Below are 72,089 nucleotides of genomic sequence, written 5' to 3'. Positions count from 1 at the left end.
GGTTCTCCCCTATCTATTCTACTAGTTGCCTCCTCAAAAAACTCCAGTAGATCTGTTAAGCATGATTTCCCTTTCATAAACCCATGCTGACTTTGTCCAATCCCGTTAATGTCTTCCAAGTATTCTGTTATCACATCTTTTATAATAGACTCTAGCATTTTCCCCACTACTGATGTTAGGCTAACTGGTCTGTAATTCCCTGTTTTTTCTCTCCCTCCTTTTTTAAATAGTGGGGTACATTTGCCACTCTCCAATCTGTAGGAACTGTTCCAGAGTCTATAGAATTTTGGAAGATGACCACCAATGCATCCATTATTTCCAGGGCCACTTCCTTTAGTACTCTGGGATGTAGATTATCAGGCCCTGGGGATTTATCAGCCTTTAACCCCATTAATTTCCTTAGCACTATTTTTCTACTAATACTGGTTTCCTTCAGTTCCTCCCTCTCACTAGACCCTTGGTTCCTGAACATTTCTGGGAGGTTATTTGTGTCCTCCTTCGTGTGTTTAATTGTTCTGCCATTTCTTTGTTCCCCATTATAATTTCCCCCATTTCTGACTGTAAGGGACCTACATTTGTCTTCACTAATCTTTTTCTCTTGACATATTTATGAAGCTTTTACAGTCAATTTTTATGTTCCCTGCTAGTTTACTCTCATACTCTATTTTTTCCCTCTTAATCAATCTATTTGTTCTCCTTTGCTGAATTTTAAACTGTTCCCAATCCTCAGGCTTGCCGCTTTTTCTGGCAATTTTATATGTCTCCTCTTTGGATCTAATACTATCCCTAATTTCTTTTGTAAGCCACGGTTGAGCCACCTTTCCTGTTTTATTTTTGTGCCAGATAGGAATGAATAATTGTTGTAATTCTTTAAATATTAGCCATTGCAAATCCACTGTCATCCCTTTTAGTAAAGTTCCCCAATCTATCTTAGCTAACTCACACCTCATACTTTCGTAATTGCCTTTATTTAGATTCAGGACCCTAGTTTCGGATTCAACTACTTTACTCTCCATCTTAATGAGGAATTCTATCATGTTATGGTCGCTCTTCCCTAAGGGACCCCGCACAACAAGATTGTTAATTAATCTTTTCTCATTGCACAATACCCAGTCTAGGATCGCCTGTTTTCTAGTTGATTCCTCAACATATTGGTTTAGAATCCATTACATATACACTCCAGGAATTCCTCCCCCACAGTATTATTGCTAATTTGTTTTGACCAATCTATATGTAAGTTAAAGTCACCCATGATTATAGTTGTACCCTTCTTGCATGCGTCTCTAATTTCCTGTTTAATCGCCCCCCCCCTACATCTCCACTGCTGTTTGGGGGCCTATAGACAACCCCCACCAACGTTTTCTGTTCCTTGGTGTTTCTTAGCTCCACCCATACAGATCCCACATTGTGATTTTCCAAGCCAATATCCTTCCTCACAATTGCATTGATTTCCTCCTTTACTAACAATGCTACCCCACCTCCTTTCCCTTTTTGCCTATCCTTCCTAAATATTGAATACCACTGGATGTTCAGTTCCCATCCTTGGTCACCCTGCAGCCATGTCTCCGTAATCGCAACTATATCATACCCGTTAATATCTATCTGCGCTGTTAATTCATATTGCGAATGCTCCGCGCATTAAGACACAATGCCTTTAGACTTGTCTTTTTAAGATTGCTAGTCATCTTAGTTTTATTCTACACTATGGCCCTATTTGTTTTTCGCCCTTGTTTTCTCTGCCTTCCACTATTGCTTCTTCCCTTTCTGTCTTTTGTTTCTATCCTTGTTTCCCCCTCCTCTGTCTCCCTGCTCAGGTTCCCATCCCCCTGCCATTCTAGTTTAAACCTTCCCCAATAGCACTAGCAAACACCCCCACGAGGACATCAGTCCCGGTCCTGCTCGGGCGTAACCTGTCCCGCTTGTACAGGTCCCACCTTCCCCAGAACCGGTCCCAATGTCCCAGGAATCTAAATCCCTCCCTCCTACACCATCCTTGCAGCCACGCATTCATCTGGTCTATTCTCCTGTTCCTATACTCACTAGCACGTGGCACTGGTAGTAATCCTGAGATCACTATCTTTGAGGTCCTGCTTTTTAATTTATCTCCTAACTCCTTAAATTCACCTTGCAGCACCTCATCCCTTTTTTTTACCTATGTCGTTGGTACCGATATGGACCACGACTACTGGCTGTTCACCCTCCCCCTCCAGAATGCCCTGCAGCCGCACCGTGACATCCTTGACCCTAGCATCAGGGAGGCAACATACCATCCTGGAATCACGTTTGCGGCCGCAGAAACACCTATCTGTTCCCCTTACAATTGAATCCCCTATCACTATAGCCCTGCCACTCTTCTTCCTCCCCTCCTGTGCAGCAGAGCCACACGTGGTGCCACGAACTTGGCTCTTGCTGCTTTCCCCTGATAAGCCATCTCCCCCAACAGCATCCAAAGCGGTATATCTATTTGAGAGGGAGATGGCCCCAGGGGACTCCTGCTCTACCTGCCTAGTCCTTTTACTCTGCCTGGCGGTCACCCATTTCCTTTCTGCCTGCGTAATCTTTACCTGCGGTGTGACCACCTCACCGAACGTGCTATCCACGATAGTCTCAGCATCACGGATGCTCCACAGTGAATCCACCGGCAGCTCCAGCTCCGAAATACGGTTAGCCAGTAGCTGCAGCTGGACACACTTCCTGCACCAGGGACACTGGTAGTGTCCATGACTTCCCACATAGTACAGGAGGAGCATATCACAGGTGCGAGCTGTGCTGCCGTGTCTTGCCTTAGATTTATACTGCGTTCACCTCTCAGACTCTCCTCCCGCTCTCGGCCTCTCCTTTTACACTGTGCTCACCTCTTGGACTCTCCTCCCGCTCTCGGACTCTCCTTTTACACTGTGCTCACCTCTTGGACTCTCCTCCCGCTCTCGGACTCTCCTGCCTCACCTGTGACATCGCACAGTAGTTTTCTCTTGTTGCAGGTCTGCTGCTGCTTTTATCCTTGTTCTCAGTCTTCTGCTGCTCAGGTCTGCCGCCGCTCTGTGGAAAAAGGTAGGAAAAGCAAGGCAAAGCAGCACCTCCTTCCCCCACTTCACCGAACTCCCATACTCACCAAACTCTCAGCAGTTCATTCTGTGCTCCATTATACTCACAGGCCCCTGTATTTCTACTGTTTGTGACTCAGATGAGTCAGGCCTGCTCCTGTTTCAGGAACCAGTTTAATCCAGCTAACCAATTAACTAACTACAGCAGCTCTCCAGTATGAGAGCTTGCTTGTTTGTCTCTGCTTAAGCCTGACATAAACTTAATAATTTAAACTTCAAAATTGAACTTAAACAGTTGATAGCAATTGAACTTAAACAGTTGATAGCAATTTACATTAGATTTTAAAAGAGATTAATCCTTAAACTCCCACACTCACCAAACTCTCAGCTGATCACTCTGTGCTCCGTTGCACTTAGAATTAAGAAACAATAGAGGAGCTATTACGCTACTGGGTGTGTACTATAGGCCACCAAATAGTGGGAAGGAGAAAGAGGAGCAAATTTTCAGGCAAATTACAGAAAGATGCAAGGACTATAGAGTAGTGATAATGGGGGACTTCAATTATCCCAATATAGACTGGAACAATAACAGTGTAAAGGACAAAGAGGGGGAGGAATTCCTGAAATGTGTTCTGGAAAAGCGTGTTTCCAGCCCAACCAGGAAGGAAACAGTGCTGGATCTAGTTTTGGGGAATGAAGTGAGGCAGGTGAAGCATGTTTCAGTGGGGGAGCATTTGGGGAACAATGATCATAATATCATTAGGTTTAGAATAGTTATGGAAAAGGACAAGGAACAATCAAATGTGAAAATCCCTGACTGGAGGAGGGCAAATTTCAGTAAGTTGAAAAGGAATCTTGCCCAGGTGGATTGGAATCAAAAATTGATAGGCAAGACAGTAATTGAACAATGGGAGGCATTCAAGGAGGAGTTGGTTTGGACACAGAGTAGACAAATCACTATGAGGGGGAAAGGAAGGGCATCCAAAGCTAGAGTTCCCTGGATGATTAAAGATATAGAGATTAAAATGAAACAGAAAAAGGAGGCTTATGATGAATGTAAGGTTCATAATACAGTAAAGAACCAGGCTGAATACAGAAAGTACAGAGAAGATCTAAAAAAGGAAATAAGAGGGGCAAAGAGTGAGTATGAGAATAAATTAGCAGCTAACATAAAAGGGAACCCAAAAGTCTTTTAGAAACATATAAATAATAAAGGGGTAGTCAAAGGAAGTGTGGGACCGATTAGAGACAAAAAAGGAGATCTTCTTGTGGAGGCAGAGGGCATGGATGAGGCATTAAATGAATACTTTGCATCAATCTTCACTAGAGAAGAGGATGCTGCCATTGTAGCAGTAAAGGAGGAGGTAATAGCAATATTGGATAGGATAAAAAATAAAGAGGAGGTACCTAAACGATTGGCAGTACTCAAAAGTAAAAAGTCACCCCGTCCAAATGGAAAGTATCCTAGGTCACTGAGACAAGTAAGGGTGGAAATTGCGGAGGCTTTGGCCATAATCTTCCAATCCTCCTTAGATATGGGGATGGTGCTGGAGGACTGGAGGATTGCAAATGTTACACCCCATTCAAAAAAGGAGAGAGGGATAAATCCGACAATTACAGGCCAGTCAGCCTAACGTCGGTGGTGGGAAAGCTTTTTGAGAGAATAATCCAGGACAAAATTAATTGGCACTTGGAAAGTATGGGCTAATAAATGAAAGTCAGCATGGATCTGTTAAAGGAAAATTGTGTTTGACTAACTTGATTGAGTTCTTTGGTGAAGTGACGGAGAGGGCTGATGAGGGTAGTGCGGTTGATGTTGTGTATATGGATTTTCAAAAGACATTTGATAAAGTACCACATAATAGACTTGTTAGCAAAATTAAAGCCCATGGGATTAAAGGGACAGTGGCAGTGTGAATACAAAATTGACTAGGGGGCAGAAAGCAGAGAGTAGTGGTGAACGGTTGTTTTTCAGACTGGAGGGAAGTATACAGTGGTGGTCTCCAAGGGTCAGTATTAGGACCACTGCTCTTTTGGATATATATTAATGACCTAGATTTGGGTATACAGGATATAATTTCAAAGTTTGCAGATGACATATAATAAACAATGTGAAGGATAGTAACAGACTTCAGGAGGACATAGACAGACTGGTGAAATGGGCAGACATATGGCAGATGAAATTTAACGCTGAGAAGTGTGAAGTAATGCATTTTGGTAGGAAGAATGAGGAGAAGCAATATAAACTAAATGGTACAATTTTAAAGGGGGTGCAGGAACAGAGAAATTTGGGGGTGCACATACATAAATCTTTGAAGGTGGCAGGACAAGTTGAGAAGACTGTTAAAAAAGCATATGGGATCCTGGGTTTTATTAATAGAGGCATAAAGTACAAAAGCAAGGAAGTTATGCTAAACATTTATAAAACAATGGTTAGACCTCAGCTAGAGTATTGTGTTCAATTCTGGGCACCACACTTTTGGAAGGAATGCAATGCCTTAGAGAGGGTGCAGAAGAGATTTACCAGAATGGTGCCAGGGATGAGGGAGTTCAGTTATGTGGAGAGATTGGAGAAGCTGGGGTTGTTCTCCTTAGAACAGAGAAGGTTAAGGGGAGATTTGATAGAAGTGTTCAAATTCATGAACGTTTTTGATATAGTAAATAAGGAGAAACTGTTTCCAGTGGCAGAAGGGTCAGTAACCAGAGGAAACAGATTTAATGTGATTGGCAAAAGAGCCAGAGGTGACATGAGGAAACATTTTTTACACAATGAGTTGTTATGATCTGGAATGCGCTGCCTGAAAGAGTGGTTGAAGCAGATTCAGTGGTAACTTTCAAAAGGGAATTGGATAAATACTTGAAGGGAAAAAATTTACAGGGCTATGGGGAAAGAGCAGGGGAATAGGACTAATTGGATAGCTCATCCAAAGAGCCGGCACAGGCATGATGGGCCCAATGGCCTCCTCCTGTGCTGTACCTACTATGATACTATGATACTTACATTTATATAGCACTGGAGTCTCCGTCCATAAAAGAATATCTCAGTGTTTTACTTAGAGGGAGAGGTGTGTATTGAACAGGAAGTGACAAATTTAGGGGGAGATACCAATGTTAGAAAGATTGTTTTTTAGGAGGATTGTGAAGGAAAGAGAGTGGTAGCAAGGCAATGTAGCTTTGGTAGAAGACCAGAAGGCAGAGGACAATGTCTGAAAGATTGGCCTCCAATATGGAGCCTCATATATAACTCGTTTCATATGCTATTTCATCAGTTTATCAGAGGCTGTGATAACGGTTAAGCACATTTAGTGCTGCATATATAACAGGGCCTTCATATCCTGGAAATTCTTCTCAATGAGGGTGACGATACTGGAGTCCGTGCCAAAATTTCAATATGCTAAAGTCTGCAATGTCAAGAAGGCAAAGGATATTGTTTACTGCATGCTGCATAATGTTGCCATCCATGACTCTGGACCTCCAATGTTGACTCTGGACCCCATGAAATCTCATGGCATCAGGTCAAACATGGGCAAGGAAACCTCCTGCTGATTACCACCTACCGTCCTCCCTCAGCTGATGAATCAGTCCTCCTCCATGTTGAGCACCACTTGGAGGAAGCACTGAGGGTAGCAAGGGCACAAAATGTACTCTGGGTGGGGGACTTCAATGTCCATCACCAAGAGTGGCTTGGTAGCACCACTACTGACCGAGCTGGCCGAGTCCTGAAGGACATAGCTGCCAGACTGGGCCTGCGGCAGGTGGTGAGCGAACCAACACGAGGGAAAAACTTACTTGACCTCGTCCTCACCAATCTACCTGTCGCAAATGCATCTGTCCATGACAGTATTGGTAGGAGTGACCACCGCACAGTCCTCGTGGAGATGAAGTCCCGTCTTCGCACTGAGGACACCATCCAACGTGTTGTGTGGCACTACCACCGTGCTAAATGGGATAGATTCAGAATGAGTCTAGCAGCTCAAAACTGAGCATCCATGAGGCGCTGTGGGCCATCAGCAGCAGCAGAATTGTATTCCAGCACAATCTGTAACTTCATGGCCCGGCATATTCCTCACTCTACCATTACCAACAAGCCAGGGGATCAACCCTGGTTCAATGAGGAGCGTAGAAGAGCATGCCAGGAGCAGCACCAGGCGTACCTAAAAATGAGGTGCCAACCTGGTGAAGCTACAACTCAGGACTACATGCATGCTAAACAGCGGAAGCAACATGCTATAGACAGATCTAAGCGATTCCACAACCAACGGATCAGATCAAAGCTCTGCAGTCCTGCCACATTCAGTCGTGAATGGTGGTGGACAATTAAACAACTAACGGGAGGAGGAGGCTCTGCAAACATCCCCATCCTCAATGATGGCGGAGTCCAGCACGTGAGTGCAAAAGACAAGGCTGAAGCGTTTGCAACCATCTTCAGCCAGAGGTGCCGAGTGGATGATCCATCTCAGCCTCCTCCCGATATCCCCACCATCACGGAAGCCAGTCTTCGGCCAATTCGATTCACTCCACGTGATATCAAGAAACGGCTGAGTGCACTGGATACAGCAAAGGCTATGGGCCCCGACAACATCCCAGCTGTAGTGCTGAAGACTTGTGCTCCAGAACTAGCTGCGCCTCCAGCCAAACTGTTCCAGTACAGCTACAACACTGGCATCCACCCGACAATGTGGAAAATTGCCCAGGTATGTCCTGTCCACAAAAAGCAGGACAAATCCAATCCGGCCAATTACCGCCCCATCAGTCTACTCTCAATCATCAGCAAAGTGATGGAAGGTGTCGTCGACAGTGCTATCAAGCGGCACTTACTCACCAATAACCTGCTCACCGATGCTCAGTTTGGGTTCCACCAGGACCACTCGGCTCCAGACCTCATTACAACCTTGGTCCAAACATGGACAAAAGAGCTGAATTCCAGAGGTGAGGTGAGAGTGACTGCCCTTGACATCAAGGCAGCATTTGACCGAGTGTGGCACCAAGGAGCCCAAGTAAAATTGAAGTCAATGGGAATCAGGAGGAAAACTCTCCAGTGGCTGGAGTCATACCTAGCACAAAGGAAGATGGTAGTGGTTGTTGGAGGCCAATCATCTCAGCCCCAGGACATTGCTGCAGGAGTTCCTCAGGGCAGTGTCCTAGGCCCAACCATCTTCAGCTGCTTCATCAATGACCTTCCCTCCATCATAAGGTCAGAAATGGGGATGTTCGCTGAATGACTGCACAGTGTTCAGTTCCATTCGCAACCCCTCAAATAATGAAGCAGTCCGAGCCCGCATGCAGCAAGACCTGGACAACATCCAGGCTTGGGCTCATAAGTGGCAAGTAACATTCGCGCCAGATAAGTGCCAGGCAATGACCATTTCCAACAAGAGAGAGTCTAACCACCTCCCCTTGACATTCAACGGCATTACCATCGCCGAATCCCCCACCATGAACATCCTGGGGGTCACCATTGACCAGAAACTTAACTGGACCAGCCATATAAATACTGTGGCTACTAGAGCAGGTCAGAGGCTGGGTATTCTTCGGCGAGTGACTCACCTCCTGACTCCCCAAAGCCTTTCCACCATCTACAAGGCACAAGTCAGGAGTGTGATGGAATACTCTCCACTTGCCTGGATGAGTGCAGCTCCAACAATACTCAAGAAGCTCGACACCATCCAAGATAAAGCGGCCCGCTTGATTGGCACCCCATCCACCACCCTAAACATTCACTCCCTTCACCACCGGCGCACTGTGGCTGCAGTGTGCACCATCCACAGGATGCACTGCAGCAACTCGCCAAGGCTTCTTCGACAGCACCTCCAAAATCCGCGACCTCTACCACCTAGAAGGACAAGAGCAGCAGGCACATGGGAACAACACCACCTGCACGTTCCCCTCCAAGTCACACACCATCCCGACTTGGAAATATATCGCCGTTCCTTCATTGTCGCTGGGTCAAAATCCTGGAACTCCCTTCCTAACAGCACTGTGGGAGAACCGTCACCACACGGACTGCAGCGGTTCAAGAAGGCGGCTCACCACCACCTTCTCGAGGGCAATTAGGGATGGGCAATAAATGCTGGCCTCGCCAGCGACGCCCACATCCCGTGAACGAATAAAAAAAAAGAGGTGAAAGAGGAGGCCATCCCACCGGCAAAGCCAGACAAGATGATTCACAATGACCCTGAAGATGTCACCACTAAAACGCCTTTGTAGCCTTGAAGAAGGGTATGCTGGTCTCTCAAAGAAGAGATGTTCACCTCAGTACCTGAGTTGTCCCTTTAACTAACCCTCTTGTCCACATGTGCATTATGTAGCAGCCCAGTAAACATTTCACCAATGTTGTCCTCTACCATGGGTGCCTATCTTTTAATCTGTTGCTACCTTATTCTACACCAATAGAAAGAAACTCTCTGGGCGAAGTTAAAATAATGTGCAACAATTTGTTTGCCTGTAATGGTATGTTTATGTGCTTTTGGTGCTTCTTACCCCAATGCTCTCCTTTAAAGTTTATGGCTTGTTTTTTCTAGGACCTGACCTACTATTCCTTCTAGGTGCTTCCCTAATGGAAGACGTTTGTGAAGTGGCTGACTGCTGGGTCCCAGTGGGAGTCATTTGGAATTCAGATGGCCCTATATCTCCTTGTGCTTGGTCATAAGGTTCTGTCACATCTATGCCTGCGGTGGCTGACTTGGCCTGCCTGCCTCCTGGCACATGTATTGTCACTTAAGCATTAAGGAGTTAGATGGGCTGGGTGTGGCATTGCCCTGGAAAACAGAAGCCTCATCCGTTCCTACTCCAATTTTGCGTCTGCTGCTGAGCATTCCGCAGCATATCTAATGATCTGTGTGACAGCAGATAAGTGAGTATCTTGGAAGACTTTCACCATCATCAAACTATTCCTAGCCCCAAAGTTCTGGAGACAACATTCACCCTATGTGCTACCTCCACTCAGGCATTCTGCATTGCCCTCCTGTGGGGAGAGTATCCTGGAGCACTGAGCAGGGAAATCATCCTAATGCGCACTTCCTAAAGTAGCAGCTCCACAGCTGCAATGGTGAAGCAGGGTATTCATCTCTGGCACTAATGCATAGGAGGACCAGAAAAGAATTTTGGGTTCAATACAATTTTTTTCTGCCTAAAGAACTTTGCATATCTGTAGCACAGTTGGAAATGTCCATCCATCCCTTCTCACTTCACCGCTCTCTCCCTACTTTTCCTCCCCCACATCTCCTCTGTTACATTCCTCCTTCACCTTTCACCCCTCATCCTTTCACCCTTTTCAATACCACTATGTGAGCTCCCCCTCCCTCAACCCCTCATCCCATTCTGTGAGCTCCCAACGACAGTTGAATTGAGCAGCAGGAGCTCACATGGAATAGGTCAAGTGCCCACCTCTGGGTGAAGAACTGTGAAAGAAGACCTGGAATTGGGACAGAGAAAGCATAAATTTGAAATAATGAAAGGGATAAACATCCTGCTTGATTGAGATTCGTACCTTAGCAGATACCAGTCTGATCTTACAAAACTTTAAAAGCTGGGGGCTGCACATGCCCCATAGCATGGGTGCACCTGGTGTAACATGGTGGGTGGAGCCATGTCCAAACTCGGGAAATTCAGTGTGAGACTAGAAATTAGTAATTTAAATCAGTAAAGGAAGCCTGTGTGCATGCTGAAACCCAAACTCCTCAAATTACTCCAAATAATGCCTTGTAAAATCAGACATGCAATGAAATGAATGAGAGAGGCCATGTGTCCAATTTTACAACCTCTACCCACAGAGCGCAAGGCCCCACCGATAGCAAGGCGCCTTACAAAATTTACTCTATATTGTGCTTTCCCATTAAAAAATGCAAGGTTAATCAATGCAAACACAGGGGCTAGATTTCATACTGCTGCTAAACATTGGCCCTATGGATATGATTAAATATTCGTGACAACATTATTATTGGGTCTGAGATTGGTAGCTGCAGTATAAATGCAGCAGAATTTAACCTGTTAACTGCATCACATAATAACATTTCTTTCAATCCCAATGTTGCTTATCCTTGTTGTTACAAATGTTCCTTTATCTTATTAATTTAGTAAATTACAGAAAATGCTGGAAATACTCAGCAAATCAGGCACCATCTGTGGAGAAAGTAACAGAGTTAACATTTCAGGTCGATGACCCTTTGTCAGAACTGGAAGCAGTTAAAGATTTAACAGTTTTTAAACAAATACAGAGGCAGGCAAAGTTAGAGGGGTGCAGGGGCGGAGCGGGGGTGGGGGGGATTGCGAACAGCAGATGCTGGTAATGGTTCTGATTTTGCCATTTACAGCTCCTCTAGACACATCTCTTGTTTCTTTACTTGTCCCATTACCACCCTCCTTGCCTTGCACCATCATCCCTTTTGTCATTTAATCAGTCCTGCCCTCCACCCTATCGGACACCTTCCCTTTTGTTCATTTCTCCCCTCCCTTTCCTCCCCCCTCCCACCACCCCCCCCCCCCCCCCCCCACTTTGCCTGGCTCTGTATTTGCTTAAAAACTGTCAAATCTTTAACTTCTTCCAGTTCTGATGAAATGTCATCGACCTGAAACGTTAACTCTGTTTCTTTCTCCACGGATGTTGCCTGACCTGCTGAGTATTTCCAGCAATTTCTGTTTTTATTTTAGATTTCCAGCATCCTCAATCGTTTGCTTTTAATTTAATAGATTGTTCTACTTCTAAATGTTAAGTATTGCAATTTTATCGTCAGAGAGTTAAAAAGGCCCTTTTTGGATAAATGCACATTGTTATTCATTTTGAACAAGCAGGTAAAAAGATGGAGAACTTCTTGCAACATCTCTCCATGTTAAGACTCATTTCCCTTCTGGTTTTAAATACCTACAGTTGAAAGTTAGTGCCTTTAAAGGTCATTCTGAATCCAGTAGTTTCAGAATCAGGTACTTGTATGTCTGGAAGCACATTCTGTAGATCCAGTATATATCAAGTCAATATTTGCTAGTCCCTTTTTTATTCTCTGTTATCGACCAACCTTTATTCTTACTTATAACTTATAAGGTCAAACATTGAGTTTCAGTAAATCATTCCATTCCTTCACAATTCTCCCTGACATTTTCTCTCAGTTGACTTGTAATATTCTGTGTAAGCCATTTGAAAATGCGAAGTATAAAAATTACAAATGTAATCCTTTATAACCTTTCCTCCTAGGAACTCTGCAACCGTCTGGTCAGAACATTCAATTTTAGCAATTTTACACCTTAACTATTTCCTTCATTTTGCTGCCAGTTTCTCCCTTTTACATTCCACTTTGCTGCCTTCTGTTTTGGAACAAAATTTTTCTAATCCCTTATCACAGCCTGACTGAGATGACCTTTGTATATTAATGTGAGTATTTATGAAATGGTTCAGTCTTTAATGAAAAAGATGATTTGTTCCAAAGTATAATCGATTTATTAAGAAGTTATAATAAGCAGTAAAGATGTTAAAATACAAGAGTATAATTAAACATACTAATAAGATGTTGGGATACAACCTGGCAAAACTTATTACCATACAAGGTTCCGAGGTGCACTTCTTGATATTACTTGAGCATGTCCAGCCTCACTCCGAGAAAGTTCTAACAATCCCGATTTAATTCTCAGCTGATGTATGTTTTAAACATACTGTTCTATAGGGGCTGTGTGAAAACATGAGCCCTCCCATCAATCATCCTCTCTGCCTCATGAAGCGGCCATCCATTTTATCCCCTTTACATTCCAGATGACACACAACATCTGACATCACTGCCTCCCTTATGATTATTTGTCTCCAACTTATCAAGGACACCATGTTTGCCCAAAGCATCCTGTATTCTTACTAAACTATGGCCAACTCCCTTTATCCATCTTATACACGAGATAAGAATGACACAGGATGCTCATTACTCAAGGATGCCTCATTTACACAGGGTGACCAAAAGCCTATGATGCTAATATACAAAGAACAGAAAGCCTTGTTCACAGGAAAAGCCTTTATCATGCATTTCCTAACAAGGTTAACAATATTATATAGAAAGCTTATGTAATGCTTCTTTTACAATTATCCAGCATTTTTTCACTTCTTTCCAGCTTTTAATGTATTAGCTGCCTCTTTGTACTAGTAGTTAGAATAACTGACCCCCAATCTTCACACGTTATTCTCCCCTCCCCTCTTTGTTTCATACAGTCCGATAAAGGGATTCACCTGACTTTATATTTCAGTTATGACAAATGGTCTTCACCTGAGATGTCAATCAATATTTTCTCTTTTCAGATGATGTTGGACATGCTTTGTATTTCCAGTATTTTTCAATTTTACTGTAAATCTTATTATGATCATTAATTATTATGAACATTGATTAAGCCAATTATACCAATCTCTTTTTTTATTGGCATCCCAATTTTATAATCAAATATTTATTTTTGTTTTTCTAATACTCTCAATCTTTCAGCAATGTTTTCTTCAGAAAATATCAAGGAACAAGAAAGCCAAGCTGCCACCTGAAGAAAAACAGGATACAGAGTAAAATATCTAACTGAGTTTGACACTTCATTTTGCAAGAAAGCTAAGAACCATCTACAATGGCACTGAAACTAAGAACTTTCCTTTTGTAGCCCAAGTATCTGTACCGTATTGCCTACAAAACAAAGAATTCTTTAACTGGCGTTGGCACACTGTAAGAATGAATTGACATGACGTAAACTGCGCTAATCATTGGTAGACAAATGTTTGCCTCCTTCTCATGCCTGCAATGCAAAATAAACTAAAAATATAAACTTCTCATCGAGTGGCTCATTGGGTAATTGGCCCACATGGTGTTGTACCCAACCACACATACTAGGAAGGTCCTAGATTCAATCTCTGCCTGAGTTAACTTATTTTAGCCCTGTAGTTGTGGGGCTTCTACAAATACCATACCTATGCAAGCTAAGGAAACAATCAGTTGTATTTCTGCTCCAAATTGCTGTCCAGTGACACATGCTAGAAGTGTATATGCTTATATGTGCATGTTAGTTTGAACGCTGGATGAAGACAATTAGCAGCTCATCCAGGGCTGACAAAACAGAGGCAGTGGAAGGGTCAAGAGCGAGGTGGTGGTGGTGAGGTAGAGCTTGGTGTCGTCAGTATACAGGTGGAACCTGAAGTCACGTCTTCGGATGAAGTCGCCAAGGGGCAGCATGTAGATGAAAAATAGAATGGGACCAAGGAACGATCCATGGGGGACTCCAGAGGTAATGATGCGGGAGTGGGTACAGAAGCCATTGCAGGAGCTTCTCTGACTACTTCTGGATAGGTAATAGTGGAACAAAGCAAGGGCATTCCCACTCAGCTGGACAATGGAGGAGAGGCGTTGGAGAAGGATGGTGTGGTTAACCTTGTTAAAAACTACTGAAATAAAGATGAGGAGGGATAGTGCACCACAGCCACAGTCACAGAGGGTGTCACTTTTGAATTTGATTAGGGCCGAAACCTAATCGGAAAGTTGCGGGAAAGATGGCAGACAGGTATGGGCCAATGGACACCAGCTCTGCCTTCTACTCCACAGCTGCAGATAACGCACAGTGTCTTTTGGAATACAGGCGATAGCTGTTGGGAATTGCAGGCAACACAAACTGCATAGTGCCTCCTCTTCACTCCTACAACTGCTCTGCCAGTTGGGTTATGTATTTATGAATGCTGCTCATCCTTCTTCCATTGCTCCTATTCCTCATTCAAAAAAAAGAGATCACAATGTAACTATGGATGAGCAAGGCTATTAGGCTCACCTTGAATCAAGTGTTGATCTCCCTTCGTGTGAAGAATAATTTCTTGATATCAATCCTACATTTGAATCTATTTTCTCCTTGTGGCTTTTCTCTGCACTGGCCACAGCACATCAGTAACTCCCTTGTGCCTCAGTGACCAGCACTGCACACGGGAGTCAAGGTGAGGTCTGAGCAGCAGATTGTTCACAACTTCCTCTGATATAAAGACCTGAACTTTCCTTATGAAAACCACCCACTTCTGGATGGTGGTCTGGCAAGTGAAGTGGGGCAGGGCACCTCAGCCCAAACTCTGTACCAGAACTGGCCACATCGATTTCCATCATCATTTCCCTCCCATGACCTTTCTGTGGTCCTGATCATTCTACTGGCAGCACACCCACGGAATCAAACGAACAGGAGTGGGGGAGGGGGGATGGCTAAAAGCAAGCACACAGGGGTGCAATTCTGGAACATGGATTCGACCGGGAGTCACATCTAATGTGTTGAAACTGCAGTTTCTGAGCAGTCTTTGGCTACTTTGTTAGACAGCTCCGATACCCTCCTCCTAATGCCTGGCTGGTGTCAGATAATAATATAAAAGAATAAAAGCAGTTAGCTTACACTAAAGAGTGCTCAGCACACAAAGGGTCAAAAAGAAGAATGGAATGTGAAAAGGCAAGAACTGGCAGTTCTGCTGATAAGAACATGAGAACATAAGAAATAGGAGCAGGAGTGGGCATTACGGCCCCTTGAGCCTGCTCCGCCATTCAATAAGATCATGGCTGATCTTCGACCTCAACTCCACTTTCCCGCCCAATCCCCATATCCCATGATTTCCCTAGAGTTCAAAAATCTGTCTATCTCAGCCTTGAATATACTCAAAGACTCAGCATCCACAGCCCCCTGGGGTAGAGAATTACAAAGATTCACAACCCTCTGAGTGAAGAAATTCCTCCTCATCACAGTCTTAAATGGCCGAACCCTTATCCTGCGACTATGCCCCCTAGTTCTAAACTCTCCAGCCAAGGGATAAAACCTATCAGCATTTACCCTGTCAAGCCCCCTCAGAATCTTATATGTTTCAATGACATCACCTCTCATTCTTCTAAACTCCAGAGAGTGTTCTACTCAATCTCTCCTCATAGGACAACCCTCTCATCCCAGGAATCAATCTAGTGAACCTTCATTACACTGCCTCTAGGGCAAGTACATCCTTCCTTAGATCAGGAGACGAAAACTGTACACAGTACTCCAGGCAAGGTTTCACTAAAAGCTCTGTAGAATTGTAGTAAGACTTCCTTACTCCAACCCCCTTGAAATAAAGGCCAACATGCCATTTGCCTTAGTATGCTTGCTGTACCTGCATGCTAGCTTTTTGTGTTTTCTGTATGAGGACACCCCTGAACACCAACATTTAATAGTTTCTCACCATTCAAAAAATATTCTGATTTTCCATTCTTCCTACCAAAGTGAATAACCTCACAGTTCCCCACACTATACTCCATCTGCCGTCTTCTTGCCCACTCACTTAACCTGTCTATATCCCTTTGCAGACTCTTCATGTCCTCCTCACAGCTTACTTTCACCTAGTTTTGTACCGTCAGCAAACTTGGATACATTACACTCAGTCCCTTCATCTAAGTCATTAATATAGATTGTAAATAGCTGAGGCCCAAACACCAATCCTTGTGGCACCCCACTAGTTACAGCCTTCCAACCTGAAAATGACCCGTTTATCCCTACTCTCCATTTTCTGTCCATTAATCAATTCTCTATCCATGCTAATATATTACCCCCAACCCCATGAACCATTATCTTGTGTATCAACCTTTTATGTGGCCCCTTATTGAATGCCTATTGTTAATCCAAATATACTACATCATCTGGTTCCTCTTTATCTACCCTGCTAGTTACATCCTCAAAAAATTCTAATAAATTTGTTAAACACGATTTCCCTTTCATTAAAGCATGTTGACTATGCCTAATCATATTATGATTTTCTTAAATTTCATTAATAATGGGGTCCAGCATTTTCCCGATGATTGATGTCAGGCTAACTGGCTTGTAATTCCCTGTTTTCTCTCTCTCTCCTTTCTTAAATAGCAGGGTTACATTTGCTACCTTCCAATCTGCTGGGACCATTCTAGAATCTAGGGAATTTTGAAAGATCACAACCAATGCATCCACTATCTCTGCAGCCATCTTCTTTAGAACCCTAGGATGTAGGCCATCAGGTCCAGGGGATTTATCAGCTTTTAGTTTCTCTGGTACTTTTTTTCTACTGATATTCATTACATTAAGTTCCCCACTCTCATCGACCCCTTAGTTCCCCACTACTTCTGGTATTTTTTTGTGTCTTCTACTGTGAAGACAGATACAAAATATTTATTTAACGTCTCTGCCATTTCCTTATTTCCCATTATAATTTCTCCTGTCTCAGCCTCCAAGGCTTACTTTTGCTATTCTCTTCCTTTTTACATACTTGTAGAAGATCTTACAATCCATTTTTATTTTTCTTGCTAGTTTACTTTTATATTCTATTTTCTCCCTTTTTATCAATTTTTTGGTCATCCTTTGCTGGTTTCTAAAACCCTCCCAATCCTCAGGCTTACTACTCTTCTTGGCAACATTATAGGCCTCTTCTTTTAATATAATACTATCCCTAACTTCTTTAGTTAGCCACAGATGAATCACTTTTCCCGTGGAGTTTTTATTTCTCAATGGAATGTATATTCGTTGAAAATATTGAAATATTTCTTTAAATGTTTGCCATTGCTTATCTACCATCATACCCTTTAATCTAATTTCCCAATCTACCTTAGCCATCTCAACCCTCATACCGATGTAATTGGTTTTATTTGGGTTTAAGACTTTAGTTTCTGACTTAAGTACAACACTCTTAAACTCAATGTGAAATTCTATCACATTATGATCACTCTTCCCTAGAGGATCCTTTGGTGTGAGATTTCTAATTACCCCTGTCTCATTACACAATACAAGATCTAAAATAACCTGTTCGCTGGTTGGTTCTATTCTAGGAAACTGTCTCGAATGCATTCCATTAACTAGTCCTCCAGACTACCTTTGCCAAATTGATTTGTCCAGTCTATATGAAGATTATAGTCCCCCACAATTATTGCATTACCTTTGTTACAAGCTCCTATTATTTCTTGATTAATACTCTGTCCAACAATATAACTACTATTAGGGGCCCTATAAACTACTCCCACCTGTGTTTTCCGCCCCTTGTTATTTCTTATTTCTACCCATACTGATTCTACTTCCTGATCTTCTGAGCTAAGATCCTTTCTCACCACTGTCCTTATGTCATCTTTTATTATCAGGGCTATATCCCCTCCTTTTCCACTCTGCCTGTCTTTTCGAAATGTCAAGTACCCTCGAATATTTAGTTCCCAACCTTGGTCACCTTGCAGCCATGTCTCTGTAATGGCTATTAGATCAAACCCATTTATCTCTATTTGTGCAACTAATTTGTCTATCTTGTTACGAATGCTCCATGCATTCAGATAAAGAGCCTTTAATTTTAACTTTTTACCATTTTTCCTTGCTTTGACCTTATTTACTGATGCACTATTACTGCTAAACTCTCTGTCCCTTTCTGCCACACTCTACTTATCTTTATTTCTATTGTAAACAATTTTACAACACCAAGTTATAGTCCAGCAATTTTATTTTAAATTCACAAGCTTTCGGAGATTTTCTCCTTCCTCAGGCAAATGTTTCAAGATCTCCTTGAAGCCTACGCATTTATACATATTGAACAATAATAAATGGTGTTTACAGACTGCCCCTGCAACTGCCCGTTGCCAAGGCAATCACCGTGTTCAGACAGAGAGGTGTTACCTGCAGAACCTCCGAATACACATTCAATAAAAAAACAAACAGGGAAAAAAAACAGAGAAAAAAAAACACAGAGAGAGGCAGAAACATCCGGAAGGCAGAGAGAGCCAGCAAATGACCCATTATATTAAAAACAGATAACATTTGTTCGCTGGTGGGGTAACGTGTAGCGTGACATGAACCCAAGATCCCGGTTGAGGCCGTCCTCATGGGTGCGGAACTTGGCTATCAATTTCTGCTCGACGATTTTGCGTTGTCGTGTGTCTCGAAGGCCGCCTTGGAGTACGCTTACCCGAAGGTCGGTGGATGAATGTCCATGACTGCTGAAGTGTTCCCCGACTGGGAGGGAACCCTCCTGTTTGGCGATTGTTGCGCGGTGTCCGTTCATCCGTTGTCGCAGCGTCTGCATGGTCTCGCCAATGTACCATGCTCTGGGGCATCCTTTCCTGCAACGTATGAGGTAGACAACGTTGGCTGAGTCACAGGAGTATGAACCATGCACCTGGTGGGTGGTGTCATCTCGTGTGATGGTGGTATCTGTGTCGATGATCTGGCATGTCTTGCAGAGGTTACCGTGGCAGGGTTGTGTGGCGTCGTGGACGCTGTTCTCTTGAAAGCTAGGTAGTTTGCTGCGAACGATGGTCTGTTTGAGGTTGGGTGGCTGTTTAAAGGCGAGTAGTGGAGGTGTGGGGATGGCCATAGCGAGGTGTTTGTCCTCATTGATGACATGTTGAAGGCTGCGGAGAACATGGCGTAGTTTCTCCGCTCCGGGGAAGTACTGGACGACAAAGGGTACTCTGTTGGTTGCGTCCCGTGTTAGTCTCCTGAGGAGGTCTATGCGATTTTTTGCTGTGGCCCGTCGGAACTGTCGATCGATGAGTCGAGCGTCATATCCCGTTCTTACTAGGGCGTCTTTCAGCGTCTGTAGGTGTCCATCGCGTTCCTCCTCGTCTGAGCAGACCCTGTGTATTCGCAGGGCCTGTCCATAGGGGATGGCCTCTTTGACGTGGTTAGGGTGGAAGCTGGAAAAGTGGAGCATCGTGAGGTTGTCCGTGGGCTTGCGGTAGAGTGAGGTGCTGAGGTGCCCGTCTTTGATGGAGATTCGTGTGTCCAAGAAAGAAACTGATTCTGAGGAGTAGTCCATGGTGAGCTTGATGGTGGGATGGAACTTGTTGATGTTATCGTGTAGTCTCTTTAGTGATTCCTTGCCGTGGGTCCATAGAAAGAAAATGTCGTCGATGTATCTGGTGTATAGTGTTGGTTGGAGGTCTTGTGCAGTGAAGAAGTCCTGCTCGAACTTGTGCATGAAAATGTTGGCGTATTGGGGTGCGAATTTGGTCCCCATGGCTGTTCCGTGTGTTTGGGTAAAGAACTGGTTATCGAAGGTGAAGACATTGTGATCCAGGATGAAGCGGATGAGTTGTAGGATGGCTTCCGGAGATTGGCTGTTGTTGGTGTTGAGTATTGATGCTGTCGCAGCGATGCCGTCATCGTGGGGGATACTGGTGTATAGTGCCGAGACGTCCATCGTGGTGAGAAGTGTTCCTGGTTCAACTGGTCCGTGGGTACTGAGTTTTTGTAGGAAGTCTGTAGTGTCACGACAGAAGCTGGGGGTTCCCTGTACGATGGGTTTCAGGATGCCCTCGATGTATCCAGAGAGGTTCTCACACAGGGTTCCGTTGCCTGATACGATGGGACGTCCGGGTGTGTTGGCTTTGTGTATCTTTGGGAGGCAGTAGAAGTCTCCCACGCGGGGATTACGTGGGATGAGAATGCGTAGGATGCTTTGAAGGTCTGGATCGAAGGTCTTGATCAGTTTGTTGAGCTGGTGGGTGTGTTCTTTGGTCGGATCTGCGGGTAACCGTCTGTAGTGTTCCTGGTTGTCCAGTTGTCGGTATGCTTCTTTGCAATAGTCTGTTCTGTTCTGTATGACTATGGCTCCTCCTTTGTCCGCTGGTTTGATGACGATGTTGCGGTTGGTCTTGAGAGCGTTGATGGCGTTGCGTTGTGCTCGGGTGACATTCTGGACTGTCTTCTGAGTGCGGCTGATGAATCTGGCATTGACGCATTTCCTGACAGCTTGAGCATACATGTCCAGCTGAGGGCAGCGACCCTCCGGAGGAGTCCAGTTTGACTCTTTCCTCTTCGGTCGCTGTACCGCGGATCCCTCTGTCTGCTGTTCCGGATCGTCGATTGTCTCATTGGGTTCGCTGCTGAAATCTTGGGGTTTGTGGTAGAATTCCCGGAGCCTCATTCTCCTGATGAATTCCTCTGTGTCCGCCGCGAGACTAGTGGGGTCCATTTTGGTAGTGGGGCAGAAATTGAGCCCTCGGCTGAGAACTTCGATTTCGTCTGGTTGAAGGGTGTGGTCGGATAAATTGACAATAGACTTCCCTGTGGTTGCAACTGTGGTACCAGGGGAAGCTTGGTCGTTGCTGGTGGTGATGCCGAGTTTCTCAAGCTTCCTGCTCTTGGTTTTCATGTAGGCAGCGTAGTTCCGTTGCCTCGTCTGTTTGGCGGTATAACGTAGCTGGTCTGCTGTGTCCTGAGTACAGGTTGAGAGTATGGACTCTATCTTGGTTTCGAGGTTGTGGCGTCTGCTGTAGAGTTGGTGTATGAGATGGTTGCGGAGTGTGCGAGAGGTACGGCGGCAGAGTCTCTCAGCGTAATCCGAGTTGTATGTGGACTTGAGTGGGTTCGTGATCTGGAGTCCTTTCGGGATCTTGTCTGCTTTCTTGCAGCTCTGTAAAAACTTGATGTCTGTGTCTAAATGCGCGATCTTCTTGGATATCCTTTCCACTGTGAGCCGGCAGTTTGTGGTGTCGATGGTAGTCATGATGTGGAGATGCCGGTGATGGACTGGGGTTGACAATTGTAAACAATTTTACAACACCAAGTTATAGTCCAGCAATTTTATTTTAAATTCACAAGCTTTCGGAGATTTTCTCCTTCCTCAGGCAAATGTTTCAAGATCTCCTTGAAGCCTACGCATTCAACCACAAACCGGGAATTCTACCACAAACCCCAAGATTTCAGCAGCGAACCCAATGAGACAATCGACGATCCGGAACAGCAGACAGAGGGATCCGCGGTACAGCGACCGAAGAGGAAAGAGTCAAACTGGACTCCTCCGGAGGGTCGCTGCCCTCAGCTGGACATGTATGCTCAAGCTGTCAGGAAATGCGTCAATGCCAGATTCATCAGCCGCACTCAGAAGACAGTCCAGAATGTCACCCGAGCACAACGCAACGCCATCAACGCTCTCAAGACCAACCGCAACATCGTCATCAAACCAGCGGACAAAGGAGGAGCCATAGTCATACAGAACAGAACAGACTATTGCAAAGAAGCATACCGACAACTGGACAACCAGGAACACTACAGACGGTTACCCGCAGATCCGACCAAAGAACACACCCACCAGCTCAACAAACTGATCAAGACCTTCGATCCAGACCTTCAAAGCATCCTACGCATTCTCATCCCACGTAATCCCCGCGTGGGAGACTTCTACTGCCTCCCAAAGATACACAAAGCCAACACACCCGGACGTCCCATCGTATCAGGCAACGGAACCCTGTGTGAGAACCTCTCTGGATACATCGAGGGCATCCTGAAACCCATCGTACAGGGAACCCCCAGCTTCTGTCGTGACACTACAGACTTCCTACAAAAACTCAGTACCCACGGACCAGTTGAACCAGGAACACTTCTCACCACGATGGACGTCTCGGCACTATACACCAGTATCCCCCACGATGACGGCATCGCTGCGACAGCATCAATACTCAACACCAACAACAGCCAATCTCCGGAAGCCATCCTACAACTCATCCGCTTCATCCTGGATCACAATGTCTTCACCTTCGATAACCAGTTCTTTACCCAAACACACGGAACAGCCATGGGGACCAAATTCGCACCCCAATACGCCAACATTTTCATGCACAAGTTCGAGCAGGACTTCTTCACTGCACAAGACCTCCAACCAACACTATACACCAGATACATCGACGACATTTTCTTTCTATGGACCCACGGCAAGGAATCACTAAAGAGACTACACGATAACATCAACAAGTTCCATCCCACCATCAAGCTCACCATGGACTACTCCTCAGAATCAGTTTCTTTCTTGGACACACGAATCTCCATCAAAGACGGGCACCTCAGCACCTCACTCTACCGCAAGCCCACGGACAACCTCACGATGCTCCACTTTTCCAGCTTCCACCCTAACCACGTCAAAGAGGCCATCCCCTATGGACAGGCCCTGCGAATACACAGGGTCTGCTCAGACGAGGAGGAACGCGATGGACACCTACAGACGCTGAAAGACGCCCTAGTAAGAACGGGATATGACGCTCGACTCATCGATCGACAGTTCCGACGGGCCACAGCAAAAAATCGCATAGACCTCCTCAGGAGACTAACACGGGACGCAACCAACAGAGTACCCTTTGTCGTCCAGTACTTCCCCGGAGCGGAGAAACTACGCCATGTTCTCCGCAGCCTTCAACATGTCATCAATGAGGACAAACACCTCGCTATGGCCATCCCCACACCTCCACTACTCGCCTTTAAACAGCCACCCAACCTCAAACAGACCATCGTTCGCAGCAAACTACCTAGCTTTCAAGAGAACAGCGTCCACGACGCCACACAACCCTGCCACGGTAACCTCTGCAAGACATGCCAGATCATCGACACAGATACCACCATCACACGAGATGACACCACCCACCAGGTGCATGGTTCATACTCCTGTGACTCAGCCAACGTTGTCTACCTCATACGTTGCAGGAAAGGATGCCCCAGAGCATGGTACATTGGCGAGACCATGCAGACGCTGCGACAACGGATGAACGGACACCGCGCAACAATCGCCAAACAGGAGGGTTCCCTCCCAGTCGGGGAACACTTCAGCAGTCATGGACATTCATCCACCGACCTTCGGGTAAGCGTACTCCAAGGCGGCCTTCGAGACACACGACAACGCAAAATCGTCGAGCAGAAATTGATAGCCAAGTTCCGCACCCATGAGGACGGCCTCAACCGGGATCTTGGGTTCATGTCACGCTACACGTTACCCCACCAGCGAACAAATGTTATCTGTTTTTAATATAATGGGTCATTTGCTGGCTCTCTCTGCCTTCCGGATGTTTCTGCCTCTCTCTGTGTTTTTTTTTCTCTGTTTTTTTTCCCTGTTTGTTTTTTTATTGAATGTGTATTCGGAGGTTCTGCAGGTAACACCTCTCTGTCTGAACACGGTGATTGCCTTGGCAACGGGCAGTTGCAGGGGCAGTCTGTAAACACCATTTATTATTGTTCAATATGTATAAATGCGTAGGCTTCAAGGAGATCTTGAAACATTTGCCTGAGGAAGGAGAAAATCTCCGAAAGCTTGTGAATTTAAAATAAAATTGCTGGACTATAACTTGGTGTTGTAAAATTGTTTACAATTGTCAACCCCAGTCCATCACCGGCATCTCCACATTATTTCTATTGAGCAGAGAACAGGTGCCACCGAGACAGTCAGCCTGCTGAATCGTAGACCCCGATGAGAGATTCTGCAAATGTACAAAGCAATTGTTAGCAATGTATGTCCTATACAAGGTAATCATCAGATCAAAGAAGTCAAAACATGCCTAGCAATTGACTTTCTATTGTTTAGATGCATATGGTTTCACGCGAGACCTGGGATAAGTACAAGATAAGAAGTTTTGACCAGCTCTGTCTTAAGAAAAGGAAACAAAGATAATCCCATTAACTGTTGAATTACGTTAGAGGCCTTTGACCTTGTTACTTGATAAACAACAAACAAAGACAGTCAGTGTGGGAAAGATCAATCAAGTACAGGGAAGTCACACTTCACTCTAAACAAGGACACAGTAATCTGCATAACATCTGTGAATGGGAGGAAATTCATACCTAATTGAGGCAAACAAAGATACAGAAATCTTTGTAAGAAACAAGCCGTTTGAAGCCAAATCGAGCAAAGACACTCAGAATGTACATATTAGATGAGTTTCAGCTAATGCATGAGTGAGCGAATCCAACAAAAGTATAAGGAAAGGTATAAATCAAAAAGCACAAAAGATCTAAACACAGCAGAAAACGTAATCCACCGTGCTGTGCTGCTGTCCAGGAGACTTGGAACTGGGTAATACCAACCTTGTATTCTGTTGTTATTGCTTACTGTGTGTATTGGTGATTCTGCTGATGTTACAATAAAGCCTTGTTATACCCAATTGGGACTGCCAAGTGAATTATTGAAAGGGTAACCTAGGGCTGAATGCCCACAAAACAGGAACCCTATCTCAACACTGGAGGCTACATTGATTTCCTCGACTGCCAGTCTTCCTCACTTCATGTCCTGCCTCCCTCGTTGCATTGCAAATACGGGTTCTGGACTCCTCCAATTGTCCCATCTTCAGAGAGAAGAGACTGTCTCCACCGCCTACATGTGAGACCAATGCTCCTGAATCATTGACCCTTAACAGCATAGACCCCTGAGATCTTGGACTTGGAATCTTCAGCTGAGGCCCCATGCTTATATCACCTCTGGGGAGAGAGAGATATCCCTTCAAATTTGCTTACCAACTCCTCCTGCTCAGGGATCTACCCAGTAATATCTGCTTTGTGTCAGTATTACTCTTCCCTGAATGGATGTATCTGAGCTGTTGTTTGAGTAAACAAGATGCCATGGCAGAATGGGTGGATCAGGTGCCAGGTGCCTTTCTGAGGGCACCAGGCTGCTCAGATGCTTCTTTTTCTAAGCATTCAGCAACTTTGAGCGATGAAAAGGACAAGCAACTGAATTATGAATCATAAGATTGTGACACTCTTCAGTATCGCAGTGTTTCCCTGCACCTCGGCAAGAACTGACTGCTGTAATTGTAAAGGTTTTACTGTGATTCTCACACAATTTTGGCCCTTACCCACCTGCAGGTGGGTGGTAATCGTTGAAGTATCAGACACCAAGATACGAAGAGAACTCAGTAAGGAGGCACAAAATTAATTGTGTGGCCAGACGGAGGAGCAGCACAGCAGCTACTTCCCTGGTTTAGGGTTAACCAAACAGACAAGCAGGTGAATGAAGTAGTTGTGAGGACATGCCAGTCTGGCAAGCCAGGTCCCACTCTTGAAGGCTGCATGGCACCAATTTGTGCCATTCGTTGTGAACCTGGCATCATGCATGGCACACCACCAGCATGATCTGTAAAAGCTCCCATGAAACTCACGTCTGCTGGAGGAGTGAGACTTCCACATTAAGCAGCCTCCCACCTCGTTTTGACTCTGAAAACACTCCACGCCAAGCCAACCCAGCAATTGACTTGTGGGTCCCTTCAAATATGTGGCCCCATGAATGGGCACTGCCCGTTAGATCATTTTCTGAGGTTGAATTTGACAAATCCGCAGCATTGACTATTTTAGATAATTTAAGCTGCAAGGCTGGTTCAGTGAGGCGCATTTCATTCAACGAGAATGGGTGACGTTATTGGAAGTCTCGTCTTTGGGAAGCCATAGCTTTTTAGCATACACTGAGAGTGAAGTCATCGGGTGGCCTGGCGCATGGGCAGGAGGATGTCACAGGTCGATCAAAAACCGGATGTACTTACACTGTCGCTAATTACTCCATCAAACTAAACACTCTGGGAGAGAGCTGTGGTGACTGATGGGGCATTGTGTGTGGGTCATAGATTGTTTTCAAGTTTATTGGGTAGAAAGTGGGGAGGGGGTAACCTTTTACATTACAAAGTGAAAGTGACACTGTGTCCTAACTATCGGATTTCGGGCCGTCCGATGATGTCACTTGTCGTGCATGCTTTCCGAGAAATCAACTCGCTGCTGTTCATGCTCGAGATCGTGATCCAGGGTCTAATGGGGGGAGGGGGGAGACAATGTGATCCATCTCCCTGTCTGGACCATGTTCTCCCTGTCTTCCTCCCCCAACCCTTTAGACTTGGATAATGTTCTCCCTCCCCCCTGCTCTCTCTATGTTCTGCTCCCCCCCCCCCCACCGGGCTCCTGCTTGCCCCACCACCCGGGGTTCTGGCCACCCCCCCCCTATCCCCATGCTGTGCTCCCTCCAGGCTTATGCTGCCAACCAAACCACCCCCCCCCACACCCTCTCCCCCCGCCCGCCCCTGCTTCCCTCCCCACGCTCAGCTCCGTCCAGGCTCCTGTTTCGTTGAGTCTACAGAAACAGGCCATTCAGCCCAACTGGTCAATACCGGTGTTTATGCTCTACATGAGCCTCCTCCCTCCCTACGTTATCTAACCCTATCAGCATACCCTTCTATTCCTTTCTCCCTCTTGTGCTTATCTAGCTTCCCTTTAAATGTATCTACTTCCCTCCCCATGCTCTGCGCACCCCCTGCCCCCCACCCTGGGCTCCTGCTTCCCTCCCCGTGCTTTGCCCCCGTGCACCCCCCCACCCCGGGGGCTCAAACTTCCCTCCCAATACTCTGCCCCCCCCACCCCCCACCCGTCCCCCACCCCGGGCTCCTGCTTCCCTCCCCGTGCTCTGCTTCCTCAGGGCTCTTGCTTCACCCACCCTTCCTCTGTACTCTGCTCTTCTACCCCCACTTATGACCACATGCATCAGTTGTATTTGGTGCTCGGCCTTCAGACCCGGGGCATTGAAGAGGGCCCAGCGTGTGCATGTCAGCGGACGAGGAAGTTCTCATTCCTTGTCAACATTCACGGTGGTTAAAGCACAGTGACTGGAATTACTAACAAGATCCTGGCATTCTTGTTTTTCAACATTTTTCAATAGGTATCTCATATTAGTAACAAACCACAATACATACTTTACAGTTCCAACTAGTCATTTGAATTTCAATTAACTTAATGGGCAGTTTCCCCAACTTGTGCAATGAATGGGTTTGAGTCCTTATTTCTCTCACCATGTGAACCTGTTTTTAAAAAAAAATCAATGTGATTAAGATCCAATTTTTCTGTCTATTTTTGTTATTTATTTTCCTTTTTTTATTGAACCTAAAATTGAAAATTGTTATGATCTGGAATTCAGTGTCTGAAAGGGCGGTGGAAGCAGCTTCAATAGTAACTTTCAAAAGGGAATTGGGTCTCTACTTAAAAAGGAAAGATATGCAGGGCTATGGGGAACGTGCAGGAGAGTGGGACTAATTGGACAGCTCTTTCAGAGAGCCGGTACAGGCATGATGGGCTGAATGACCTCCTTCTGTGCTATGATTCTATGATTTGAAAAATGAATTGGAGGAGTTAATGACAGTTGGAAGGAGTTGTATTAAAATCAGACAGTGTAGGCAGGCTGCTTCAGTCATTTCATGTTGTTTGAGCTCTTCCTCACTGTAGATCTCAGATTACAGGGCAAACATCAGTTCAACCCAACATGGAGGCATCGGGCCGAGATAATGGCCCCGATAGGAAGGAGGAAGAGTCCTTAATCCAAAACCATAAAATGATTAACCCATTGTGTGGGTCAAAATAATTTTGAAGAAATGTAGTTCTGCAATGAGAAATTTGTAAATCCCACAAATTTGCATTCTAACTCTATAAAAATGAGTATTTTTTTTACGTGTTTATAGTTATCAACATGGGCAGGAAAGCCAGAAAATATAATTCAGTAGGAATTTGTCAACACTGAATTGAATTCTGATCACAGTATACCTTGATGGTCAATTCAACGTAGCCTCAGTCTGTTAAGATATCCATGATGTGGAGATGCCGGTGATGGACTGGGGTGGACAAATGTAAGGAATCTTACAACACCAGGTTATAGTCCAACAGTTTTATTTGAAAATCACAAGCTTTCGGAGGCTTTCTCCTTCGTCAGGTGAGTGTGGGATTCCATGGAAGGTACCGCATATATAGTCAGAGAACAATGCCTGGTGATTACAGATAATCTTTCCAACTGCCCGTTGTCAAGGCAATCAAATAGTGTTCAGACAGAGAGACATTACATACAGGACTATTGAATATACAAACGGTCAGAACCCAAAGACAGAGAGAGAGAGAGAGAGAAACATCCGAAAGGAAGAGAAAGAGAGAGAATGACCAGTTGTATTAAAAACAGATAACTCTTTTTTCGCTGGTGGGGTTACGTGTAGCGTGACATGAACCCAAGATCCCGGTTGAGGCCATCCTCATGGGTGCGGAACTTGGCTATCAATTTCTGCTCGACGATTTTGCGTTGTCGTGTGTCTCGAAGGCCGCCTTGGAGAACGCTTACCCGAAGATCGGTGGCTGAATGTCCTTGACTGCTGAAGTGTTCCCCGACTGGGAGGGAACCCGCCTGTCTGGCGATTGTTGCGCGGTGTCCGTTCATCCATTGTCGCAGTGTCTGCATGGTCTCGCCAATGTACCGTGCTCCGGGGCATCCTTTCCTGCAACGTATGAGGTAGACAACGTTGGCCAAGTCACAGGAGTATGAACCATGTACCTGGTGGGTGGTGTTCTCTCCTGTAATGGTGGTATCTGTGTCGATGATCTGGCATGTCTTGCAGAGGTTGCCGTGGCAGGATTGTGTGGTGTCGTGGACGCTGTTCTCCTGAAAGCTGGGTAATTTGCTGCGAACGATAGTCTGTTTGAGGTTGGGTGGCTGTTTGAAGGCGAGTAGTGGAGGCGTGGGGATGGCCTTAGCGAGGTGTTCGTCGTCATCGATGACATGTTGAAGGCTGCGGAGAACATGGCGTAGTCTGGCCTCTAAATTTCCAAGAGTAAATGTTCAGTCATCTATCATAAAACGTTTTTTAAAAATTCCCATAAAGGTATTGCTTCTTTTTAAGCATGAAATTTTCATTCCAACGCAGAGTACAAATGTACTGAAGCAGAATATTGAAACTTTCACATATGGCTCTACCTACCCCTTCATTACCAGTCTTATAGATCACTCGTTGAATGGCTGCACCTTATCCCTCCATCACCAGTCGTCCAGATCATTCATTGAACGTAGGGGGTTTAATTTTCCAGTTACGTGCTGGCAGCAGGGGGCCTCACCCACTTCCAGCACATATCAAAACATTACGCTCAGTGCACCCATAATTTTCTGATATATGCTGACACAGATTGATATCCCCACTACCACATGTACTTGGAAAATTACCTTCATGGTGTAATTGATGTTTCAAGGGAGATAGAGGAACCACTGCAGAAATGTTGACTGTGGGACAATGTTGGCCAGAACACCCTGCTCTTTTTTGATCTTTAGTATCAACAGGTAAACAGTGCCTCCACTTATGCCTCATCCAAAGGACAGCACCTCCAATAATGCAAGACTCCCTTAGTATTGTACTGGAGTGTCAGCCTGGATTATGTACTTAAATCCTTGAATGGGGCTTGAACCACAACCTTCTGATTCAGTGGCAAGAGTGCGCTGAGTGAAACTAACAGTGATGAACATGATATTTAACAACTGCATATGTAGTATTCTATTTCTACCAAGTTTGGTGATGACACAAAACTAGGTGGGATCGTGAGTTGTGAGGAGGATGTAAAGAGGCTTCAAGGCAATTTAGATAAGTTGAGTGAGTGGGCAAATACATGGCAGATGCAGTATAATGTGGATAAATGTGAAGTTATCCACTTTGGAAGGAAAAACAGAAAGGCAGAATATTATTTAAATGGTGATAGATTGGGAAATGTTGATGTACAAAGGGACCTGGGTGTCCTTGTACACCAGTCACTGAAAGCAAACATGCAGGTACAGCAAGCAGTTAGGAAGGCAAATGGCATGTTGGCCTTCATTGTAAGAGGATTTGAGTACAGGAGCAAGGATGTCTTACTGCAGTTATACAGGGCCTTGGTGAGATCACACCTGGAGTATTGTGTGCAGTTTTGGTCTCCTTACCTAAGAAAGGATATACTTGCCATAGAGGGAGTGCAGTGAAGGTTCACCAGACTGATTCCTGGGATGGCAGGACTGTCACATAAGGAGAGATTGGGTCGACTCGGCCTGTATTCACTCGAGTTTAGAAGAATGAGAGGGGATCTCATTGAAACATATAAAATTCTGTCAGGGCTAGACAGACTGAATGCAGGGAGGATGTTTCCCCTGGCTGGGGGGTCCAAAACAAGGGGTCACAGTCTCAGGATACGGGGTAGGACATTTAGGACGGAGATGAGGAGAAATTTCTTCACTCAGAGGGTGGTGAACCTGTGGAACTCTCTACCACAGAAGGCTGTGGAGGTCAAGTCACTGAATATATTTAAGAGCTAGGTGGATTTCTAGACACAAAAGGCATCAAGGCGTATGGGGAGAGAGTGGGAATATGGTATTGAGATAGAGGATCAGCCATGATCATACTGAATGGCAGCGCAGGCTCGAAGGGCCGAATGGCCTACTCCTGCTCCTATTTTTTATGTTTCTATGTTTTCTATGTTACCATTTATTTATATTCGTTTGATATATTTAAAAAACAGATGCAAATAATATTTTGCCCCAGTATGATGATTATTTTTGTTGTGTAGTAAGTAGCACCTGACAATTTTTCCAGGCATCCCTCAACTATCCGAATTAACTTGTTTGGAGAAAAATGAGAGGAAAAATATCACAAAAAGTTTTATCTCTCTTCTGACTGAAGCTGTGGTGTGTTTTCACTGATTCCACCAGACTAGTAGTACATCTCTTGAGTGGCTATTCTTCAAGTGTAGGTCTAGACTAGACAGTAACCGTTGGAAGACTTATTCCACTATTGAAGGCATCAGAACCAGGCCTGAACCTATTTTCACTTGACATCTGCCTTCCAGTAGGGTTACAATCAACAAATCCTGACTGAATGTTTCCCTAGTTTTTAAAAAAAAATTAAAACCAATGGTCATCATGCTCTGGAGCTGTGGTTTGTATTTATAATTAAAAGTTATCCAAGTAATTCTGCCACATGACTGAAGTCGAAGGGGGAGAAATGGGAAATCACGGTTGTGAAAAATTCCCGGACAGGAATTCCCCGTTGAGCACAGCCCCTTTAAATAGACTGAGCTCCTCCCTGAAGACTAGTTAAGTGCAGGTAGCAGAGGAATAGACAGCAAGAGAACAAGCAGGAGCTACTTGACGGGATCTGCTGTGCTGGTGAGTGCTTCGTTGAAGTAAACGTCTTGTCACCAAAAATAAAAAGTGAATAGTAAAATATAATTTTTCATATTGAATGTGTCATTAGAAGTAACCTGTTAATGAGGCACACACGTACTAAAATGAAGGAGGTTGAAGGTTGATTGGGTGAAAAGACTCAAAGTACAATAAATATCAGTAAAACGATTGCGTTCACCTATAATCCTAACAAACTATTCACGAGATGATTTTAAAGGAATATAACGCGTTATTGAAATCTTTTTTAAAAAAAATAGAACGACATGTGGCTCTTAAAAACAGTAAACAGTATTGGGGAGGAGCTGTTTTGTTGTATTTTAAACAGATTAAACGTGTTTTAAATCATGGGGTAAAATAACACCAGGAAATGTAATTTGTAGCTGAGCTGGTGTTTCAAGTTCAGGCGAGTTGTACTGGAGTTTTTCCATCAGTCTATTGGTTCGATCCATGTGTAAAGTGCAGTATTACTGTGGCTTGAAGTCCCAGATCTGAGGTCCATTTGAATGAAGGTAAGCAGAGTGAAGTTGCCTTTGTATTACACCTGTCGAAGTGGTTTAAATCCAGTCAGGGCCTGATCTGATTTCTAGAGCAAAGTGGAGTGAGACTCCCTCCTCCAGGAAATCAAACTCCGCTTGGCTTCTGAGTCAAATTGGCTCTGATTCATGGTTTGCAAGCCAAATTTAAGTGTCCAAGCAGAGTGAAACGGTTCCAGCTATTGTGTAAATGCAGCTGGAGACTTAAGTGGCAGTCATACTGTACTATTTCTCTCGAGTCGCTATCTGTGCTGTGTGAAATACGGCTGGAAAGATCTTATATTGCATACTGCAATCATACTCTCTGTGCCAGGCGAAACCCCTGTGCATGTGTGTTTAGAGACATGTGCTGAGGGCCTGTCCTCTGCTGCTAATGTTTTAACTTTTTTGAGAGGGACTGTGCACACACTCATAACATCAGAAAGATTCTGGAGTGCTGAGGAGATCGACAATGCCAAGTCCATGTGGTGTCACCTGACGCCTTGCTTTCCATTCTGGTTTCAGATCAGGACCAGACTTTGACGTTATAATATCATCTTTTTCATTGAAATATACTGGAAGCCACTTAACACCTATGTGATAGTATGACTGCACCCTTGCCTCATTTGGGCTCAGTGTTGCCAACTCTGGAGGTATTCCTGGAGGGGTGAGCACATGACATTGGCAAATGTTACCGAGGGCAGGGAAGAGGGGAAAACTGAGGGTGGGGATGGGATTCGGAGGGGGAAAACCAGAGGTGGGAGGAACTTTTTTAAAATTCGTTTATGGGATGTGGGTGTTGCTGGCAAGGCCATCATTTATTGCCCATCCCTAACTTTGATGCCACCAGTAAATAATAGTCACTGGCTGAAATTGCACTGATAGCTAATCGTAACACTCAGATTCCCCTCCGAAGCAACAATAATACAAAAACTCACTGATAATCTACGTGTAACGTAGTTTCCCCTCTTCCCCATACTCGGTTTTCTTTCTTTGCCTGATTGAGGGTGGCCACCTGGTTCTAGGAACTACTCACACAAAAGCTGCTGGTGCGAAACCATGAGCAAAGACATTGAACTACAGGGGACCCAACCTTTGTAAGGTATATACAATAACATTTACAGATGTCGTGTGACCAAACCTCCAGGAATACCTCCAACCTACCTATAACTAGTAGTAATCCTATAACCTGCCGATATTCACTGTGTAACTACAGCCAGAACCCCCCTGCACTGCACAAGGTACGGTCAGGCTCCCCAGTCAATGCCACTTTTAATGGGCCCCATCTCTCTCCCTATCCCTTGGACTCTGGTTTCGTCTCAGGTTCTGCGTGAAGGTGACAACTCCGAACTGGGAGCCTCAGTCAGAGCCAATCTGTACTTGGACTTCCCACATTAAAACCGGCCGGCAAAGACCAACCTGATCCAAACTGAGAGATCGCACAAAGAGCGGCGGGCTTAGTGTTTGGGGCACTTTTCACAGGGCACATCATCGTAAACTCTGTTCAGCATAAACATTTCTAAACCACTCCCTGGGCTTGGACTCGATAAAGGAGAGTTTTCGTAGAATGATAGAAATTACAGCACAGGAGGAGGCCATTCGCCCACGGTGCCTTTGTGTTGGTGCTCCCTCCTGTAACCCCATTCTCCCTAGATTCTTTTATATTCCTCCTTTTCAAATACTTATCCCCATCCCATTTAAATAGTGTTCTACTTGCTCTGTCCCAGCAGCCACTTGTGGTGAAGCACCCAAGATGCCATAGCCCTCAGTTTAAAAAAACCTTTGTTCTCCCTCCCCTTGGTTCTTCCAGTGAGAATTCTTGGTCTCCATTCCTTGTTCCCCATTCACCCATCAGTAGAAACAATCTTTCACTATTCACCCATAGTAAGATTCCCAGTTTTCACTCATCCCTTTACTGGCTTCTCCTCTCTCTGCACCCACTCATCAGGCCGCTGCTGCTGCTCCTCCCGGCAACCCCTGTCCCAGTCTCCCTCTCTCTCCCTGACCAACCTCCTCCCACCAGAGCCACAATCCCCCGACCCCCCCCCCCTCCCATGTTCCCGTCTTCCTCTCTAGCTCAGGTCCCCCGATTACCATTCCCCAGTCTCCCTCTCTCTCTACTGACCCCAGGGCTTACACTTCTTGGACCCCCCCCCCCCAGTCCACTGTCACTCTTTTCTCCCTACCCCAAGCCCCAATCCCTGGTCACCCACACTTCCTTCTCCCCCGCCGGCCTGCACCTCTACCCACTCTATCTCTCTTCCAACCTGACTCGACTCCTGTCTCTTCCCCACAAACCGATTCTGTTTCTAGTCACTGCCAAACGCAGGTCGACTCTCTGTGGTGCCGCAGTGGTGATGTCACCGAGCCAGAGCCTCCTCTGACCGGCAGCCGTTGATGTCACGGAGCGGGGGGAGGGGAGCGCTACTGCAGCAGGAAATTTAAAGCTCAAAAATCTCCTGGGCTGCTAGCAGCAGCACCTGGGAGGCAGTGCCCCATTCCATGAGACTCCTGGGTAATCCGGGAGTGTGGCTACCCTACTTTGGCTAAACATAGGCTGTGGTAAAACCGTAGTTGGTATAAAACCATTTTTAAGCTTAACCTTTAAAGTTTATACATATCCAAGGTGGATAACTGTATTTTTTAATGTTAGTAAAGAGCAAACAGGAGAGTTTGTTATTTGGTAACATCTCGCCATTCACTGGTAAGTGGAGTATTTAGATAGAATTGGTATTTTTAATATGTTCTCAGCAGTGTATTGTATTTCTGTTTCTTTTAACTGGCATTTCTGATGCAGTTTACCTGATTTTTTTCTTCAGATTATTCTGTTCTAATTCTTGTGAAGAATTTTAAAAATGAATAAAAGAGGTAAATATTTTATACTTTTAAATGGTACATTGTTAAATGTTACCTATGCACAGCACCCGTGTATAATCAGTTTATTTAACTTAAATTGTGATTGAAGACTGGAGTCCCAAACTGACCAGCTTCAATGGAGTATTGGTGACATGAGAGGAAACTTTCCTCTGTGTGCTATTTGTAGCAAAACTTTAAATGCACATTGAGGAAATTTGCCCCCATGGTGTGGACTGCTATCATAAGTGATTAATGCTTTGTCAATTCGCAAATCCTTTTTTTTTAAAAAAAAGGAACTGGATGAATCTCATTATGAAAACGATTGAAAATTATAAGCATGGATAAGACCTAGATGATGAAGTTCTTTGAAATTTGCATTAGTAATTGCAGTCTGTTAAGATAAGGGGATGTTATCTGTGGAATGCAACTAGTTAGGTATTAATTGTGTAAATTACAAAGCTATGTTGATACCTTAAGAGGCTTGGCTTGATTACGGTGAGAAAATTCATACTGTTCGGTGTTTTTTCTCTTGTTTGAGCTGCCCTGTCATGAAGGTGTAACAAAAGCAGGAGAGTAAGAGCTAGAATTGATACAAAACTCGCTGAAAATATTTTGTTGCTGGCTTTAAAGTTGCCATTTGGTACACTGTTACCATTCAGTATAAGATACAGCGTTTTTGGTTATCTGATGAAATGGGGATAATTTGATGCTATCATTATTTATATTGTATAAATTTGTTTTAAATAGGAAGCCTCTTCGCCTCAGTATTTTACAGCAGAGAGAATGACACCGAGAATGACATTTGTTATGAAGGCTATTTTACAAAATCACCACCAGCCAAACAGTTTACAACACAGGTATATTATCACTGAAATGTTACTTTTTGGCAACAAAGAAAGCCCTTGTGCACTCATGAAAATAATGCTATGGTGCAAAAGTCAAAGCAGGTATAATTGCAATATGGGGTAAATCTGTGCCATACTTATTAGATTTAACAGTATTTTTGGACAATGCCTTATACATAGGCATTTCCAAAAATGGAAAAAACAATTAGCATCAATTTTTATTAAAATTCCTTTTTTTTGGTATTCGCATTAAATGAACTCAATTACAAATTTAGGAAGTACCTCTTTAGCAAACTTGAAGGTATGTTCTATTATAACAAGGGACAGATTTTATTGCTGAAGTATGATTATTGGACTGAATTAGTGTACTCAGATTATATTGATCATATAACTTAAATTAAAAGGAAGTTAATTTATTAATGTGTTACACAGGCAAAGTACAAGTACCTAAGTTGTGTGGGGACTATGTCACACATAAATCAGGAACAGCACTCTACCTAGAATGGTATTGCAGTTATTTTTGTTTTTCTAAAAGTTGCCAAATTCTAATCATTCTGTCTAGTCATATCAGCCATGATGTGGAGATGCCGGTGATGGACTGGGGTGGACAAATGTAAGGAATCTTACAACACCAGGTTATAGTCCAACAAATAAAACTGTTGGACTATAACCTGGTGTTGTAAGATTCCTTACATTAGTCATATCAGAGCTGCTTTCTTGAGTTTATCTCTGATAATAGGGGGAAAACTAAATGGATTTAAATTAGCAAAATAATAATTTAAAAAACAAATTAATAGAGCAGTTTCAGATGACAGAGGACCTTACTAGTCTTAGACACTGCAACTTCACTAATTTTTATATTCAGCCAAAAAATGTAATTGCAACTCATGAAAGTATAAAACTACTAGACAAAATTATGAATTCATGCATTCTACTTACTACAGTAAGACTAATATATTGTCATTTAACATTTGTACAACTGACAAAATTTCAGTGAGGATTAGACATTCTGCATGCGCATATGAGCAGACTTATTAGACACAGTGCCGCTAACTAAAGTAATAAATAAATATTGGTGCACATATATAAGGTGAGTTTATTTCTGTAGATGGTTTGACATTAAGTATCATTAAGAATAACTTTATTCTGTTTTTTAGTCATCATGGAAAAAGCGATATTTTGTGTTGGAAAAAAAGAAAGATGAGCACATCTTGAATTACTACAAAAACCAGGAAGAGAGTAGAAGATCACCTCCATTAGGAGAAATACCTATAAAAAGGTAATCATTTTATAATATTAAATATTTAATTTCTTTTGGTTCAGTTTCATGCAATGGAGCTTTCCAAATGTGTTGTATAATGTTCACAGAGGATTTTTTTTATATGCCAAGTTCTTCTGGGAACAATCTCTCTCATTATTTTGTTCAGTCATTTTTGACAAATTAAACTCCCAACTGACAGTTTAAACTATTACTGCTAAAAGGGGTCAACTCTTCAGAGACATCAATTTGGTTTTAGGCAGTCCTCTAACAGGTCCTCTAACAGTCTTCACCAACATCTCTGCCATAATTGCAGTCTGCATAAAATTTACACTGTAAGTGATGTTATATATCTGATCCTTCCCTCATTTCTAGCATCCAACCCCTCTTTCCACCCTAGTCTTTTGTGTTTTTCTCTCTTTTACCAATACTATTATGGTTACTGCTCTTAAGTATCCTATCTTTCTTTTTCTAAGCTTTAAAAGGCAATTCTCTCCAATACCCACTTCCTATCATCCTCACTGTATTGAAATTGAAATCAGGCTTCAGACCTCATCACAGCCTTGATCTAGACATGGACATAAGAACTGAATGCCAGAGGAAAGGTGAGAGTAGCTGCCTTTGACATCAAGGCAGCATTTGACCCAGTATGATACCAAGAAGCCCTAATAAAACTGAAATCAATTGAGGAGGCCAGCTCAACCATCTTCAGCTGTTTCATTAATGACATTCATCTGTCATAAGGTCAGGAGTAGGGTTGTTCACTGACAATTCCACAGTGTTGTGCTCCATTCACAACTCCTCTGATAATTTAGCAACCTACAACAGGACCTAGATAACATACAGACTTAGACTGACAAGTGACAGGTAACATTCATGCCATGTAATGACCATCTCAAACATGAGAAAGCCCAGTCACCCGCCCTTGGCCTTCAATGGCACCATTATCACAGAGCCCCCCACCATCAACATCCTGGGGGTCACCATTGACCAGAAGCTAAACTGGACCAGCCATATCAACACTGGTTACAAGAGCAGTTGGGTACTCTGCGAGGTGTGGCCTCACCTCTGCCCTCTCAAATTCTCTCCACCATCTTACAAGGCTCAAGTCAGGAGGGTGCTTGAAAACTCACTACTCACCTGGATGGGTGCAGCTGCAACAGCACTCAAGATGTGTACCTTGATACTGCAGCTTGTTGCCCTATTGCTATTTTTATTCATAAGACCATAAGAGATAGGAGCAGGAGTAGGCCATTCGGCCCCTTGAGCCTGCTCCGCCATTTAATGAGATCATGGCTGGTCTGATTTTTACCTCAACTCCACTTTCCCACCCTTTCCCCCATATCCTTTGACTCCCTTGCTGATCAAAAATTTGTCTAACTCAGCCTTGAATGTATTCAATGATTCAGCCTCCACAGCTTTTTGGAGTAAAGAATTCCAAAGATTCACAACCCTCTGGGAGAAGAAATTCCTCCCCATTTCTGTCTTAAACGGGCGACCCCTTATTCTGAGACTATGCCCCCTAGTTTTAGATTCCCCCATCAGTGGTAACATCCTCTCAGCATCTACCCTATCTAGTCCCCTCAGAATCTTGTATGTTTCAATAAGATTCATTAATATTCATTAAAAAGTTATTGATCCTATTTAATATGAAACTATATTATTTTAAGTGTATTTGGGGTTCCAACTAGCCTGATATTTGTTTCTTTGTTTAAGCAGAATTAAAGAGTTATGCATTAGACCTGAGTACCATGCCAAATGGAGTACACTTCAAAGAATGTTTAAATGTGCCTCGGAGTCTGTTATTCTTCTGAAAACAGAAGAAAGAGATTACTTTTTTATTGGAGAGAAGTAAGTATAAAAAGCTGTATTGTTGACAGTAAGAATTTTAAGTATCAACAAATGCTGAATTTTGAGCGAGAATTCACAGTACACCTAAGATTACCTAAATACAGTACGGCAGAACACCCTCAAGATTAATTTCCTGGCAGAGAAAAATCTCATCTGAAATTTGACCGTAACAGATAGAGTAATAAATCACATGCAGTGTCTCTGATCCTTTCCCTCTCCTATTGGATTTGTATAGTGCCTTTCTAAATATGATACTGAAAGCAGGTACAGTACATGTTGGAGGTGTCTTGGTGAAGTAAGTTTCCTTCAACTTCATTCCCACCATTTTCTAACAGCATTTATGTCAAAGATTTAATGCTATACTTCTAACAAACTGGTGTAGAATCAGAATGATGCCAAATAATTGATCTAAAATCACCATGGTGTAAAAATGTCAAATCTTAAACAGTAGACATTATCTATAATAATATTGTAGTAAATGGGAATAATTTTGTTCTGAAACAAAATGATCTTTAACTCTGTTTAAGATAAATTCCTGCTTAATATATTTGAGAATAACTTTTAGAACAACTGCACAATCCTTGTTCAAAAACAAATATTTTGGAAGGCAAAGAATTTTTAAAAAAATAATGCTTTATAGAGATAATTTTGGCAGTGTTCCTCCTTTTCTTTTCCTTTTATAATTTTACACTTTCATCTGCCTGGCCTGACACTTGTACAGCTAAGAAGATAGGTCAATGTGGCACAGAATTAAGCCATTCAGTACAGGATGGCAAAAAGTGCCAGGGACCACTCAGACATAACTCTACCCTCTAATGTTTCCTTCTTTTTGCATAGAGACACCATATCCTCCACTTGTCCGTTCCAAGCTCTATACAGCTCAGGGTTGGAACTGAGAAGAATGGTACTTGGACCTGTATCGGTTTCTCCAACCTTCTCCTCACTCCCCCAATTCACAAAAGTGATATGACACTAGCAAGTTTAACTCCTGGTAACCCCAATGGCTTAACTGGTTTAGACAGTGGGTAGCAGAGCCAGGAGAATCCCAAATTTAAGCCTTGATCTGTGCTGAGTTAGATTTTCTCAGCTGAGGCAGTGATGAGGAGTCACAAGTAGCTCTGGTGCCCCCCAACTTTATGGAGGGCAAAACCATCCAGGGTTCCTATTCCTGATGACTCCTGCTAGAAGGGTGTGTGTAATGGACCTTGGGTGAGGACAGGATCTGGCTAGGGCTATGTTTGCTTCCCACGATCAAATACTCAATCTAGGCTCACGCATGATATGTGAGAGTGAATATTGCCCATGGAATCAACCCTAGCAGGGAGTCAATGCCTTCAGGAAGAGACGAAAGAGGAAAAAATTGGTTTGGGGAGAGGAGCAAAAGAAAAGTTTAATTCCAAGAAGATGTAGATTTTCTGTGAAACTGTTTTACAGTGCAATGTGCTAAAATGAGTGGCTTTCTACAGTAGCAACTAGAAATAATTCTATCACAAAAAGATTTTGTAGAACTGACTTCTGCAAGGGAACATTTCCATCTCACAATGCAGTTATAGCAAAATGTGTATGTACATGTGAAAAAAGTGACAATAGCTGGAAGTTCACAAATTGCTGTCTGTTGACCTTTCTAAGATTTAAATGAATAAATGATGAGATTAAGGAAAAACTGACACTAAACGAGGTTGTGACACTATCTAGGTAATATGTAGAATCCACTGCACGTGTAAATGTGCAAACTTTCTCTTTGGGTTCTATTAGCTCTTTTAATTGTGCTGTTCTTTCCACAGAATGTCTGTAGAAATATTTCAAGCAATAATTGCAAGTTTGCTCCAAATGGAGACAATTCCTCAGTCTGAAGAACAAACCCAGGTAATAAAATATATTGACATTGTCAAAATTTCGCAATTATATTGGAATGTGTGCAAAAAATGCGGCTAGAACTTTTAAACACACACTTACATTTTAGGAGAAGGGACAAATGTACAGTGTGTGTTTCAGTTTGGTCCACCTTTTTAAATTAGTTCATCCACTCCCACCTGAAAAATGTGTATTTGAAATGCTTTTGTTTGGACAAATTTCCCCGCGTCATTGCAACTTCAAAAGCTAAAATTTATGTACAGCAGTTTTGTTTTAATGCTAACAAATTATTATGGTTGCACATTAAAGCATCCTATACAGTGCAACAATGTGTCAAAATTTATCTTAAATTGGTTTTTGGTTCAGATGACACATTTAGTGAAATCACAGGACAATAATAAGGTAACTGCAAATTATAAATCAATTACAGTTAAAGTCCAATGTGAAATCAGCCATTTGTCCTCTGTCCATAGTAAAATCTATAAAGGGCTATAGAAAAACAATGTCATCCAAGACATTATTGAGGCTGTTACATCCAAGAAGAGAAAACCCTTTTTTGTATTTAATTGCCAGCACATTGACACACATATTGACATTTCTTATTATCTCCTGCAATATTTTTCACTCTCCATACGTATTTTTTTTCGTTGTTTAGGTATGTTTTTATTACACAACAGGGAAAATTTTATGAATGCACATTCCCAGTGAAGTGCCTCACCTGCCAGAAGTACACATTGGGAAATCGTGGGTGTGTTCCACAATTTTCTGACCATCGATTTTAATGGATGGAAAACTGTAGTGACCATGCCCGCAGTTTTCTGATATGCGCTCCTGGTGTGTGAACATTTGTAAAATGGACTGGTATATACAATGCACAGTCTTTTTTCAGCATAGGAAACATTCACTAGCCCAGTGGTTAACTTGACAAGGCAAAGCAAAAAAATGGATGGAATATGAGAAGGCCATTAGGCATAAGTGCTCAATTTTGAAAGATAGCCCTAACTACCTCTCAATTCCATCTTTCTCCTGTTGAAAGTAGAAAAGATCAGTTTGTTCTACATTTTTCCTCAATGCTGTAATCCATGCCTTGGTGGTTTGTTTTTCAGCAGGGATAGTAGTGACTATCTAAGCCCTGTCTAGACTGTTCTATGATTGATCCCACCAGTTTTCCTTCTATCCATCTCTTCTTCCATTCCCCTTCACCCCTCCACCTCAACATAAAATGTTGTGCTGTCATACTTACATGCACCCTAGCTAGAGATCTGCCTAAGAACTGTTTTTTTTTAAAAAAGGGTATCAGAGGTCAAACGTCAATTGAACTTGGGACTTAATCTGTGACATTCTAAGTTTGGAGTCTAATGTTCTGCCAGAATCGCAAACCACTAACTAAGATGTCACGCTGGCTTACGTAATGTTTTCAGTATGTACATAATGAATGCATTGACTCTCAGGTAGATTGAATTGGTAGTTGCCAGGTCATTAATGGTTAAGGTATTTCTCTTTTCTTTTCCCCATACCAAAGCCTTTAAGGAGGGACACCTTTCATGCATCAAAAACATACTATTCTATAGGCAAAGTTATGTGATCCGAATGCTAAAGAAATGTATGAAATAGGCTTACCCAGTAAATTTTCAGGCTGCTCTATCCTTGCTTATCATACACTTCTTGTCTGCAGGATAGTTTTGGAGAACTTGTGAACACTGAGCCGCACCTGCAACCAGAAACTTCTTCACCAAACCAATCCAATGTAATTTATGCAACAATCCCAGAAATATTAGCAGTGGAGGTAACACAATTTATTTATGTGTAATATTTGAAGTGCATTATACAGTGATGACTCTTTTTACCTATTGGTGGAGGGGTGGGAACTGCGCAAAGGGCAATAGATATCCCAGTGAATATACAGATATTGCACTGTAATAATAAGACCATTCAGTTGAACACATATCCCAATAAATTGACAATTGGAATATTAAATTTGATAATGGGCCCCATATGATTAAGGGCTTGTTGTCAGAATGGAGGGTTGGTTAAGGTATCAATCCATATTACTTTGAAAACTTGGGAGTTTTTTTTCAGAATATCTGTCCATTTATTTAGTATATTTCCTGTAGCCTTTCTCATAGTTGGTTGGAGAAAATTGTATTAGCTGTTGTTTTAACAGAATAAAATGGTGGACAGGCTTATGCCACAGCTCCTCCAGTGGTGACAGTATGGAATAGCAGGATTACAGTGTTGCCTATTAAAAGTAATGGGAGTAGGCATTACTGTTACACTTTAGGTATTGCCAATGTTACAAAAATTTACTAAATCATGACAACAGGAACTAGATGTGAGAAACAAAGTCTCAAGAATTTAATATATTATAGGTAGATTTTTAGTACTGATTTTCATTTTGTTGCCAATAAAATAATCCCTCCTTAGTTTGTCTATTGCCAATTTGTGCCATAAACTTAAAATAATTTTATTTGAGTACAGTCTGGTATCTCCATTTGTTTCCTATATAGTCCCTTTTCTAGTCTCTGCAAAATGGAAAAAGTCTAACAGATTGCTGGTTTATGACAATTTTAAGACAGTTGTAATCAAAACGTTCCAAGTGACCAAGATGTTACTTTATCCAATAGACCAAAAGGCTCTCACCAGTGGATGTCCTCACGATGGTCCTGGTCTGAAAACATCTCCATGTACACAAACTATGGACAGATTCTGTAATATCTCCATGCACATAAACTACTGTAATCTGTAGCAATTTGAATGTGAAAATGCAGAAATGTAGCAGAAGTATGTTGCACCCACTGGGCTGAACATCTTACAGTAAAACCATTTGTATTGACAAGATGCTGAAAGCACAGTAGATGGTGCAGATTTGAGTGATACATTAAATAGACTGAACTGACCTCATTAACAGATCACTCTATTTTTGTTTGCAGAATAACAAAAGAAAAAGTGAAGAGTTCAACCCAGAGCCACATGTTGAACCTGCTCGACCAGAAATGACAGAGCACATTTATGATGTTCCCAGAAATGTGCTCATGAGAATGTCAGAGGTAACAAAAATGCCTATTTGAAATAGTCAATTCCACTTGTATGTAGTTTGTTTACGAACTCCATGAGGTAGAGATGTTGGTGTTTTTCATTGTAAAGCCATGGCCATTTTAGGATCAAATGAGACCTGTAACAAAAGTAATCTAGAAACTGTTTATTGGTACTATATTAAACATTTTTGGCCCTGAAATTCCTGGGTCGGGGAGGGATTAAGTTGGTAATTACACCTTTTGTGGGAGCAGGAATTTCTGATGGGGACGATTTATGTCAGGTTTCCGCTGGAGAAGCACCCAGCATAAATTCGGTTCAGTTTGAGGGCATGCTGAAAAAGCATCCATCTACTCAGTGGCAGCCACAAGCAAAGGATAGAGTTAGGACAGGATGACATCACCTTGTGTTTGAGCAGCATTCTATCTTCTTCATCAGCTACTTTGTGGATCTCTTATGAGGAAAGTGGTAGCTGGTGAAGAGATAGAAGAACACATAGATACAAAGGTATACGTATTTACTGAAGAACAGAGACTTCTAGATATGCATCCCCAATTGCCAAGCCAGAGTAGAATCCAATTATAGCCATTGCTTCCTCTTCATGTGATATCAAATGCCAGATGTTGGAACATCATCCTTCAGTTGCCTGTCACTCCCTGGTATTGTGTGCTGTCTTCTCCTGCAGGAGAAATACATAGTAGAAATCGGCAGCAGCAGTCTCCAGATCCTGCAACCACATCAGTCAGGATTTGGAGAATGAATGGTAGTAATGGTAGTTGTAATGGAGTAATGATCTAGGCTGTTTGACTTCGATGTGCTCGCATGCACTACAGAACCTCAGACACTTAACGTGAGTTATCTTAATGGCCTAACATAACCAACATGTAGGGGTTCTTTTAGAAGTTAGTCTTTTTAAGCTATTTAATACAAGCTTTATATCATATCACTTACTGCAAATTCAGATTTTAAACTATTCCCTTATTCTGGTAGCTATTCTGGTATGAATCCAATGACCCTAATGCTGTAGGTTATTCCTTTAAGATCAAGCTCATTAAAATTGGTGCCAAATTGCAACTTATGCATCAAATAATATCAGCTTTTTAAATGACATTGCAGAATATTATTCTCATTTTTGTTTAAGTCAACATGATTAATTGATTAGCAAAATTGTATAAAAGCAGAGGAAATTGAAAACATTGATTATAATATTTATACGGGTGCAATTAAATTCGAACATGGGCACGTTTGTTGTGAAAAATTGTAAAATGATTTGCTGCTTGTTGGCCAGAGGCTGCAGAAACCTATTGAGGTTAATTCGAATTGCTAACAAAGACACTGACCTTTTGAACTGAGGTGACCTGGAGTTCAGTCACTGGTCTGAACTGGCCAGAACCGGTTTGAATTCGTTCCGCTTCTTACAAGGACAAAGGAGCTGTGATGAGACACCAGTCCTTATTTAGAAAAGGAGTATTGAGGTGATGCTACCTGGGCCCTTGGAACAGAACCAATCAGGGGATGACATCGATCATTCCAGCAACTTTGAGCCAACCGGAGAAGACAGCATCATTCGAAAAGACAGACTTGGGAATAAAGCTGAAGCATTTCAGGCTTTGTGCCAGAGCGAGAGTGTCTTTGTTTGTGAGGGAGACTCCGGAGACTAACCCTTGTGGAAGTGGGAACCCTACGTCCGGGACGTAGAGACTACGTCCGGGACGTAGAGACTACGTCAGGGACGTAGAGATGACGTCGGGAGTGAGAAAGAGAATTGCCTGGCCAGCAGTATCTCTCCTTTCCGGGTAATATAATATCCTTTCTATTCTGTGACACTCAGGGAGTGTTGTCAGAAAAACCTAGTGGGTGTGCGTTTAAAGCCTAATACTCAGGGAGTGTTAGCAGAGAAACCTAGTGGGTGTGTGTTTAAATCCTAGTTTGAGTATAAGACTGTATAACCTGCTGTAAACTGCATGCCTATATCTAACTAGACGTATAAGCGATATGTACATGATCTAATAACGTTAATAAAGCGAATTGAGAATTAAGAGAGAATTGACTCTTCCTCTGTGTACTAAGCCAAAACCGTTAACCGGTGACTTCCAGTCAACATGCTTTACTCCGATTTTATTATTTGCAGCTCAACCTATATCCAGTTAATACAGAAAAGCAACGCTCTTGTTCACTGCCTGCTGCAGAAATAAAGCACTATTCAGCTACTTATGATACACCAATGAACATTACAAGTGCTGTAAGTGTAATGAAAATTTAAAATAATTCCTACTTTACACATATGTATATGCCCCTTTTCCATCAGTGTGCACTATACAATAATAAACCTTTCTACAGAAGTAAATTATTGGGTGCTAAAACTAACAAGTTCTTCCATCTAAGAAACTCACAGTAAAACTCTAAAACTTCAGCATGGCTGAAGTCAAAAGGGGTTAATTTATTTATAAACATACAATAATCTGTCTTAAATATTGTATGAGATGCAAGGTAGGCCAAAACATTGGAAATGTCCAATGCCACAAAGCAAAATCACAATTATCAACCACCTGGCCTCTACTGTATTGCTGCGGGTAAAGGCCATACAAAGGCCAAATACTTTGAACAGAGACAGAGAGGCATCACTGCACTGTTCTAGCACATCTCCTGGTGACTGGTGGCAGAGTTGCACGAGGAAAAGTCACCTACCTTTTCTGTCAGTCATAGGAGGTACGTGAGTCAGCAAGTCCAGAAAGAGAAGGGAGAAATTGCTCTTGCTCTTCTCAGGTTGGAACTGATGGAGATTAGAGGGAACATTAATCTATCAAATTTGGAAATGCCTGATGTTAATGCTGGGTGCTCAAAATGGAGAGTGTTCCAGTCTCCAGCACTGACATCTCTCACCTGATGAACACAAAATAAAATTTATATATAAATATACATTTACAACAATGACTACAGTTCAAAAGTACTTCATTGGCTGTAAAATGCTTTGGGATGTCCTTAGGTCATGAAAGGAGCTATATAAATGCAATTCTATGCTAAAATTCCTTCAGATCAAATAAATATTGTTTGATAACTATAATTTGTTTAAGGAAAGAAAGAGAAACAAAATTAAAGTATTGTATTAAACTGATATTAAATGTAACTTGTAGTAAGTAGCTTTAGATATACGAAAGAAACTATTTCAAATGGAGCTCAACAAAAGTCATTGATACAAATGGAGATGAGAGGGTAGAGTTGACAAATTTTACAGTGGGATGTGAATAGAGGAATTAACTTAAAATTTTAATAGAAAGGGACTAAAACAGCAGAACTGTATTGTGAATTAGACAAGACATTAAGAGGATAATGAAATGTGAGGATTGAAGATTTATGTCCAGAAATTGACCTATTAAAAAGGCTGATGACAATGCTTGCAGGGGAATTAGGTTTTATTCAGTAAACATTGGTTCGGCAAAAGTTTGCGACAGACCAGAAATGGAGCTACACAATACTCCAACTGGAAACCTAGCTGTTAACTAAAAAAGCCACCCAGAAAGACAGACCTTTTCAATATCCGTCAAAGCAGTTTTGAATTGTCACCTTCTAGTTGAGAGTCCATTATTCTAATACTAGCAGGATTTGTAAATTAACTGTGTTTAAATATTCAACTGCCTCTTTTTCATATACAATTGAAAACTAATAAAATATTTTTTTAAACAAATGCAGATGTGCAGAAGTGAAAAAACAGTATCTGCTGACTCTGGGGTCTACATGTCCATGGCTTCATTGTGAGTATTTAAAAGACCATACAAGAGTTTGAATGGCATCTCAATAACTAAAAAAAAATGTCAAACATAGTATTTTAATTGGAAGCTTTTTAAAAAATTATATTCCTCTTTTTTGTCATACATTTCACACCTCTCCCTAGGCAAGATTTTCCAATTAGTGAAATGTTTTGAAGTGTAGATACAGTTGAGTCCGTGTTGTTCTTTAACGGACAAATAAGGATCCTGTTTGAAATGGGCTGATGGACAATGACTTAGAAATTCGGCCGCACAGCGCCTGTTTTTTGGGCACTAAACGACCTCCTAAGCCTCCAATATGGCGGGGAAGGAAGCACGTGCTCATTATGACCTGGATGTGTGCCGCCTGCCATATTGGTAAAGACCAAAATAATCATTGTGCTGTGCCCATGCCTTAAACAGGTGTTAGACCTTTTGCAGATGCAAGTAAGGCTATTTGAGGCCCCCACTGCAAGATTGGTTTGCCCTGAGGTAGCCAGCACTGTCCTTAAAGGGACTGCCTGTTAAGCTGCAACCAACAAGGTGAGCTTTTAAAATATACTTGCCTGAATGTGGACACTGGAGGACCAGGAATGCTCCACCTAATCCCACATTCAAACAATACAGGCCACTGCCTGCCATTGCTATCACAGCAGCCTGATTTTCAAGCGGGCTTCACCTGTGAGTTGCCTGTTACTGTCTGCAGCTCATCAGCTCAATGGCAATGAGGCCCAGTATCAGGTTTACCTCAGGCCTCACCATTCAGGCTCAGGGATTGTTCCCCTTTTGAGCTTTTGAAGAGAAATGCATCAAATTCTAAATCTTGATGACATTCTGGTACTATAAGTGTTGAGGAATATTTGAAAGCCGGCAAGGTCCTACAAAGATTCAAGAAACTGTGGAAAATGATTTGCTAAATCTTTTTTGATTTATTTGCCAAACATATGACAGAATTATGCGATCTCATCAAGACGGATGGTGTGTGGCTCCATGTTACTTCTCGCTACCCAAACAAAAAAGAAAGTTTAAACATCTTTTTATAGAGCAGACTCTTTAATGTGGTATTTTAACATCCACTGTGGAAAAAGCACTGGTTTTGTCAAAGTGATGTGTTTTTTTTTAAAAACACTACAGTGCAGCAAAAACCATTAATTCATTATTAGAGAATGAGGGAAAGTACTTAATGGGATTCTGAATGGTGCAAAGTCTTCATCTTCAGTGGCTGAAGTTAATTTGTATGCTATCTCAATGTCTATTCCAAAGTTTGTCAATAAAAGCAGATATAAACTTCACACAAAGACTATAGGGGGTGATTTTAATCTTACCCAACCAGTTGGAAGTGGGCGGGTGGGCAGTTAAAATCGTCATTTACCTGCCCTGAAGCCATAGGGAATCAACTGATTGCAATTTTAACTTGCTCAACTGAGCCAGTAAGGTCCTTTTTTACATATGCATGTCAGGTCCCAATGACGTCATCGGGACCCAAATGCAATTTTTACTAGGTGGCCTGAGCAGGAAACGCCAGTGAATTCCCTACCTTTACACTCCTGCTTCTCCTGGCCCCCCAAAAAAGAAGTGCTTAGGCCTCCCCACTGCAATCTCCACCCCCCCACGGAATAGCCTGGCAGCCAATCCCACCACTTACCTGATGTTGCTGGGCAACCTCCGGGCTGTGCAATTTTTTTTTCCAATGCTTCCCACCTGGAACGACTGACTGGATTTAAATGAGACTTGGCCTTTAAAATCAGCTGGGTCTCATTGAGCTGCAGGCAGCTGAGAAATTAACTCACCAGCGTGGTTTCCTGCCAGAGACCCACTGGGAGTTAAAATCCAGGCCTATGTTTTATTTATGATACTCACCTCCTTGGAATATATTTTCAAACATGGCCAACTGCAATTCATATTTTTTGTTCCCTGTTAAACTTACTACTTCCAAAGGTTCTTAGTAAATGACCAAAGATAATATCATTTAAGACTAGTCTTTCTAATTCATACCATTAATGACTTTTGAAATGTTCTGACTTAACTTTCTTGTTACTGGAACATTTCATAAATCATCTGCAGGCATAAATTCAGTTATAGATGTTTTAAGTACTTGAAATAAGACTCCATTTTTAAAAAAAAATTGTTGATTATGGTACTAACCAGAAGCAAAATTTAATTTTAATTCATCTTCAATTACTAAGATAGCTCAAGTTGTTCAAATCAGCAGCCTGTGCTTTAGTGGTGTCCTTTATATGTACCCAGACCTTGGTGCTACTCAGTTTAAATTTGGCCGAGTGTCCCTACCTACAAGCACCAAAACCACAACAAATTGTTCCTTTGCAAATTAAAGGTGAACACTTGCGTGTTACGTACATTAGCTGAAAATGAATTGTATCTGAGCTACAGCAAGCAAAACCAACTCAAAGTTGTGCAACAAAAGGAAAATGATTATACAAATTGGTATCCACTAACACCAGGTTTATTTTAAAGAAAAGCTTAAAATGTTTTGCTTGTTACCAGAAGAGAGACATCGAGGCCAAAATATATCTGCGACATCGGGTCTTTATTTATGAACAATGTACAAAATGTAGGATCTATACCCTGTATTCTTTAAATCTGTTTTTCATTAGCAATTTTGATTTTAAAAAGAAAATAGATCTCCTATTCCAATATCTATCTTAAACACTTGGATCAAGGCCTATGGGCTTTCTTGCCTATCAGTAAATACAGTTGACTTTATGACTGAGTGGAACTATATTAGAAAACAAGCGATCACATCTTGAAGGGGATATTGTTTTTATTTCGATCCTCTTTGATCATAGATGCCTGTATATACAGCATCATACTTTTAAGGAAATTGAAAATGGTAAATCAAGTAGTTTGTGTAGCCTGCAGCTATCTGTTATAAAACAAAACCAATTCCATTTCAATGTTATATTTTCTTTGCAGTAGAAACCGTGCCAGCACAAATTCATCTATCGACTGTTTCACATCTTCTGAGCAGATAAACGAAGAAAATGAAAGCAGTACAACAAAGTATGTACATCTGGCATAATTAAGATTTGTGTGATAAGGTAGAAATGAGCAATTCAACTTAAAATGGTATTAGACATGGGTTTTAATTTCCATGTAGTGGTATAAACTGGGCGACATGGACATGTTGGGCCGAAGGGCCTGTTTCCATGTTGTAACTTCTATGATTCTATTAGAAATGTAAAAAGATAATGCGTGGAATGAAAGATGAGATGGCTTTTATCCAGTGAAAACTACCAATATGGAGGTTTAAAAGAATCATATGCTAGCTTATATATTAGTGTAGTTTTGATTCGTTTACAACGAGACTTGCATTAATATAATGCTTTACCACGGGTTCGAAAACATGAAGGCCGAGCTCTTGGCAGTGACTTTGGGATCAGGCTTGCCGATACCTTCCATTGCTGGCCCTGCCAGAGTATGCCGTGTCAGTGGGAGGGCACCTCATTCTCATGTGGTCGTACTATGCTGTTGTTTCCAGATTCTAACCCTACTGGAGCTTCTTGGGTCATGGTAGGGTCAGGAACAAATCAGTCAGGTGCCCACGCTAGGCATCCTGGTATTTGCTAGAGTGGGAGGATAGAGCAGAATGTGGCGCTTGAAAGCCTCATGGAGCTAAAGCCAGTGGGACTGGCTTGAAATTGAAGCACGAATGGAAATTCGACTTCTGTATAACAGACCAATTTCAAGGTGCCAGTCTACAATCTTCTGGTGTGTTCCATGCCATGATCCTGATTGTTGGCCCCTAATTAGCTGCTCCAGGACTTGGATGCTGCCATTTGGGAGCAGCAGGAAATTTTCAGGTGATGGTATCTGATTGATCCCACCACCTTCAAAGTCAAATCTTCAGTAAGGCAGACATTACCTCCCCCACCATCGCAGCAGGAATTCTTTGAGCAATATTCAGGGCAGAGACCAATGGTGTCACTGGATCCTGACCTATTTCATGACCCCCACCAGTTGCTATCGGTGGAATCTCTGCCCCAGGAATTCTACTGGCCCTGAGGAAGTTTGAGGTCTTTATCTGATTGACGATCTCTTCGTAACCTCGCTCACACATCGGTGTCATTTCAGTTGCCTTCAGCACTCTTTTCACTGGAGTGAAAATGTAGTGTATTTGTGTGGGTGAATCAAAGAAAGGTTACAGCACGGAAGGAAGCCATTCAGCCCATCAAATCCGCGACGGTTCTATGCAAGAGCAATCCAGTTAGTCCCACTCCCCCGCCCTATCCCTGTAGCCCTGCAAATTTTTTCCTTTCAAGTACTCATCCAGTTCCCTTTTGAAGGCCATGATTGAATCTGCCTCCACCACTGCCTCAGGCAGTGCATTCCAGATCCCAACCACTTGCTGCGTAAAGAAGTTTTTCCTCATGTCACCGTTAGTTCTTTTGCCAATCACCTTAAATCTATGCCCTCTGGTTCTTGACCCTTCTGCCAATGGGAACAGTTTCTCTCTATCTACTCTGTCTAGACCCTTCATGATTTTGAACACCTCAATCAAATCTCCTCACAACCTTCTCTGTTCCAAGGAGAACAACCCCAGCTTCTCCAGTCTGAACAAGTAACTAAAGTCCCTCATCCACGGAATCTTTCCAGTAAATCTCTTCTGCACCCTCTAAAGCCTTCAAATCTTTCCTCAAGTGCGGTGCCCAGAACTGGACCCAATACTCCAGTTGTGGCCAAACCTGTGTTTTATAAAGTTTCATCATGACTTCCATATTTTTGGACTCTCTACCTCTATTTATAAGCCCAGGATCCCGTACACTTTTTTAACCACTTTCTCAACCTTCCCTGCCACCTTCAATGATTTGTGCACGTATACCCCCAGATCTCTCTGTTCCTGTACCCCTTTTAGAATTGTGCCCTCTAGTTTATATTGCCTCTCCTCGTTCTTCCTACCGAATTCTATCACCTCGCATTTTTCTGCGTTAAATTTCATCTGCCACGTGTCCGCCCATTCCACCAGCCTGTCTATATCCTCTTGAAGTCTATCACTATCCTCCTGACTGTTCACTACCCTTCCAAGTTTTGTGTCATCAATCCCATGCTTTCAGTGGGGAGCCCTGCTCAAAGAGAATGTGGGTCAGAGTTCCGGCTACAGCACTAATGCCACTCTCCGACCCTCTTTGAGCTTGGTATTCTGCTGGACACTTTGCTTTTGTGATTTTTATAATGTAATCTGAACCTTGAGAGTGAATTACAGTCTCACGTCTAACCATTGCATTATTCTATACATTGAACAAGGAATCCACAGTTAATTTGAGAATTTTCTAGTAAACGTACAGCAATTGGGATCAAATTGTGAATCATCAGTATTTTGTGGATCTGCTGTAGTTTGCAGTCTACACGTTTCTACTAATATTAAAGTGTTTACAAAAAAGTATGTAATGTTACTACATGATGAATATGGGGCTGACAGACTGTGTTTTCTTTATGCAGGAGTGGCATATTAGTTGATGTTCAAAATCAGCATCGACCACTGCAGTCACCACATGAACATTCTCTGGGTGAAAAGTTCGGTGCAATATGGGCGAAGAGCGAACCATTAACTTACTGGCAGTTGAAAACATTGCACAGGTGAGAAAGAATTCTGTGTTTCTTCACTACCCTACTTTTTCAATAAGTGCGTTGTCATAATGTCATTGTCAGTGCTTAACGATTTCCAGAATACCTTCTTTCTCCCTAAGACTTGGGGCCGTGATTTTAACTCTCCCCTGCCTAGTGGGCAGAAGGCAGTCACTTACCCCCTCTGATCCTGCTGCCTTCCCGCCGTTTCCCGATCTTAACCTGCTCTTTTGAGCAGGCGAGCAGGTCACCCACAGGAAGGAAGCGGGGTCCTTCTTTAAATATGCAAATCGGGCCTGGCCATTAAGATGGGCCAGGCCTCTATGTCCCCGAGTTCACCGCCCGATTTGAAGTTTGTGCGCACAGTTTTCTTCCCCCCCCCCCACTTAAAATCGGGGTCTTGGATTAAAATCCACTCATACAAATGAAACGAAAGTTTCCTCTCTCGCAGTTTTAAACGCCAAATGAAATAAGTTTGTGTAGATTCAACCCGTTTACAGTGGACACGTCTGCAACACATAGCTGTCTCTAATTTGGCAGCCTGTATGCAAAGAATTTGCAAGGATACATGGTGCTGGAAATGGAAATATCACACTGATATAGTTTAGGGTTCTCTTGCAAGTATTGAGACCTATTTTGTGACACAAAGCTCGAATTTCTTTATTCTGTAATTATCTCTCAAGGTCTTTTTACGCTGACGTTAGGTACAAAACTTAATGTTTCGTTCACCAGAATAGTCAGACCCTCACTGCAAACAAAAGTCTGAAGGTATCCTTGACTTCTCACTTTGACATTGTGATGACCAATGATTTTTTCCCTTTTAATATGATTGCAATTTGATTTTGCTAAACCTTTGAGGACAATCAAAGGATTCTAATAGTATGCATTATTAACCAAAAGTAGTTTATAGTAACTAAATAGTGTTAATTTATTTTGCACTAATCTACAATAACTTTCTCTCAAAATACCAAGTAAATAGAAACGTTTAAGAGGCTGAGCTAGGTAGACTGAATGGCCTATCATTCAAGTCCACATGCAGGATTAGCTCAAAGCACTGGTCTCCCCAGTATTCTTATTTCTGCATTGTCCAAATTACAGCCTGCAGGCCATACGTAGGCCATATGCCCTGGATATGGGGGTCCACAAAGTCCCCTAGCAATTCCATTTCTGTTTGTGCTTTTTATTTATTGCCCCATAGGTTTCTCTTGTTTGAATTTCTTTGGCCTCAAGGTTTGAAAAAGTTTATTTTCAGCCTTTCTTCTGAAATTTGAACATCAAGGTCTGTTGATATTGGCAGCTTGTTAAATATGCATTTAAATGTTATATATGTGGCCCAGGGGCTCAATGGTATGCAGCTAAATAGCCCATGTAAACAAAAATGCTCTACACTGCTCTACTGATGAATTGAATCTGTCCATCTATTTACTGAATATGACAAATTTAGTGTGCTAGTGGTCAGTCTAATTTAATAAGTTAATATCTAGTGAGTATGATGACTTAAATTGTTTATTTTGAGATTACTTGGGCTTATGACTTGTTTCCCAGTTCTTTTCCTGCTCTGGCATAAAGAAGCTCCCCACATGCATTACATTAGTTCCTGTGACAGAAGAAAACTTGGATTCTGTTTTTCCTCTTTCCCTCCCCTTGGCGTTTCATTTTCCTGAAGAGAATAGTTCCATTTCTTGCGCCCTCTTATACATATTTCACCTTGCGTATCATATATATTTTTACACAAATTTAATGTTTTTTCAGCTTCAAATAACACGAGTCTCCCTTTGCAGAGACTGTTTCTCACCCAGTTATTGCATGGTCCAATGTATGCACTGAGCCATTTGATGTTTTGTGTGCAGCAATTTCTATTTATCCAGAAATATAATAGCTAAACAATTTTCTATTTCTAAAAAGTTTCCTCCAGCACAAATTTCAATTGGCAGAGCATTTTGCTTTAGAATTTGTGCTAAAGTCTAATTTGTATCAGGAAGTGTGGTTTAAAAAAAATCTGTTCAAAGCATTATGTTTACACTAATATCAGGCTTAAATGTATGAAAACTATTGTGTTCCATATAATACCATTAATGCTGCAGTAAGATTCTGTACTTCGGACAGAACACTTTCTCATTATATGCCATTAATTTTATGTCTTATACAGACCACTGTTTTATGCATCAAAAAGAACATCCATAATAGCCCAGTTATAGTACACAGTTTGCATTGATGTGCAGTTGGTGCAAAACAAAGTTTAAAATGTCCCCAGTGGTCTAATGAACTCCCTACTTCATTGTTAATCTTTCTGGTGGAATTATCAGCCGTCCGACAACAATGGAATTTAACAGGCATTGAGATGGGGTGAGCTGAGCTCCATTTTCCCTGGGTAGAGAACAACCCCGAATCCAGCAGTGTAACACAGAATCTACTGGTGCTGTATTGCTTTAAACCAGTAGCAATGTTGACAGTATCTGTAGTACAACAACACCTTTACATAGAATGTACAGCACAGAAACAAGCCATTTGGCCCAATTGGCCCAAGCTGATGTTTATGCTCCATACGAGCCTCCTCCCACCATACTTCATCTAACCCGATTTAGCATAACCTTCTTTTCCTTTCTCCCTCATATGTTTATCTAGCTTCCCATTAAATGCAGTCATGAATGTGTTTTCTGTATAGATGTAGTTTATTCCATTACTTCAGTCTCTCTCTCTCTCTCTCTATATATATATATATATATATATATAGATATCTATAGATTTTGTTTTTTATAAAAAATTACTGATTCATCAGCTCTTTTTAAAAAAAAATTTTACTTTCCCCTGTGGCATAAACTATTCCCTTGCAAACTTAATAGACAAGCGATCCATTCTCAGGCCTTTGTCAATATAATTCTGTAATTGGCCACTTGACAAGCTGGGAACATGCATGACCGACCATCCAATCACATACGAGGAGGATTTCCTCTATGCCAGATGCAGTGAAATCTTAAAACATTTAAGAAAAACAGGTTCACAATTTTGCTACACTGAGCACCTTGGGGGAACATTTGGCCCCTTTCAACACAACCCAGATCTGAAACTTGCCACCCTATCATTCTGAGGCAGAGCCTGTTGGGACTGAAAATCAGCTGTTTTTAATGGATATAGGAGTTTCTTAAGATTTTTTTTAACAGATTTGTAGCCTTGTGGTCAGTGTGAATCTCAACCTTGACTGATGATGCTTTCACTAAGTTGGTATCAACATTTACAAATCTATTTTATTCAGCAATATTACAAAAGAAACAAAGCTGGAAAAATTGGACATTATCGTTCACCGAGAAGATATCAAAAACAATCTCTTACTTCAGCAAGTAAATGACAAAGTCTGGTAAGTAATTGTCATTGTTTTATTCCAACTTTTTATTATCTAGTATTAATTTCAAATTAAAGTAAAAATTTAAATTAAATCGTGCACTTTCAAAAAATTTGTTTCTAGTTAATTGTTATAAACCAGTGAATATGAAGTTGTTTATCACTGTATCTAATTTCAAAATAAATACATTTTCATTGCATTTGCTCAGAGTTAAAATAAAGTTTGCACAGGCACTGTTGCTCAGGCAACAGAACTTTCTCTGAGATGGGGTGGGGGGAAAGAGGGTGGTGGGGTAAAAGGCCGATAGAAACCTGGCCTACACTGGTGGAGTGATCAGGGCTGATAAAATGTCAGCCTGTGGCATCCAGCATTATTGGCAGTGGTTGGTGGCATGGAGAGATAGAAACAGTTCTTGGGCTGGGACTCCATGCTGCTTTGTGTATATTAGAAGGACAAGAGCAGCAGGCACATGGGAACAACACCACCTGCACGTTCCCCTCCAAGTCACACAGCATCCCTACTTGGAAATATATCGCCGTTCCTTCATCGTCGCTGGGTCAAAATCCTGGAACTCCCTTCCTAACAGTACTGTGGGAGAACCTTCACCACACGGACTGCAGCGGATCAAGAAGGCGGCTCACCACCACCTTCTCAAGGGCAATTAGGGATGGGCAATAAATGCCGGCCTTGCCAGCGACGCCCACATCCCATGAACGAATAAAAAAAAATTACAAAATGTGCTGCCGGGGTTGCTTACAGCAGTAGATTTCTGATACAAATGCATAATTAATCGTTGAGTTTTCTTATTAAAGCAACTTAGAGAACATGTGCTTTGCTTACATTGGTAATCTATGTATCTACTGATCTGAAGGGACAGGTGGTTATAAATAATTGCCTGGGTGGAGTGCATTGACGAAAATCAGGAAGGGAGGATTGCAGGCCTTTAATAAAGCCTACCTGATCTTTCCATTCATTTAAATGAATGGACAGAAATTCAGGCTGGGTCCTTTTACAGCTTTGTGGTTCTCCCCACACAATTTTCCTCTATGCATTCTACCCAGGCAAATAGTTATCTAAGTGCAAAAAAGGAAAATCTGTCCTGAAATATTTTACCCCTCAAATAAACAGGACTGGAGTAATTTAATTTTTCATAAACTACTCACTCCTGATGGTAACAAAACAAAACCAACTTGTATCATGGCTCCAATAGCTGACACCTGGGCCACTCATGAGTAATGAGACTGGTGCCACCTGGTGGCTTATTTCACATGAGTCGCCAGTTCCCAATATTTATATTCTATCCTCCAATTCTGCTTGTACTTTTCCTTCAAGTAAGTCATTTTGTCAGGACTGTGATCAGTGCTTACTAACAAAATTCTTCTTCTTGGTGACAGTGTTGCATATTCAAAGATGTGTGTATTTCATCATGGAGATCAAATTGTGGCAATCAACAAACTTCAGGTCAATGACGTGAAGGAAATAGGCGTATTCATCAACAAATCGATAGAAAAGGAGGTACGTCACATTCTAGCTGTACTTGATGATATGTGCTGTTAACCCAATTTTGAGTTGAAAAGCTCATTGGAAAAAATAGACTATGTTTTAACGGCCTAGAAAATCCTCTAACATGATGCCAGCAACTACCAGAATCACCGCCACCAGTGACCTCCGCTCTAATCCTTTGGGAGTATATGAGCCCTTTTCTGCACACAGGTGGTGGGTGCTCATGCTACTAGAGGTACATCTTAAGCACCTGTCTGTCCTGGGGTGCTGCAAAAGGCACCATTAGTTACCAGTTTGGGGGGAATCGTGCCCCCCCCCTCCACTAAGAAAACAGTAAGCAGTGTCCCCACAGCCCCCATTGTGAGGGAACCACAGGCAAAAAATATTCTCTAACTTGCCTTAATCATAAAGGATGTAGGCTGCTTCCCTGGCCTATACTGCCAAGGTGGCCCGCACACGCACCAGGGTGGAGGCCAATATGCCTCTTTGTCACTGGGGGTACCAGCCTCTGACGATGCCCTGACATTTTGCAAGGTTGAGGACACAGGAACTCCCAGTCCTGCCCCCGCTTGCCCCCTCTACGCCATTGGTTTCATAAATGGCAGATGGAGGCTACGCCTCATAAGGCTGAGTGGGGATTCTGATGTTAGGCTGGATCCTGGTGTATCCAGGTCTCAGCCTATTTTCCATACCTTCCGCTGCACTCCTGCCAGAGTTATAGCAGGAGTGCACTAAAAGTTCCAAAGATTTGTGTTGTATTGCTGCAGTTAACACAGTCAGTTCTATCACATTTTAAAAGGCTGTAGGAGGGAGTGGCACAATGGAATAACTTATGAGGAATCTCAGATGCATACCTGTGGTAAGTTACTAATCTCAACCACACTGTTGTTGAGAGGCAGCCAAGTGGTTTTACACAGGAAGGGAGGGAACATTGAAGAACCAGTCACTCCATGCCCTTCTCTCTCAAATTTTTGTGGCTGATTTAAAGGTTCTGTGCCCCATGGAACTTGAGTGAACTTTAGAAAGAGCAGAAAATAGCTCTTAATTTAAATTCTTAAATAGTACCCAGGGAATAAATTGAAAGTGTAAGTACACTGCTTCCCTTCAACAGCACTACTTTAATGTAAGACCAAGATAAGCTGTTGGGCCTCTGAAGGTTGTCAAAGAACACAAGTACAGGTGAGAAAGGTCAATTGGCTCGTTCCACCTCATCCATCTTGAAGAACCCACAGAATCCCTTTTCTCCATCACATCATCCAACTTTCTCTGCAAATGACTCCAAGGTTTTTGCCTCCATCACTCTGCCTGAATCTTTTCCAAGTGTTAATTGCAAGAGGAAGTGCCCTTTCCAGATGCATATCAGTTATTGAGTTACAGAATTTCATTTTTGTCCAATTGATTTCCCAAAGAAATCTTCATTTGGCAATATCCCATGGTTACAAAAAGGTTTATTCATTAATAGTTGCGTGACTATTGTTTGTTTAAGTTCGTCAGTAGCTTTGGAATGCTTCATTTCATGTTAGTTTTTATTGTTAGGTTTTTAAATACTGCATTCAGACTACCGACCCAGACTCAATGAGAACCGCTGGAATTGCAGGGCTAAATGGAACATAAGCATGCTACGGCGCCACGATTCCTGTGCATTAGGATATTTGAGCTGTACATTTCCATCCTGGTGCACAGTCTAAACAGGGAACTATTCAACAATCTAAGGCACTTGAACCAAAACTGGTGCATATTTATGGCAGTCTCAACACAACTGGATACTTTTAAGACCTAGTCAGCTTTGTGTGTCAGTTTTGGCTCAGTGGCAGCACTCTCTCCTCTGAGTCAGAAAGTCATGGGCTTAAGTCCCACTCTAGAGACTTCAGCACATAATCTAGGCTGACACTTCAGTGCAGTAATGTGGGAGTGCTGCACTGTTGGAAGTTCCATCTTTCAGATGAGATGTTAAACCAAGAGCCTGTCTGTTCTCTCTGGTGGATATAAAAGATCGCATGGCACAATGTGAAGAAGAGCAGGGGAGTTCTCCTGGTGTCCTGACCAATATTTATCCCTCAACCAACATCACTAAAAGATTATCTGGCCATTATCTCATATCTGTTTGTGGGACCTTGGTGTCTGCAAATTGGCTGCCTACATTGCAACATGACTGCACTTCATTAGCTGTAAAGCAATTTAGGATGTCCTGAGGTCATGAAAGATGCTATAGAAAATGCAAGTTCGTTCTTTTACAAGGACAAGATTTTATTCAATGACATAGCGGTTGAAATATTTCACCTGACTTTCCTCTCCTTTATGCCTGAAGAAAGCTTATTTCTTGGGTGGAAAGCAGAGGGACCTGTTTCCTGGAGTTCTTCCAAGCAGCGCACTTGCTAAAATAGATGCAGATACAGTAATTATATGGAAGTAAGGCAAGAGTAACATCACCACGCCTCCTATCTCACTTCCTAGATCGCCATTTGGCAATTGCCCAAATATCGGGGTGCCTACAGATAGCAGGTTTCTGTTACAGACCAACAGATCCTCTACAGAGGATCTGAGAAAGGGCTGAGAGCAAAGTACAGGAAGCTGAAAAAATTTAGACATCCTTTTTTTTAAGAAAACAGGCTTAATGCAATCATTGACTTTCCTCACCTGCTTCTGGGTGCAGGCCCCTGGCAAAAGAGAGGCTTGTGCCCGAGGAATGTGGGGCCTTTTCAGAGATAATCTGAACCCAGAAATCCAGATGGGTTCAGGTCAGATCAGGTGGAGTGGAAGTAAACCCTGTACAACAGCAACTTGCACTTATACAGCACCTTTTAAGACAAAGAACATCCCAAAGAACTTCAGATAGGCTTATGGAAAATATGTGCCGAGCCAGGGAAGGACAGATTATAGGGGTGACCAAAAGTTTAGCTCAAGAGATGAGGGTTGAGGAGATTTTTTTAAAGCAGCAGAGGGAGGTAGAGGTTTAGGGAGGGAATTCCAGAGATTAGGATCCAGATAACTGAAGGCAGTGCCAGAAATGGTGGGGTGACGAAGGGAGGGATGCACAAAAAGCTGGAGTCAGAGCAATGGAGAGTACTGGGGGGGGAGGGGGAGTAATTTAGGGCTGGAGGAGGTTGTGGATAGAGAATGGGGTGAGGTGATGGTGGGATTTAAAGATGTGGAGGAGGATTTTACATGAATTGAACCAATTCAAATTGATAAACAGTAACACTGCCAGGTTTAAATTACATTTACCTGACGAAGGAGGAAGCCTCCGAAAGCTTGTAGATTTCAAATAAAAATTGTTGGACTATAACTTGGTGTTGTAAAATTGTTTACAAAGGTTTAAATAGGGTGCCTATTAACAGAATAAATACTTTGGGTGTATTTCTGGAACTGTAGCTTAAAGAAAATGATTCTTGCCTCAGGTGACAGCCACCATATTGAGACTACCTGAAGCATCAAAATTCCCCAGTGAAGAGTGTAAGCGTAATGACAACATATGAAGAAAAGAACTAACAAAATGTAAGTAGCATCTACCCGTTCATTGGGCAATGGAAATTTCCAAGCTCTGTATATATATATATGTGTGTGTATATATATATATATATATATATATATATATATTTGACCTTTAATATTCAGAAGTCCACTGTAGTGCTTGTGGGTTACTTTATTTCTTTATCTGTAAGTGTCTCACAGCGGCTGATTTCTGTTCATCAGGATACCAGCATAGTACAGCATCTCAGAGAATTTTTATCTACAGCAGTAGTGTCTATATACATTTTAAGACATTAGTAGATTTTGGCACCTTTGCTACTGAGATTCAGGTTCTTTCGGATGCAGAACATTTTTCTTTCAGGGTACCTTCCAATGAAAGACATGCACCTTATTCCTTCAATGTGAGTAAAGGATGCATTTGGGTTAAAGTAATTCCAGGCATGTGCATACCATGCAGGATTACATGCATAAGGCTGCAGAGCGGGAGAGGGATCTAGGAGACATAGTTCATGAAACATTGAAGGTCCAGTGCTGCAAGGCTGTAGAGAAAGCAAATAGGGTGTTGCAATGAATAGCTAGGTCAGTTAAGTACAAATATTTGCAAGCCAGAGAATTGGAAATTGTCAAATAAAAATTCTCTGAAATCTGTTAGATTCAAAAATGTACATATAAAATGTTAACCTATGTAACATGTGTTTAATGAAAGCTATGTAAGTTAATTCTATTTTTTTGTTTGTTGCACAAGGTTGTAATATGCATTGAGCACAATCAACGAGTAATGGTCACCAGCGAAGTCGGCATTGATCAAGTTGAGTCGTCCAGCAACAATTCATCAGTATTTGTTTTTATAATATGTTGTGTTTACTTCTCACCTTCATGCTATAGATCATTACCAACTGATGTTGAAGAGCTTTCTAAAGGTTAGATCTGGGAATCTTAATGGTCCTTCCACTCTTGTGTGATCTAAGGGCGTAGAAACCTAGCACGGGTTCACCATCGGAACCATTTTAAGCATGCTGGCATTTTCCTTTTTCACCCTGAGACAAATGCTATGATCAAATATAAAACAACCTTCATTAACATTAAATGATCTTCAGTGAATTGTAGGCAGTCACTGTAAAGTGTCCTATTTTAGCCAGCTGTTTTTTTAAAAAAAATTCCAGTGTATCATGTGATTTAGTAAAAAGAACAATATAATTCTTTAAGTGCAAATCAGGAAGCTTTTGGTGAGCATTTTGCACATACATACAAAGCAATTGTAAAGTTTTTAGAGTGTATTTTTTGCTGCTTATGCCATTTATTTTAATAGGACAATGTAGAAAGCTGTATTAACATTACTATCACTGCTAAAATATGTCCATCATTTGTAAAACACTTAATGTCACTATTGACATGCACTTGATACTTATCCTCCTCATCCTACTGTTGCAAAATAATATTATTCATAGTGGTAAGTTTAGCTACAGTTAATAGTCACTATCCTACCATTGATGCATTTACATTTATCAACTAATCTTAATGGATTACTCAGTTTGTATTTATCTTCAAATTTAGTGCAGATTGAATTGGTGTAGCTGAATTGAAATTAGATTTTGGTGCTTTGTACTATAATTTTTATACCAAATTTACACTACTGCATCTTAAAATGGTTACAAAGCTCACAGTATAATGTATGTATTACTCTGCCTCTTTGGTTGCTCAATAATTGCCCTGAGATTCTTTGATACTGACATTATGTACGAAGCAAAATTCCATTCCCCAGGATTGACATCCCTCGCCTTGATAAGCACCACTACCCTCTGTGCACCTTCTGGAAATTTATAAATTTAATAAACACTAAAGCTTATCTGTTAACCAGTAAATTGCCAGTTTTGAATTTCTACATATTGAACATTTTTCTGCTTTTATTTGGAGCACATAATCCAGGCTGACACTTCAGTGCAGTACTGAGGGAGTGCTGCACTGTCGGAGGTGCCGTTGTTCAGATGAGATGTTAAACCATCTGGCATCTCAGGTGGACGTAAAAGGTCCCATGGCACTAGTCAAAGATGATCAAGGTAGTTCTCTATGTCCTGGCTAATATTTATTCCTCAACCAACATCACTCAAATAGGTGATCTGGTCATTTATCTCATTGCTGTTTGTGAGACTTTACTGTGCACAAATTGGGTGCCCGCTTCCCTATAACAGTGACTACACTGCAAAAGAACCTAATTAGGGATGGGCAATAAATGCTGGCCTTGCCAGCGCCGCCCACAACCCATGAACGAATAATAATAAAAAAAATTGGCTGTGAAATGCTTTGGGATGTCCTGAGGTCATGAAAGACGGTATATAAATTGAATTTTTTTCTTTCTATCATACTATAACAGTATAACTATTTATTTGCCATTGTATTTCAAAGCAAAATCGCAAAGTACTAATTTAAAACAGAATGTTAGCCACGCCATTGAATTCTTCTGAGCAAGAAACATTACTTGAAAATATGAAATGTATATGACACTAAGCTTATAGCATTAATCAAATTGCAGTTGTTTTCTGAAAATAGTACTATAGTGATTCAGTTGGACTGAGATGTAGCTATTGTAATGTATAACGTGTAAGTATTGTAAATCGAAGTATTGAATCAGTGCAATTTTAAAGGATGGGTTTAATGTGAACATTTTAAGGAAGAAATGCACTACTGTATATTTAATATAGTTTATATTGATAAAATAGGACAGCATATTGGATTATTGTTTCTATGAAGGAAATTCTTTTTCAAAATAAACAACCTGACAATCATCTGCAAAGTAGTGTTATTTAAAGAACTGTAAAATTTGAGGTGTGGTTATTCAGAGCTCCATTATAGCTCAAAGTATTGAGATGTCAATCAGATATTCTAACAGCCAATGGCTGTTACTATCTAACATCACACTCCAAATTGTTTAACATAATGGCACTCACTGAAATATGGTTTACAAACTTTATTTGAGGCTATGGTTGGTTAAATTTATACTTTATGCCATTTTGTATTTGAAAATGGTTTTAAAGTTGATCACCAATATCATAAATAATGAATGTGAGTTATTAAAAGGCAGAAAGCTAGTGAAGGGACACAGATTACACCATAAGAGAATGTGACTCAAGTGATGTATAAGAGAGTGATTTAAAAGACTGTAATGCAATCCTTCCTCTAAACCTTAGAATCTCCCTTATAATGCAATCCTAACTCCCTCCAACAGGCGGAAATGGGGCAGTAGCAAAGTTAAAATTGAGCTAGTCGACTTAGCGCCTCACTTCTGCTCCACCGTCATTTTTCCTGGAGCCTTCGCCTAGTGGTCCAGGTACTGGCCAGAATCGGGCGAGAGCTACATTAATTTATGCAAATCAGCATTCTATGACATACCGCAATTTTGTGGATGCCTTGTGCTTTTCCCCCCCCACCCTGTGATCACCACCTATCCCCTCCCGGACCTACCTTCCCGTTGGTTGGGTGGGCCTCTGGGCCACCGCTATTGTGCCAGTCCAAAGCCATCAAACTGGAGCGAGGAGATGCCCGTTCAAAGTGTGCAGTTCACCAGCTACATGTTAATGACGCCCCGTCCTCAAAATGAACCAGGCCTTCCACAGGCCGCTAGATAGTTAAAATCTGCTCTATAGTCTTTTAATCACACCCTTGTATCCGTTATTTATAATGTATAGTCAGAGATAGTACTGTTCCCCTCCCCTTCAAACCTGCCGTCATCATCCCCTGCCTCAAAAAAAGTCCACCCATGTCCCTTCTGTCCTTGCAAACTATTGCCCCATCTCCAACCTCTCCTCTCAAGTCCTTGAAAGTGTTGTTGTCTCCCAAATTCATGCCCATCTTCCCTGCAACTCCATATTTGCACCCCTCCAATCAACGTTTCCGCCCCTGCCACAGCACCGAAATGGCCCTTATCAAAGTCGCAAATGACATCCACTGTGACTGTGATAAATTATCCCTCCTCGACCTGTCAACTGCCTTTGACATGGTTGACCATACCATCCTCCTCCGATGTCCAGCTGGGTGGGACTGCCTTCACCTGGTTCCATTCTTATCTATCCGGTCGCAGCCAGAAAATCACCTGCAATGGCTTCTCTTCTCACTCCCGCACCATTACCTCTGGAGCACCCTCCTATTTCTCATCTACATGCTGCCCCTTGGCGACATCATCCGAAAACAGGTTTCACATGTACGCTGACAACACCCAGCTCTACCTCACCATGCCTCTCTTGATCCCTCCATTGCCTCTGAGTGGTCACGTTGCTTGTCTTTGGTGCCCACCACAAACTCCATTCCTTAGCCACTGAGTCCAACCCTCTTCCTGGCCACTGTCTGAAGCTGAACCAGACTGTTCGCAACCTTGGAGTCCTATTTGACCTTGAGATAAGCTTCCGACCACATATCCGCTCCATCACCAAGACCACCTACTTTCAACTCCTTCTCCTCCCTCCCTCAGCTCATCTGCTGCTGAAACCGTTATCCATGCGTTTGTTACCTCTAGACTTGACTATTCCAATGCTCTCCTGGCCGGCCCCTTCCGTATATTGAGGTCATTCAAAACTCTGCTGCCCATATCCTAACCTGTTCACCCATCACCCCTATGCTCGCTGACCTACATTGGCTCCCAGTCTGGCAAAGCATTGATTTTAAAATTCTCATCCTTGTGTTCAAATCACTCCATGGCCTTGCCCCTCCCTACCTCTGTAACCTCCTCCAGCCCTACAATCCTCCGAAATCTCTGTGCTCCTCCAATTCTGGCCTCTAGCGCATCCCTGATTTTAATCGCTCCACCATTGGCAGCCCTGCCTTCAGCTGCCTAGACTCTAAATTCTGGAATTCCCTCCCTATACCTCTCCGCCTCTCTACCTCTCCTCCTCCAAGACACTCCTGAAAGCCTCGCTCTCTGACTAAGTTTTTGGTCACCTGTCCTAATATCTCTTTACGTGACTCGGTGTCAAATTTTGTTTGATAACGCTCCTGTGAAGTGCCTTTTAAACGTTTTACTATGTTAAAGGTACTATATAAATGCAATTTGTTGTTGGGTCAGGTTTATGGTGATTGTAGCTGTCAGTATGGATAGCAACAGGCCAAGTGCTCCGTGACTTTGATGTGTGATGACATTCATAAAAAAGGATAACAAGTTTACCAAGAGAAAACCTGAAGGTGTAGGCGAAAAAAATGCTGTTATTTCAGCATTCTTTTGTGCAAAAACCCTGTGCTATTGCAGTTATGTGCAGTTCTCCTTATCTCCAGCAGGTGCTGCAGTTATTGCATGCGACAAACATTTTCCTTCTCATTACCATAAAATGCACACATTTTTATAATAGCAACTTGTTTGTAGCTGTGATTATAAATTGCTTTACGTAGTCTCCGGGTTCAATGGATATTCCTGTGCAGTTCTAAATGACCTTGAATAGAATGCTTTCGTAGTCTCAATTACTATGAAACTATGTGTGTTAATTTAGTAATAAATTATCAGTTATAAATTATGACTCATGATTTTTTGGAAATTTTCATTGCCTTTTGCTTATAAAAATATTTACACTTGACAAAGAGTATAGTAATAGCACTATACTTTATTAGCACCTTTTCATGATTATTAAGGATTTTAGCCACATCACTTAAATTGGTCTAACAATACACCAGGATAAAACAAAATACAAACCATTCTTTGTTATGCAGTTAGTGCTTTGCTGTTTTTTTTTGGTTTTATTCACAACCCTGTCACCATCGTACTTCCTCCTCCAGCTGAACGGCAAGAATAATGTTGGATATGAACTTTTCTGTCCAGCATGTAAACCAATCTGAAGATTGGAACCCTGCTTGAGTTTCCCTCTCTCCCACCCTCCCCAACTCCGGATACTGAGGCTAGGTGTAGCACCCCAATTGCTCCCCCATCTGAGATCAGTGAGCCCAGTACAAACAAGGGATCAAACCTAGAATGTTTCTAATCTGGCATGGCTTTCTACTCAATGCCTTAAACAGCAGAGCCATCAACCCTAATGTTGTTTTCTACTCCCAAACAAGTTTTTAAACTCAGACAGTTGTTAGATTCTTTAAGCATGAATCTACCTTAAAAGTCTCACGTATGCACATTGTCAACTGCATTCTGAAAATTCAAAGAAGTTATGTCCACTGGATAGACAATGTCTGCTAAAGCTTTACAGTGGACTTCCATTTTAACAACAGAACAGCAGCTAGCAACATACATTGTTTAATTGTGTGAAAGACTGCGTTTCTGATTTTCAGCCCAGCAACAGTTTGAACCAATACTGCAGGAAATTTCAAGCTTTTGCAGTGATTTTACTTGAAAATGATAGCTTCTGATGTCCCCTTTACTGTTTGCTCTTTCTGCTCATTTTCTTACTGAACTAGAATTATTAGGGAAAAATTTAATTTAAATGGGTTGATAGCTCCATTAAAATAGCAGAGAGAGGAATTTGGTATTTGTTCTTGGTACAATTGCATCACAGTAATTCCTACTGTATAGGCTCTACCCACTTGAGGGGGAAAAACCTAACAGCTGAAATGTTTTTAGCCTTTTATAGCATTCACGCTAAAACCACTTCTGTTACAGTTTGCAGCTATTGCACTGACAGAGACACATTTCCCTCTCTACGTTCACTGTTACAGAAAATAAAAAGGATTTGGCACAAAATTTTAAGGGAATCACTGTTCTCAAGTTATTGACGTAATCTTGCGAACCCCTACTATCTCGCAATCAGTGACACTACCGCATCATTACATACAGATTGCGTCTTTTTAAAAGCCACAGCTTTGCACTTCCAACAGAGACAAGCCTGGAATTTGCCGTCTGCATAATGGCTTATACAAGCAGCAATTCTGCAGCTGGGATCTGCAGTTTTGCCAGTTACTGACCTTGCGTACTTCCTGCCCACTGAACACAGCACTCAAAATTACTGCGCAGCGCGTCGCTGGGAAATGTACTTTCTCGCACAAATTGTGCTTTTAGCTGATTGTCAATGCAAATCTGCTCCTGAATATTAAGAGGAAGCCTGCAATATTGTTGTCATTATGCACTGCACATATATCTATCCATTTCAAATAGGTGTTAGAGATCAAGCAGATGCTCGCATGTCGAGAGTTGAACCCTAATCATAGAAATGTTAATTTGTTTTTGTTGGAAGATACCTCTAACCAAATTGCTCTCAGTGCGCCTCTCTTGCTTGGCTTAATGGAGGAAGAAGGAAGGGCTGCCAGGGATGTGAAATAAAACCAGAAGTTTACTGTCCACATCTGCCTATATGCTACCATCATAGTTACAAATCCAGGCTAAGCTACATGGCAATGACTGAGCAGCACTGCTTCCTGAGGCTTGGGTTCAATAGAAAGCTGGTTAACAGAGCTGTGCCATCTCCTTCAAAGATACCTGCAGCCAACTTCCATTTTTGTGAGGGTGCCCATTTCCCGGATCATCAACTCGGGTATTGTATTGTTATATAGGAACGTAGAAACAGGAGTAGGCCATTCAGCCCTTCAAGCCTGTTCCGCCATTCCGCTGATCTGTATTTTAACTCCATCTACCTGCCTTGGTTCTGTAACCCTTAATATCCTTGCCTAACAAAAACCTATCAATCTCAGTTTTGAAATTTTCAATTGACCTCGCCTCAACAGTTTTTTGGGGAAGAAAATTCCAGATTCCATTATCTGGTGGAAGGTAAGAATCTTCCGTTTTGTAGCAATTTTGTGGTGCTGTTGTCCCAGGTGAGAATGCAGCTGCTTAAATGGCTCCTCGGCCCATTTAAAATGAACCTGAGCTGCTAAAATGGTGCGACTGCTCCACGGGCAGGCCTTTTCTGTAGTCAGGAGTTTGCACAAAATACAAATATATGGAGAATGGAAATTTGGAATATTGGGGGTCAACTCCCAGAAACAACACACAATGCACAATTAGCAATTGGTGCATCAACAGGAATTTCCAAGTTACAGTATCTGTTGTAACATGGCTATTCCAATGGTCAATATGAAAAAGTTTCAGCTAAAGTTTTCCAATAGACCATTCCATAAAGTTAACATCTTCTCAATATAATGAGGACCCTCTCATCAGTTTGAGTCAAAGAATAAATGCAGTCAACATACCAGATAATTGTATACACAGGGATTCTGTGATCCATCACTCCCAACATCTATTGGCACTCACTGGGAATGAATCTTGGAAAATCACATCACAAATCACACATTAAAATGAATGGACAGAAAATCACCAACTCTCCACCTACAATTTCCTGAGATGTACTGGAAGTGCCAGGTCACCTCTGTAGGCTGCATAAAAGAACAGACATGCAAAGGTTGATTCCATCACTCTCTTGAGTAAGGTTAAAAATCAGAATCCCTTGTTCTCACTAAGGATACTATATATCAGGGCAACCTTTTTTGGAGCAAAATAGTTATGACTCATACTTTTTACTCTTTCTCCAATTTTGTTTTGAAAGAACACAATTTTGAAAGCAGTGCATGGGTAATGCTAGATTTAATGAAAGCTCTTGGTCTTCTGAAGGTATTATTTCAACAAACAAAACTATAAGTGTTTTTTTTATCGTTTGTAAACCTTTGACTTTTCTGCCGTGAGTGACTCGCAAATGCTTTTGACATTTCTCCAAATAACTCTGGTTCATTAAGAACATTAACATAATTTTAAAAGAGCACATTAACAGTAAAGACGCTATCAGAGCCACCATATTTGAGTAAATCAACATGCAAGCTCCCTAGATTTCCTCTCAGTTTTAGTTCAAGCAGTTCTTGTGCCAAAAATCACAAGCCTGCATAAAAGCTTAGCCTTGCCTGCATCAGACAGTATCAGGCAAGTCTGGATGCTGTTCTGAGGTGAACTGGAATGGGCTGTAACATTTCCAGTACTGAGTTTCCTAAGGGGAACATATTTGCAATAAAACAAAATATTATAGAGTCTGAGCATAATAAGCTTATTTTTGATGAATGCATCAACTATTTTTAAAGTAAACCTGCTATTGATGCATCACAATATTAGTGGGTGATCTATTGTATTTTTAAATGTTAAGCATGTTAGGTTGATATGCTGGGCCGTTACTTGCCCCTGTGGATCCATAGTTTTTCACGTCTGGCATCTGAAGGAAGTATCTGCTTCACTGATGCTTACACAACATGGAAACATTTGACTGGCCTACTTCTAAGGGTGCTGGACACTGAGAGGGCCTTGTCGGTGTTGTCCTCCTAGACTTATTTTCTGATGTGTGAATTGGAGGCTGCTTGCCTCAGACGAAAATGCAGAACTTCTGGCCAGTACCTCTTCCACACCGATTAACACCTCATTGTCAGTAAATTGGCTTTTTGTAGATAGATTTTCAGCTCTGGCTTCGAAGTTTCTGATCAGTATCTCTAGATTGTCGACATCTTGGCTTCGATTTTAGTCCTCCCCCCTCCTCCCAACAGTCGGGAGGATAGAGGGTGTTAAAATAACAGAATCGAGCAACCCGACCCCAACCCGACCTCATTCTCGGCCACTGTAATATTTACAGCAATGATTCAGGCCCTGGATGAGTTTCCCGCTAAAAGCAGGTGGAGGCCTACTTAACATGCAGAAGTCGCAGCCCGATTATGTCATCGGTTCCACAACTTATTTTAACCTCGCCACAGCGGGGACTCCTGCACTGTCTCAGCAACAGGGCGGGAGGAGCCGACTGGCCAGAAGAGGCCCAGGTAAGTTTTAGCACTTTGCCTGGTTTTAAGTTCCTTGTAGGCCAAGAGAAGCAGGAGTGCTTTCCCAAGGCCTCACAAGGAGGCCTTCCGCTTCCCCAGCCCCGACCTCCCCCCACCCCCGCCCCCAATCGCGGCCTCAGCCTTCCTCCTTCCCCCTTCCCGACCATGGCTGGAGGTTTGCTCCCCCTCCCCCTCCCCCTCCACTGACTGCCTGGGACCATTCCCACGAGTCTCCAGCTGCAGCCTCCTGCTGCTAAATTTCCACTCCCTTGCCAGCCAGGCAGTCATTCAGTCCAGCTGTCGGATGGGATTATTTAAATGATAGAGTTTGTCAGGGCCTCCACGTCCCCGGTCTTATCCGGTTCTTCACCCACTACCAGGGTCCCCCGAACCCTTCCCGCTTCCCCATTAATATCGGTACCCTTGTTTTTATAGGGGTCAACAGACTCACTTCCTGCTTGTTAAGTTTTTTAACCATGAAAATTGTGGTTTTACACTAATTATTTTATTACATTTCACAAACAGCAAGTATCACATGTATTCCTGGAGTGCACAGCCACATCTATTTGTAAGTTTTTCATTTTGTACAAACAGTTCCTCTTTAAAAGGCCTAAATAGCTGACACCCAGAAATTTTTACCCACATCTCTTATCGCTCTTCTTGTCCAGGCATGCACCAGTTGGGCCGAATGGCCTGTTTCTGTACTGTACGTTCTATGCAATTCTATGTAACAGTGGAAGGGGAAGAGTCAAATGAAAGGCAGAGCAGAAATAGAATAGTTAAAGAGTCAGAGAGGACAAAAGACTGGAGTTTCCT

At 42.2% G+C, this 72,089-nt stretch overlaps 1 protein-coding gene across 3 annotated transcripts; it reads left to right on the top strand.

Moving 5' to 3' along the window:
- The first annotated feature begins 31,621 nt into the window (after positions 1–31,621).
- Positions 31,622–64,347, top strand: LOC137340299 (pleckstrin homology domain-containing family S member 1-like). 3 transcript variants are annotated; one of them, XM_068002718.1, is made up of 16 exons: positions 31,622–31,701; positions 35,051–35,099; positions 35,835–35,944; positions 37,090–37,211; positions 38,910–39,041; positions 40,826–40,907; positions 42,571–42,681; positions 43,826–43,942; positions 46,060–46,170; positions 47,619–47,680; positions 50,609–50,695; positions 53,132–53,269; positions 56,511–56,612; positions 57,992–58,112; positions 61,499–61,595; positions 62,317–62,403. In XM_068002718.1, the coding sequence occupies exons 2-15, from the start codon at positions 35,087–35,089 to the stop codon at positions 61,574–61,576; spliced, it is 1,386 nt and encodes a 461-aa protein (XP_067858819.1). In that variant the 5' UTR covers positions 31,622–31,701; positions 35,051–35,086; the 3' UTR covers positions 61,577–61,595; positions 62,317–62,403. The 3 variants fall into 3 exon arrangements, with proteins under 3 accessions (XP_067858819.1, XP_067858818.1, XP_067858816.1); XM_068002717.1 differs by lacking the exon at positions 61,499–61,595 and having other exon boundaries at positions 50,612–50,695; positions 62,317–64,347; XM_068002715.1 differs by lacking the exon at positions 61,499–61,595 and having other exon boundaries at positions 62,317–64,347.
- The last annotated feature ends 7,742 nt before the right edge of the window (positions 64,348–72,089 follow it).

Source organism: Heptranchias perlo, chromosome 21 (assembly GCF_035084215.1).
Source record: "Heptranchias perlo isolate sHepPer1 chromosome 21, sHepPer1.hap1, whole genome shotgun sequence".
In the NCBI taxonomy this organism is placed as follows: domain Eukaryota; kingdom Metazoa; phylum Chordata; class Chondrichthyes; order Hexanchiformes; family Hexanchidae; genus Heptranchias; species Heptranchias perlo.
Note: the sequence above shows the minus strand (reverse complement) of the source record. Positions and strands in the feature narration are given on the sequence as shown.

What these genes read in the sequence shown, in the direction of transcription:
- LOC137340299 (XM_068002715.1), top strand. An exon ending in CAGAAATATTAGCAGTGGAG is followed by an intron (nt 42,682 to 43,825) that starts GTAACACAATTT and finishes TTTTGTTTGCAG; the next exon opens with AATAACAAAAGAAAAAGTGA. An exon ending in AATGAAAGCAGTACAACAAA is followed by an intron (nt 50,696 to 53,131) that starts GTATGTACATCT and finishes TTCTTTATGCAG; the next exon opens with GAGTGGCATATTAGTTGATG.